Here is a 72,089-nt window from a genome sequence, read left to right on the forward strand (position 1 = left end):
CTCTACTTTTATTTGATGCAAAGCTACAAATACCACAAGGCCCTATCCCCCAAAAACACCTAGGATGAACTAGTGACCATTCAGCTTGCAAAGTATTTTGGGAAGAGTCTTAGTATCCTCACCCTTCATTATGATCAACGGGGCGAGTATATGTCTCATGAATTTGATGCATTTCTAGATAGTTTATTGTGGGGCAAAACACAAATGTACAATGCCGTATACACAACAAAGTGGTGTTACTGAAAGAAAAAAACAGGTCACTTTTGCAGATGTCACAATGTATGGTCAATAGTAAGCTTTACCACATTTCTTTTGTCTTAAGGCTATCATGTGTGCTACTTATGTACTTAACAAGTCTCCCACCAAAGCCTTATAGCCTATGACTCCTTATAAGTTATGAAGCATGGCATGATAAGAAGCCATCTATAGATCACATGTGTAGCCATGTAGAGTCTGGTCAATTTGGATGTGGGACTTTGTGGAAGGATTTGTGGAATTTAAGAAAGCTGCAAAAAATCCTCCTCCCATGGACAATAAAAAAGAATAGGCTAGAACAAGCTTCTAGCACTTCAAAACAACTAAACATGGAATAAGAGAGAAAGAATCCATGCAAGAGACATGGAGTGGTGGCGGCCTTTGAAATTCAAAAATTCCAATTGAAATAAAAAATGTTGAATGGTTTTATAAAATGTATGCTCATTATTAGTGGATACTGTGAAGTGTCAACCAAGTGTTTAGACTAGAACAAGCTTCTAGCACTTCAAAACAACAAAACATGGAAATAGAGAGAGAATCCATGCAAGAGACATGGAGTGGTGGCAGTGCTTTGAAATTCAAAAATTCCAATTGAAGTCAAAATTGTTGAATTGTTTTATAATATGTATGCTCACTATTAGTGGATAGTGTGCAGTGTCAGCCAAGTGTTTGGAATGCCATAGATTCCCCGTGGACGCTCACATGAGGGTGGCCATTTTTTATCTGCCAAAAGTGTCCTTGGTACAAAGGGGGCATGGTCAATTTTTTTGTAGAAAAAGTATGGTCATATGAGGTCAATGAGTATTAATATTTGCTTGTTTATGTAAAATACCATAAATTCCCGATGGTAACCCACATGAGGGTGGTCGTTTATTTTTTGAAATAAAACCCTTGATACAAAGGAGACTGCTAAATTTTTTGAGTTGAGGGGAAAAAGAAATTGGGGTTGAAGTAAGTTTTCTATGATAGTGTGTGTAGATGAATGTTGGCATCGATGGTCAGCTTGATGGCCTCCAGATAACACTAGAATACCCCAACTCTACAAGAGATCTCTTTCTCTCTCCTAAAACATGTATTTTTCATTTGGTTGATGGAGTACCATGAGCTATGGTTTGCAAGCGATAGCCCTTGTTTGAGATCTGCTATGTATTGATTTTTCTCATAAGAACGGCCTACATGGCTTGACCAGAAATCACATCTTGATTCACCAATTTTGAGCCCTATAAAAGTGTTTGGGTAGAGAATGAAAACTCACTTGTCAAAGACGACAAAGGAAACCACAAGTGTGCGGGCATGTTGACGTGTAGATGGAGGTGAATAAGGCACAAGAGGAACATTTGTAGGAGTGATCTCTATAAGCCAAGGGAGTGAAGGAATGCTCATGGGGTCATGCACCCTCCTCTCACAGTTATTTTAATTCAAGCCATGAATGCTCCACTCTTTGCACACTTTGGGAGTATAACATCCATTGTTGATGTGGCGTTCATGCATTGGTCAGAATTTATAATTATTGTCAATGGGATACCCAAAAAGATATGCTCTTTAATGCAATGTTAGTGATTGTTATGGACTTTAGATGCCTATTGATTATCAAATATCTAAATTTGGAATTTTTTGATCCTCATATCATTATTTGAATGCATTTTCTTAGTTATTTTCACCCCTTCTAGTCTAATAAAGCAAAAATTGAGTGGAGAATCTTTAGAATCATATGCTTCCTTGTCTCATGTATTTGGTTCTGGAGGTTCTATGGGGTCTAGAATAGTAAAACTTAATATTTGCCCCATTATAGGGCCTCCAGTAGAATCACTCTAGAAAAATACTTCAATTTGATTGTGCCATTAGAGAAAACCCAGTCCACCTCATATGGTCTTGACCTTGCTATCTTCAAATTGGGTTTAATTTTGACTAATATAGCAACACTAAGTCACCTTTTTTGAACTCTCTTACCTTTAACTTGTTATCATGCCAGTATTTCCTTTATTGTTGTGTTACTTCTTATTCAAGCATGGCTCTTTTTTTTTATCTCAATCGACATCAATAGCTCCTCCAACTTGTTCTTCAATGTGGAATTGTAGTCCATATTGTGTTCTATAGCCATTTTGTGACTGGGGATAGGAAATTTGATGGGTGCCATTACTTCAATATCATACACCATTTTACATGGTTCCATACCAGCTGTAATCTTGTGAAATATTTTGTATGCCCAAAGTGCCATCTGAAGCTTGTCATCCATGTATCAGGCTCCTTATGAACTATTTTTGTCAAAATAATCTTGTTACTACTTTTAGCTTGTCCATGGGTGTAGAATTTTGATACTTGTTGAGAAGATTTCTGTTAGAATATGAATGGTCTCATTAATGAAGTGAGTCCCATGATCTAAAGCTTGTTGCCTAGATATGAGACTCCTTATGAGCTATTTTATTCAAAATGGTCTTGATATTCTTGTTGCTACTTTCAACTTGTCCATTGCACATGGGATAATACGATGTAGATTTTTGATGCTTGATCAAAAAAGATTTATGTCAAAATTTGAACATTTTCATTAATGAACTTAGTCCTCAGATCTAAAACTCTCAATTGGATGAACCATATTGACACATGATATGCTCATATAGAAACCATGTCGGGGACTTGGTAGTATTGTTGGGTAATGCTTTAGCTTTCAACCATTTTCTCGCATAACATGTAGCCATAACTATGTACTTATTCAATTTGGGAGTGACCTTCTTGAATGATCCCATAAAATCTAAACCCCATTTCATAAATATTCCTAATGGCTCTATTGTGGTCAGAGGTGTCATGTCTGTTGTAGCGGGTTTGCCCATTATTTGGAAAATAACACATGTCTTACAAAAAGTTCTAACATCATGCTCTACCACCATAAACCTACCTGAAAAATCTTCTTATAAGTAATATCAATGGAAAAATGTCCTCCTTACCTTCCACTGTGGGCCCTGGTTATTATGACTTGCATTCTCCTTGCATTCTATCCTGCATTGACAAACACCTTATAACTCCATCAACTCCTAACCTGTATATGGCTCCAGCTATGATAGTGAATTTCAATCTTTTGATAATCATATTCTTTTTACTAGGCTAGGACCAATCCTTTGGAAAATCTCTAGATTGGAGAAAATCATATACATCTTACCATTCTAGATCTGGTTCATCCATTTCCTAGTATAAAATAGCTCAACATCTATTGGTTTGTCTCTTAATGATATAGCTAAACTTCCCTCAATGCTCTTGGATAAGAAGTTAGCAACACAGTGAGTTTTTCCTGTCTTATGGAAGATCTTAAATTCAATATCCAATAAGAACATCATCCATCTGATTAGTCATCATCACTTTGTCAATCAGAGTAATGTCTAATGGTCCATATAAAAGTGAAATAACTTCCCCAATAGATAAAGTCTAAATTTATTTGCACTAAACACCATTCCTAGTGCCTCTTTCTTAGTTTTGTGGAATACCCTTTCTTTGTCGTACTAAATCTATGACTGACAAAGTATACTAGGTAGTTTGTCTTCCCATCAAGTTGTGCAAAAATAGGCCCCATCTCCATAGAGATACATCCACATGAACATGAAATATAACCTCCCAATCTAGCTGAAAAAGAATTGGATTTCCTTCTTGAGACATTGAAAACTTGCTTTGCATTATGAGGTTCATATGATTTTCACACTACTCTAGGTTAATTCATAAAATGAAATGGCCTTTGTCACAAAAATATGAATAAACCTTTTGTAAACATTAATGTATCCCAAGAATGAACTCAACTCAAACACATTTGTTGGTGATCTGACTTGTTAGGGACACACTTTATTTTGTCTTCATTCATTTCAATTCCATTTCTAAACAAAATATGTCCCAAAAACTATCCCTTCTTGAGCATGAATACAAATTTGAAGGGATTCAAACAAATTATTTTCTCTCTACATCTCCCAGACACCATTTCGTAAAATAGGAGATGCATGTCTTCAATTGAGAACATTGTGAAGTTGTACATGAATATCATGAAAACTTCTGTAAAAACTCATCAAACATCTCCATCATACATCACTAAAAGGTTATTGGAGCATTACATAACCCAAATGGAAATACTAAAAACATGAAATCTGCCCATTTAATTATGAATGTCATTTTTATCTAATCTTCTAGTGCTATCTTCAGATGATTGTACCCACCATAATCCATGAAGCTACACATTTTGTGGCATGTTATTTCATCCAGAATCATATCTATAAATGGAAGAGGAAATAATTTTTTGAGGATTTCACCATTCAACTTCCTACAATTGACACAAATCCTCAGTTTCCCATTCTTCTTTGGAGCAACCACTATTGGAAACAACTAGTCATCACTACTTACTACTTTAGTGATGAATCTTGCTTTTTTTTTAAATTTGATTTCTTGCTTAACCTTCTTGGCATATTTTGGATTCATCCTGTACCTTTGAAGATGTGTTGGTGGTTGTGCATCTAGTTTCAGTGGCATCCAATGCTAGCATACTTTTGGATCTACTCCCTTCAGATTTGTATGCTCCCACAAAAACACATCCTTATATTTCTAGAACAACTACCTGGCCTCCTCCTCTATCTTTGGTTTTAGATGATTGTTGAATTTGACTATCTTAGGATTCACTATGAATCAAGATTCCATTCCCAATTTGTTGGTCATCTAGTAACAACAAATTTTCTCTACCTCCTTTTTATTTTGCCAAAGATTCAAATTCCTTGTCTGTCCATATGATCGCCGCATATTTGTTGAAAGGATTTTTCATAATGATTGAATCTTCTTCTAGATCATATTGTACTTTATTCTAACTAAGTGTATCTTCATTTTATTTTTTCGTATTCACATGTTCCTCATCTCGTTTGGCATCCCTTACAGTCTGGCTTCTTGGTTTTTTTGGCATCCCACCATCCAAATTCATTGATGTTTCACCTCAATTTGACTCAATGAAATTCTCAGGATATTACTACCTCGATTCTCTACCCTCTCCTGGTCAAGAAGTCTTACATTTAAGTCTATCTCTACTATAGGAAACATTTTTATGGATGCCAGCCTTTGCTCGATCTTTTTTGCTCCATATTCTCTACACAATTCTTTTGGCCTCATTGACCTTTTTAAGCTTCTAGTATTATTCATCTTTACTTGTATTCTCTTATTTGGTCCTTGAGTCATCAATATTTGGCCAACATAGTCATGCATGGCTCTGCACTTCTAAGCCATGACCTTCCCAATAGTATATTATACACTCCTTACACATGCTCTCCCAAGATGTTAACACCAACACCAACACCAACACATATTACTACCCTTGGTAGTGGATCCTATTGTTTCCTAATCTTATAATCAATCTAGTGGATGACCGACACTTCATCATCTTTGATCTAAGACAAATCCATGACCATTGCATATGATTCCTTCTTTCTTTGTTTTCTGATAAAACTTGCAACCTTTGGCAAAGTCCGTTTGATATTGTCTACTTCAGCCTCTAAGTTATTTCACAATCCTTGAAATAGATCTAGTTGTGTTCATTCCTAGAACTACTATCTTATCTTGATGACCTCCATTCTAGATAACTGTCTATTGGGTATTGCCATGCCTCTGTGGCCTCTTGCGTATTCTAGCTGACGAATCCTGTTTTGAGGAATCAAATTGTTGCTTCTAAGCATTCCTCATCCCCAAATCCAATTTATCAGCCTCGGTCAAGTTGAACTTGACTTTCCATACATCCTTCTCTAGATGCTCCACTGAGCCCATTGATGGTTCTTTAGATTACTTCCCAACATCTACCTTACTAGATTCATTCTCTTGGATTTCCTTCTCTAGAACCTCTAGAGCCTTTGGCAAAATCATTTGGATGTTTTTTGCTTCCAATAATTTAGGCTCCTTGGCATCTCTTTTCCAAATCCTTCATGGTCTTGGCCACTAGTGTCCTCTACCCCTAACATTTATCCACCTCCTTGGCCTTTACCTTGTCCTTCTAGATGGATCTCTACTTCTCCCACCTCAAAGTCTCTTAGGAGACAATGAAGCTTATGAAATTGTCGGCAAAGGTACAGTTTGTGTCAAAACTGCTAACGGAAATGAATGGAAGCTTTAAGATGTTAGGCATGTTCCTTCTCTTTGCAAGAATTTGATCTCTGCAGGACAATTGGACGATGAAGGTCACAACATTGCATTTGAAATCAAATGATGGAAGATTTCAAAGGTATCTTTGGTGGTTGCCAAAGGAGAAAAGGTTGGTACACTTTACTTGTGTATAGTTAGCTCACAATCTTCAGCTTGTTCAACAACTACAAAAGTTGACAGTGCGGTGTGGCACTACCAGCTTGGGCATATGAGTGCTAAAGGAATGAAAATCCTTCAAGCAAACAAGCTTCTACCAGGTTTGAAAGAAGTGGACTTAGAGTTCTGTGAAGATTGTGTTTATGGTAAACAAAAGAGGGTGAAATTACAAAAATCAGGAAATGAAAGAAAAACTTAAAAACTTTGTGTTGGTTCATTCTGATGTTTGGGGTCCTGCAAGTACACCATCCCTTGGTGGCTCATTGTACTATGTAACATTCATAGACGATGCAACTAGGAAAACGTGGTTTTATGTGATGAATAATAAATCCAATATGTTTTCCATATTTCAAAGGTGAAAAGCCTTTGTGGAGAATGAAGCAGGTACCAAAGTTAAATGCCTCAGATCCGACAATGGAGGCGAGTATTACAGCCAAGCTTTTGAAAGCTTTTGTGCTAGCAATGGCATTCAGAGGCAAAGGACAACCCCAAGGACACCTCAACAAAACGGAATTTCCAAAAGGATGAATATAACAATCATGGAGTGAGCACGAAGCATGTGGCTACATGCAAGCTTACCACTTGAGCTTTGGGCGGAAGTAGTAAGTACGTTTGTGTACTTAATCAACCGGTCACCCTCAACCCCATTGAATGGGGGAGTTATAGAGGAGGCATGGATAGGTTAACCCGTGAATTATTCATTTCTCAAAGTTTTTGGGTGTGGGGCTTTCATGCACATAGATATAAGCCTAAGGTCAAAGCTAGGTGCAAAGTTCAAAAAGTGTTCTTCATTGGATATGGAGAAGGTGACTTTGGGTATCACCTATGGAATCTTGAAGATGGTAAAATCTTTAGAAGTAGAGATGTAATTTTCAATGAACAAAATATGTACAGAGATTACTTGGAAAGAAAACAAACAAAAGAAATAGGTGATGAGTACATGGAGCTTTAGGAACGATGAAGACTCAAGGAGTGCAAATGGCAACAACGTACAACAACGTCAACCAAATGAGGAGCCTCAACCTACTCCCCAAATATCTACAAGAGCAAGTAGACCTCTATAAAGGTTTATTCCTTCCTTCAACCATCTCTTGATCTCAGATTTGGAGAGCCGTCTGACACATAACCTACACCACCTTGGTACACTCTTATCATTCATGCACTTCCCTATATACTTTACTGACCAAAAGATGTTAAAGTTGGGCACAATAGACTTTTGTCTCACCAATTGAACTCAAAATTAATCAAGAACCAAGTTGCAAACCCACAAGGAGACTCAAGCTGAAAGAAGCCCAAAAGGACCCATTGTCACATAAATCTATCTTAGGCGTGCCAAAGATAGGTATGTAACTAGAGGTCCCTGCCTCATCAAAATTCATCAATAATGTGTTTACCGAGCCCAAATAATGCACCATGTCAATTTTCATCAAGGTTGACAAAGCACAACTCCATCAAACACAACAAGCTCTAATAGTAGAATAAGCGGACACAAAATTTCCCATAACTCCCACCACCACAGGGGTCAGAAAGCCATCATACTTCAGTCATATCTCCTAAAAAACATACACACCTTGTACATCCACTCTGGCAGCAAGCTTCATGCACACACACCCACACACTTGCATCTTAGGTGCACCCAAGATAGATTTTGCCAAACATTGTGTTTTTATTGCACCTTAGTTGCTGTAATATATTTTCTACTTGTTGGGAATTGTTGGAACAGGTCTGACAACCATATTTGGTGACTTTCTTTTAGGATATATTTTATTAACTTTCGAAGCTCCAAATAAGAAAACTATGAAGGCTAAGCTGGCCGAACTTCCCCGTACCAGATAGAAGAAGATTCTCTAAAGGAAGCAAATGTCACATGGTTGGCCAAACAATATCTAGAAAGCCAGCATGTCAGAGTTTATCATGGAATATTCAAAAGTGCACAAGGGTATATACTAGAAGTGCAAATGTTGCCCAAACAAGCTCAAGACCTAGCAAGAGTAGAGGCAGCTAGACCACTATGGGAGAAGATTGGCCTCAAAAACTACATCCAGTTGGAACCATGTGGTGTAGACTACAAAAGACCTTATGAGTTGATGCACAACATTATGAAGATGGCCGGACCACTATTTCATATTTGAACGACACTCCCATAGAAGGGAACATCACAAAAGACTAGATAACGGAGATGCTAAGACTGCCCAAGGGGGAAGGCCAATGAGAGACCACTAGTTTCCTACCACCACAGGCATATTCTTTGGCAAATCCACATCATTCATGGATCTCAAGCAAAAAGAGATAGAGTGGGCACTTGGTCTATACCACCAACACTTCCATTTCACTGCAAAAAGGTCACCATGGTACATTGTTCCTAATCAGGTCATGGCTTCTACTTTCATAAATGCATCCAAGAGAGAAGAAACCACTTAGGTCAACCATGCCCACTACATTCATACCACTTTAACACATGTAAAGAAGCCAGAGACCATATCTTTCTCGAGAGATCCAAAAGTGCTCACAAAGATAGCATATCATGCAGAACAGCTATCGCTAGCCTCAAAACAAAATTTATGGCTAGAAGGCAAAAATGGAAATGAAGAAGAAGTACAAACTAGGGCACCACCAGTGGCCACAAGTTTAAGAAGAAGATTGGTCAATGCCTCAAAAAAAGAGGCAACCACAAAAACTATGGCCACATTAAAAGCAATTGGAAGCAAAAAAGAACAAGAGGAGGAGGAGAAAACTCCCCAAGAGATAAAAACAAGAAGAAAAGGAAAAGCTAAAGAGGACAAGAAAAGACCACGCTCCTCCACACCAATATAAGAGATGACTCAAAGAGCTACAAGACTAGAAAGAGAAGCAGCTACATTTGATCTTGAAAGAGGGCTCAAAGGATATTTTAAAGAAAAATGGAAGTCCTCACCCAAGCAAATCAAAATCCAAACCAAGACTCCCATGTTTTATCAGCTTGATGATCCTATGGCAAGATTGCAATATCTTTATGAAAGAGAAGAGTGTCAAAGAGAACAAGCCAAGACACAGAAAGAAGAACTACACCACCGAGAGAGAAACAACTTAAACAAGAGCAAGAAACAAGGAGGAAATTCCACACATCACTCCCCCAAGTGAGCAACCTCGACAAGATGGTAGTTCTCATAATGTAGAAAGTTAGGACGAACAGACAAAACCTCTAGAGATGTCTAAAAAAAAACAAGACGAGAAGCAACGTGAGAACTCTTGACAAAAGACAAAGATACACCATCACATCAGCATGAAGCGGGAACTTCCAGACAAATAGAAAGCTTGGAAGAGATTGATGAATTTGCTAAGTATGTGCTATATGCAATTTTTACGTAGTGAACTCCCCAGGGGAGTCCTAAGGGCAACAAGAAGAGCAGCTTCAGGAGATAAGCAATGCGTTGTAAGACTCCACCTCATTTGTTCAACAGCTACAAGTCCATCTCAATATTGCAAGTACTCAGTTGACCCAGTCAGAGTCTTGTTGCCAAGGACAAAATCACTTGCTTAACCAGATCAGAGATAAGCCCATTGTGGCTACACTACAAAGCATGGATGAGGCATACAAAGCACTTGATCAACGGATTAAAGTCTTTTGATAAATTTAGAATAGATGTAGCACCGAGAACTCAATAGGGTTCATGCAAAAAGAAGAGATCTATCAGAAAGAAATTACATAGCTTAAGGAGGATCTTAGCAAAGCTTAAGAGGTTGTGAAGTCACAAGCATCGACATAAAGGGAGGATCAATCAAAAACAGCAAAGGGAGATACAGATGCTTTGCAGTTTATGAATTTTGAAGAAGCCAACACTTAAGAAGGAAACCTCCTAGAGCTAGTGATTACCAAAGAAGAAGCCGTACCGTCCGCTCCACCCAACAGCTTAACTGTAGATGAAGAGGTCACGCTAAAGAAGCCATTAGAAGAGGAAGAAGAGAAAATACGGAAAGTGTTAGGAAATAAGACGTAGCTAAATAGATAATTGAGTAGATTACTTAATGGAGAGAGACATATTTACATACACGAGATTATAGAGTAGAGAGAGAGAGAGAGACTACACACGATATACGTGGTTCACCCAATGTGGGCTACGTCCACGGGAAAGCAGCCACTCAATGGCTTTAGTACTTCAAAACAAGAAGTAGTTTACAAAGGGATTATACCCTTAATGGAGCTCCCGCCTTGCTTCACTCTCACCACCTCACACTCACCTTGTTGCATCACCTTCACACTATGAAATGTGTGTAGAAATGGCCTCCTTTTATAGGCCAAAAGGGCTGCCCTCTCTTATGAGAGACAGCCATGTGTAGCCGCCCTTGTGCGAATAAGTCCAAATCGGACCCTCCAATCCGCCCATGTGTGGCCGCCCTTGAGAAGACAAGTCCGCTTTTGAATTCGGCCACCGCCCATTGACTTTCGACCACCGGCCAACCGACCGGTTGTTTTCCGACCACTTTCCGGCCGTCGTCCGGCCATAATATTCTGGCGAAAAAAAAGTCTCGGGGGCCTCCGCCTTCGAGGCCTCTAAAGTTGCCCCTGATTCTTGTCCGTGAAAATTTTGGTTTCCGGTGAGTGATTTTCCTTCACGCACGATGGCTTCTCCTCATAATGGGGGCCTTACAAATGTGCGCTTTTACCACAGAAAATACAAGGGTAAATCAGGCTCCATACTTAACAGAAAGAAGCTTTGCATTGGAAGGAGAGAATCATGCATTCTATCAATGTCAATCTCCTCACAAAGACAAATGTCAATGAAGAATGGCATCAACAAGCACTTCCCTTTTCGCTCATTAAAATTTGAAGTGCTACAAATCAAAGAAAGATTGCTCAAGGATATAGCCACCAATCCTAAATGGAACATCCAAAGTGGTGTGCGCTCCTTGCCGCACTGTCGAAGCAAGGGACTTGCCAATACACCGTGTGCGAGCCACAAACGGCTCCAAGCACACAACAAGCCTAAACTAGCAAGCTCAAGAGAACAAAGGGTGTGTCACTCACCGCTCTACGCTCGCCTTCGTGGTGGATTCCTCGCCGCGATGAAGAAGAAGCTGCAGTCGTGCCGCGCTCAACCGCTTCGCCGCCGTCGTGCCTTCGTAATGCTCGATCGCACACACACTCTCCCTCTCTCTCTCTCTCTCTCTCACACACACACACACAAGGAGGTGAAGAAGAAGAAGATGGAGATGGAGCAAGAGCACTCTTCAATTGCACAAATGAGAGAATGAGTAAAAATTAGGTTTAGTTGGCTTTTATAGGAGCTCACCCCATTCACACTTGGGCGCCCATGCTTAACCAACTAATCCCTTGAATGTCCAAGTTAAAGTGCACCTCTCATCGACGATCACTCTACCTTTCCCTATTGGACCGACAAGCCCGGTACCTGACTCTACCAAATACATAATACGCGTCCATCGTAGGTGATGGGGTGTCCGTGAGCCGTGAGGGTTAACATGCCCCCCTTCCTGATGTAGATTCCGTCCTCGGAAGCTATTGAGTTGAAGCTGGTTCGTCGAGGTGGAAGAGCATTTGAGATGAATGTCCTTAGCCTTCTTCAGTCACTGCAAAATCAAACAACATTGGCACAGTAATTGCATTCTCTTAAAAAGCATATGCAGTTTTAGGTAGACACATTGATTGGTAAAAGAATTTCAAACAATTTGGTAGCAATGAACATTAAATTGCAATGTAATCAAATGCATAAACAGATGTAAAGGTAGAAAATTAAACAAGTCTGGGGTCGCTAATTTGACGGTCGAAAAGCACTAGAGATCGAATATTAATACCATGGGTAAGCTTCTTAATTTTCTGTGGTCAATTAAGTTGTTTAATCGCGAGAGCCAAGTATTCATGTTCGAGGGCTGACTAGAGGCTATATCTAGAAGACTTTGTAGTTAAGCTACCATAAAAGGAATTTCTCATGAAATCATCGCCTGACTGATTACTTTTTCTTTGACCCCTCAAAGTCTTTTCACACTGATTCAATTTTGAAGTGGGTGCTTATTTTGTATGCCTTGGGTTTTTTGCTTTTCAAGGAAAAGCGCCCACACTGGGAACCTCTAGGGCTCTAGTACCATAGGCAATACATGTGAGTGAAGTACCAAATCAAGCTGAGATTTCTCTTCCAGCTTAAAATTTTACATTGTGGCACTTTGATTTTTTGTTTGTTCATTTTCATCATTTTAATTTTGTAACTTTGGGAGGTCATATAACACTGTTACATTCCCTAGGCTCATCACATTAGTAAACTCCCTTTATAATACTTAAGCTAAAGGTCACTAGTGTTAAGCCCACTAGAAAGCCCTAGTACATTTCATACAATGCTGCCTAAATCGGATTAAGAACCTAAGTAACCATTGTTTATTAGGAAGGCATTCCCCATGGTATTAAGAGAAGATCTCTAACACCTAACTTGGTCAAACTAGCTTAGTCGGACTGCTTGATTTTTAAACCTAGACAAGTGATTATGACAAAACATTACATTGAATTAAATGTTTGATACTAAGCAAATGCACTGAATATTATGCTACCAATCACAATCAAAGCAGACAATCATGGATGCAAAAAGATAAGGGCAATGCTAATGGACAAGAAACACCTATTTGTGTCGATGGTCGCGCTTGATTTGAAGAGTGAGTCGAGATAAAGATTCCATGAAGGTCCAAATCCTATCAATAGCAACACGCTCCTGTACACACTAGGAAACAAAAGGAATACCTCCAGGAGGCACATTAGTGGGAAAAGAGATCTTTGCTAATCACTCAACTCTAAAACAGAAACACTCCTATCGTACTAATCTTACCTACCCTCCATCACTCAAGTGATGAGGATCAAAGGTGTTTTATGGCATAGGTTTCTGTTTCACTGTACCAGATGTGACATGTGTAGGTCTGAGTCAATGTTTTGACTTTTATTGTGCATACTCGTTTGCTAATTGCTCTTGCTCTTCTTTTTTTTTTTGTGAGTATAAAGCTTTATATGTACATTCCCTAAGATTGGAATTGAGAGGTCAGGGAAAAAGGTTGAGAGGGAAACAAATGAATGATGACTGTCAGCAAACACTCCCCCCTTCCTTGGGTAGATCATACCGTTTGAAATGAGCTTGTCACCCTTTGAAACCAATTGTTCCAGTTGGTAATAGGTGAGGATTTTTGCCAGTAGTTTGTTATTACCCTAGGTGCCTTGTCAAGATGCAAGGGTGGTAAGGTACTCTCCCATGATTTTATTTGCAACGTTGTTGTAGGTGGTGAACTTACCCCGGAAGGTGCAAACTCTTTCGTGCTTGGATGGATATGTACAGTGGTAGGTGGAGGTTGTGTCGAAGCTTCTATTTGCGTATAGGAACTACATGAAGAGCAAGAAGCTTCATTTGATTTCCCTTTTCCTTAGCTAGGTGGAACAAATCGTTCTTTCTTTGGTACCCAAACTAGCTCGGGAGCGGGTATGTAGCATTCTGTGATTTTTTTCTTTCCACGATCATTGATTCGTTTTGGAGCTACGGGATTGGGCTCACTTGGGTCAGGTGATAGGTAAGAGCACAATCTACGTTTTGGCACCCAGATTTGATCATTTCCTTGATAGTAGCCTTGGGCTTCCAATAGTCGTTTAGGAATCCAACGTAGCGTTTCTTTACATTTCTTGGAGTGAGTGGTACGGTTCTTACTAGGTTTCCGTTTTTTTGCATCAACCATGCTCACTACAGAGGTTTTAGGGACCCACTTGTATGTTTTCTCTGTTATATTAGGATGGTTCTTGTGTGTCTCAAGCTTTCTTTCAACTACATCAGTTGAAGCTCTAGAGAGTTGGACTATGGGGACGTATGGTTCAACCTCCTGGACATGCAATGTCTTGGGTTTTATTTCCTTGGGCAATATCTCAGGGACTATGGCTTGAGTGGTAGGGCTAAGAGTTGGTTTTTGCGTTGTAACACCCCCAGTCCCCCAATCAATAGTGCATTTGGTGGCTATCATCCACGTGCGGCCTAGGTTTATATTACCCTCCATAGTTCCAGTAGGCATGACCAAAAAGTCTTGAGCTACCACCCCATTGTCATAACTGACAGAAGTGTGCCAGATTCCAAAAACCGTAGTTTTTTTCTTGTTGACACCCTTGACTTGGATAATACTCTCAGATAGAGGTGGCTTCCCTAACTGACACCACACCCCATAGGATAGCAGATTGTATTTAGCACCCGTGTCCAATAAGGCGTTATATAGCACTTTTCCATAGGCACTATTTAACTCAATGGGGTATCGTAGAGGTGTGTCAGAGTCCAACCCATCCTCTTCGATTTCCACGTGGAATGCATTTGTGACCCCAAGGTTAGCCTCTCGTTTTTGTCTTATACGTTGTTGTCGCTCCTTAGCCTCAGCTTGAGCTTGTATCTTGTTTAACTCGGTTTGTGCTTTGGCGGCCTTCTTTTGATGAATGGCCCGTAGTTCTTCTTGGCTTAAAGGATCATAATATCTTTTGAATTTACTCCCATTGAGGAATCCAATGGTTTCAACTCCATCAAGAGTTTCCACACGAAGGGTACCTTGTGGGGTAATTTCACATACTCTATATGGTCCTTTACCAGCATATTTCAACTTTTTCTTCTCTTTACGTACTCCATACATAAGGACTTTATCACCAACTTTGATATCCTTGTCCTTCACATGGCGATCAAACCACTTCTTTCTCCTATCCTTTTCCACAAGAGCATTTTGCACAGCCAACTGTCTCTCTTCGTCTAGTTTTTCTAAGATAAACAAACGCTCGGTTAAGGGGTTACCATTCCATCCTTCTTGCGAAGCTACCCTAAGACTAGGAATGACAAACTCCCAAGGCATAACCGCTTCTTGGCCGTATACCATTTTGAATGGCGTACAATTAATAGCCACTTTATAAGCAGTACGATAAGCCCATAGAGCAGATGTCAACTTCAAATCCCAATCAGTGCGATGAGCTTCTACCGTCTTGGTTAAAATAGAGATTAGAGTCTTGTTGGTGCTCTCGGCTTGTCCATTAGCTTGCGGGTAATAAGGTGTAGACTTATGGTGGGATATCATAAAGGTCGTGGTAAGCTCTCTTATTACCTCATTTATAAAATGGGTACCATTATCACTAACAATTTCAAAAGGGCAACCAAATCTTGTGATAATGTTCTCAAAAAGAAACTTAGCTGTTGTCCTCGCGTCAGCTTTTTGTGAAGCCTTAGCTTCAGCCCACTTTGTTACATAGTCCGTAGCAACTAGAATATATCGAGATTGAGTGTTGCGAGCTGCGGGACTAATTGGACCTACAAAGTCTAAGCCCCATTTTTCAAATGGTTGGGTTACTTTAATAGGATGTAAGGGCATTCTGTCCTTGCGCTGTGTGGTCTTGTAACGTTGGCACTCATCACACCCTTTTGTAAAAAGTGATGCATCCTTAAATAAAGTTGGCCACCAATAGCCTGATTGCAGCACCTTTCTAGCAGTCAGGTCCCCTGAAAAATGTCCTCCTGCTATGCCCATATGTGCTTCTTGCAAGATATACAAATATTCATCCTCGCGGGCACAACGCCTAAGAATATTGTCCTTGCCTAATCTATACAGGGTTCCGGCAATCAAACAATAGGGTTCACATTCTTTTACTAGCCTTCGAGCGATATCCTTACGAAGTTCCTTGGGTGGAAAACCATTAACTAAAAAGTTAACAATGTTCTCACTCCATTCAGGCATAGTCTCAACTATGAATAGGGAAGTATCGGGTAATTCATCATCAACTCCTGTAGGGGCTTCACCATTGGGTATGCGAGACAAATGATCAGCCATGACGTGCCTTTTACCGGGTCTCACTACAATCGTGAAATCAAACTCCAGAAGAATTAACAACCATCGTGTGATTCTTCCTGTGGAGCATGGCTTGTTTACCAGATACAGCAACGCTTGATGATCCACATAAAATACAAACTTGTTTGCCAGAAGGTAGTAGCGAAATTTCTTTACTGCATAAACCATTGCCAAACCTTCTCGCTCTGTAGTGGTGTAGTTCCTTTCAGCATCGTTCAATTGACGGCTTGCAAAGCTAATGGGATAGTCCAATTTATGTTCTCCTGGTTGAGTGAGAACACACCCAATAGCAAAGTTTGATGCATCAATATGCACATGGAAAATGACATCCCAATTAGGTGTCCTTAAAATCGGAGCACTTGCTAGTGTTTTCTTCAATTGTTCATAGGCCTGGTCACACTCTTCAGTCCATTTAAATTCAATGAGAAGCTTGTACAAAGGACGTGCTATCTCAGCGAAAAATAAAATAAACCGTCGATAATAACCCACGTGTCCCATGAACCTTTGAACTCCCTTGTAATTGGTTGGTGGTGGTAACTCTAGAATCACTTTAATTTTGCTCTCATCGGTTGAGATACCATTCTTGGATACTATATGCCCTAAAATAACTCCATGCTTGACCCAAAATTGGCATTTGAACGGGTTCAATGAGATACGATATAACCTACATTTTTCAAACACCTTCCGCAAACATGATAGATGTTCTTTCCAAGAAGAGTAAACACAAAGATCGTCTAAGAAAGCTTCACAAAACTCTCTCAAATATTCTTTAAAAGCAGTGTTTATTAATCGTTGGAATGTAGCAGGGGCATTTGTTAAGCCAAAAGCCATCACACGAAATGCAAACACGCCAAATTCTGTGATGAAGGCAGTTTTAGCTTGGTCCTCTAGCGCTATCGTGATTTGGTTGTAGCCTGAGTACCCATCTAGAAAGCTATAAGCTTCCTTGCCTGCAACTCTTTCGAGTACATGTTCGGAATATGGTAGGGGGTAATGGTCTCTTCTAGTAGCTGCATTAACTTTTTTGAGGTCCACGCACACCCTGAGTTTCCCATTCTTTTTTGGCACGATAACTATTGGCGACACCCATTCAGAGTGTTCAATAGGATATATGAACCCACATTTGATAAGCTTTTCTAGTTCTTCTTGAATGATCTTTGCGTACTTAGGATTCATCGGGTAGGGTCTTTGTTGTACGGGCTTCGCAGTGCTAATCATAGGGATTGTATGTTGGACCACAGAAGGCGGAACACCTTTCATATCATGGTATGTCCAAGCGAATACGTCCTTGAATTCCTTGAGAAGCTCTTTGAGGACCGCCTCTTCAACTTCCGTGAGGTCTTGGGCAATAAAAACAGGTTTTGATTCTTCACCGGGGTCAGCTAATTCTATTTCTTTAACTATTGTCGGACCATCATAGATTCCATTATTCCCATCGATAGGTATTCTTTGGGCTTTTGTGTACACAACCTTTGCTTCCCATGTGGTGTAAGATTTGAAATGTTCTGGTGCAGGATGCAAGTCTGTGGATTCTGGTTGTGCGTTGGTTTGTGCTTCCATTTCTGCTTTCTTGTGTTGTCGAGCTAACTCTTGGTTTTGACGCCTCCTTGCAGTGCGGCTCAACTTTGGCTTGTCTATGATCTCTAATTGGGCTATGTCATGGGGTCGTGGTCTACACCACATAACATTTTGGAGATATTCACCCCAATTGTCTACCAATTTTCGATGAGCATCACATGCTCCTATATAACTGAGCCATTCTGCTGAGGATCTCTTCTTGTTTATCCTAGCACGTACATTGGCTCGATATCGACGCCTCTTAAGGTTTTTCTTTTTCTTATTTGAGACCTGCTTTTGATTTGCATTTAGATCTGGCTCACTAAAGGAGTCCTCGTTGGTGTCCTCTTCACTCTCGGAGGAGCTATCATCGGTTGATGTGCTCGGTCCTTCCGAATGTTTTGACTGTGAACTTGCTCCACTCTCTAATTCATGAGATTCAGAATCCGTTTCACTCTGGGAGTCAGTGTCCAAGTCGTGTTGGTCAAAGTCTTCTATTGAGCTATCGGTGTCACTGTCAGATTGGTCCACAATTGCCTTGCCCTTAGAAGATGCATGTATGGCACTTATCATGTTCAGAGGTGCAATTTGTGGTACCTCTTCCCCCTCTGGTGTGACCCAAGTGGTTCCTCTATTTCCCCAGGTATCTATGGTTGCAGCTAGGTGTACCCAATCCACATTGTCCGACTCAGTCATCCCAGGTAGGATATCCATATAAGGAGAATCTTGGCCAATGTCTATATCCTTCTTACAAGTGTAACAATATTGTAGTGGGGCCGAGTGAACTGTGGTGTCAGAGCGATGATCAATAATGGTTTTACTCCCTAAGGGGTGTACCTTACCAGTCACCAAATCCACTCTAAGGACAGAGTCTTGGAATTGCAAATAGACATGATTTTTAGACCAATCGTGAACCATTTGTGCTTCCCTCATGAATGGTCGTCCTAAAATCATTTCATATGACATAAGGTGTTTAGAGAAATCCATTACAATGAACGTATGTCGTACCTTGTGTCCTAGAACTTTGATCTTAAGATCCTTGAGCATCCCCATAGGTTTGGCTATGGTACCATTTGCCATCTTTACCACAATGTTAGTAACACTGAGGCGGGGTTTTCCCATGGATTCCCAACAATCTTTTGTAACGATGCTAACTCCCGCACCACCATCAAGAATTCCCTTTATAGTTAATCCCTTGGTAGTGATGGGTAGGGTCGCATTAGACTCGTCGCCTTCAAAATACTGCCCTAATTCGTTAATGGGTACCTCGATCACAGACTCGTGTCCATCTAAGTCAAGTGATTGCACATGATTTTCCTCATCAATCATAATCGAGTCAGGCCTATTTGGTTGCGCAAACTGCGGTAATCCCGTTCGTAGCTCTCCGTTAAGGAATGCTCGAAGTGCAAGGAATAACTCAGGATCTCCATACAGCTTTGCTATGATCGTGGTTCGGACCTCAGAAGACATGAAGTCCACTAGTTTGGCAACATTCATTGGCGTTTTGCAGGGTGTAGGTCCTTGACTAGGAACTGGTGAGGATGGAATCTCATATTCCTCAATGGGATCAGGTATTCCTTCGTTAAACATCCTTCCCAACAAGAAGGGTGTATGCTCACTTTCTGATGTCCTGTCCTCACTCCCTTCTTGGATGATACTAGATATGGCTAACGGTCTATGGTTCATGTGGGGTGGATGAACTTGCGTGGGAAACACTGTGTCATGAATTTTGACGTGCATGGGTTCTGGTTCTAGTTTCCTTTGAGTCTCCTCCACTAAACCTCTTAGATGTTTCACCTGCTCAATCTCGTCTCCTGGGTTTGGATACGTCCCAATCTTCTTTTTACGATTTTTCCCTTTTTGCCCCTGCGGTTTATCTTGGGGGTCTTGGATTGGATTTGGAAACACTTGTGGTGTTTTCAGAGGCTCTTTATGGTTTTCTCTTATTCGGTTTTCATTTGGTTCCATGTTACGGTTTTCTTTGTCGGTCTTTCCCTTTGTGGTATTGGTTCTAGTCTCCATTGTCTCGACTGAATCTGAATCATCCTCGAGGTCATTCATATACACGGGGTCATCTCCTGTTCCTATGTTTGTTTTGGAACTTGGCTTTGAATTTTCCGTATTCTACGACTTCTTCCTTCGTGTCTTCTTTTTCTTTGCTTGGATAACTGACGCGGTATCTCTCTCTTCGAGGATATGGCCTCGCCCTTGAAGCATGGACCGTGTAATCGCATAAGCGGGTGCGACGGGTGGTATTGGCGATGTCACACTAGCAATTTCGACCAAATTCAGGGGTGTGATTTTAGGCGCATTTGGGTTATAGGGGCATTGGGCAATCAAGTGATCTATGCCACAATGATTACATGTGAGTATTGGCATTGCAGACGTGCTCCCTTGATTCATTTGCATCTGTGCAGCATTCTTTTGCAGCCTAATAGGGCACTCCGCTACTCGATGTGGTCCACCACACTCGTAGCATTGAAGAGGTGGCCTCCTAGCCTGGGTGTTGATATTTTGACCTCTGGATGCGAGAGCAGCAGCTTGATAAACCGGCTTGACTTGCCCCCAACAATCTTCCATGTAGTATATAGGACACTCTTCCAATGTATCAAGTCCGTAGGCAATACTAGTGTCTATTTCCTCCTCACAGCCATCTGGATAAGCATTTGATGGCTCGCAACCCACGTGGTTCATAGGGGCGACTCTTGGATGCGGGGGCTGCGGTCCTAGCACAGGAGGTGGTAACGGTGTAGCTTGTACAACATTTTGAGATCTAGGGACCATGTGTTGCGGTAGTTGCTCAACAGGTGGAGTAGGCATCAATACAGGAGCTCGAGGTGCATCCGTCCAGGCTACAGGTGGTCTATTTGCCATCATACGTTTGATCATTAAACAATCCTTAGCTTGGTGACCATACCTACCACATGCGTTGCAAGTTCCATTAAATTTTACTCTAAACGTAGGGCACTCACTAGTGCTATGTGGACCTAAGCAAATGGAACACCATTGTTGCTCCCTTCTTGGATACATGTGACTATTTTGAGGGGGTCGATTATCCTTAAGAGACTCTTGGATTGCCTTGGTGAGGTCTGTCAAGAATGTCTCAAATACCTTTGGCTCATTGGCAATGGGCTTTGCAGTCATGGGTTCATACTCAATGGCTTGTGAGCTAGTGGATCTCGTGTCAGTAGACACCCTCATGCCTGCTATCATCAAGTTGTCCTCTAGTTGGATTGCATTGGCAGTGACATCTTCCCAGGTTGTGATACCTCTAATCACTAGTCCATTATAGATTCCTTCATTCCTCAACCCTCGAATGAATCGATCAAGCAGTTGGTTATTGTTGAAGCGCTCATTTACAGGGCAACGAGAGTTTAAGTGCTTTAGACGACTAATGAAGTCCTTTTACTGACTCTCCTTCCTTACGTTCGGCCTTCTGTAGCTGAGATGCTACACCCCAAAGCACACCTTCTCGTATGTACTCCTTTAGAAACAACCTTCGAAGGGTAGGGTAGATTGTTTTCTCGTCCACCCTTAGGGTCCTATACCAATCTCCAGCCTTCCCACTTAATGTCAAGCTTAAGGCATTGCACTTATGTAGTTCGTTGCGTTCCCCTAAGGAATCACATACTTGTTCAAACACTTCAATGTGTTTTCTAGCATCTTCGTCCCCATTGAATTTTTGCGTGAGTTTGGCAATTTGTATTGCCTTACTTCTAGGCTCTCTATCAGATGCATGACGCATATTTTCCGCGATAGATCGACCTATGGTTTGAGCAAACGCTGCCAAGTCACCTATGTGAGGAGGTAGGGCCGGTGGAGGTACTCTTGGAATCATATGTGGGAGAGGAACGGGTACCGGTCTTGGCATATGTGTAGATGATGCAGGAATTGGAACATAACCGGGCATAGGTCCACTCGGATAAGAGCTAGGGAGCGGCACTCGAGGAGCATAAGCAAGTGGTACAATTGGAGGTGTGGGGGCCATGAGTGCATAAGGGACTAGAGGCACATACGGTCGAGGCCCCATATTAGGTACTACGACACTAGGTAGTGGCACTGCGCTAACCGTAGATGTCATCGGTACATTCTCTGTCAGGCTTATCCCTGGAGTGAGCACTGTGTTTTCCTTAATAGAGGGTTGAGCCAAGTTAGGGAAGCTAAAGTTTTCGCTCGGAGGCTCAGATTGCATAGAGACCCCAGGTGAAATGACGTAAGATGGGTCCATGGGGCTCATTAGAGGAGTCTCCATTTGTGATAGAGTAGGCTGTTGAGCCTTGCTCGTATCCAGAAATCTCATGGGGCCAGTTGAGAGTATATTTACCCCTCGGTTTTGCCTTTCTGATTGAATAATGCCATGGATAACATTACAGATCCTTTTCTGTTGATCTTCGATGCTCGTGGCACTAGAGGTGGATTGTACAATCTCTATCCATCCTACATGGTAGGCGTGGCCAGAGTGTAGATCCGTCAACACCTCAGTGTGGAGGTCGTATGTCCAATGATCATTAATGAACAATCCTTCTAGAGTCGACGTGTTAACGGTTTCTTGTGAGGTAGAAGCAATGTTGCTCCCCGTGGTTTTACTTGCCACCAACGGTACTCTAGAGGGAACTTCTGAAGGAGGCAGCTCAACAGGGCCTTCTTGGTAAGAAGTTGGCAGGATATCCACATGGACACTCTTTGGGGGTGTGGGGTCCACGTGCGATGTGAAAGGAGATTCCACTTCCCCACCCCCTTCGTGTGCTTCATTTGCCTCAGGTTCCGAGCGAGTAGCTCTACCTAATGTTTCCATGAAACGACTAAACATACTAGTACTAGGCTGTGGAGCTTCGGGAGGTGCATGGCCTTCTCTCTCAGTGTTTTGGGTAGGGTATGCTTCCATGATTTCTGAGTCGGAGGAGGAATCACTAGCGGCTATTTTAGGGTCTTGGGTGGTGCTACCTTGTGTCCCCGCTGAGGGTCTAGAGCTTATCGTGGATGGGTAATGGGTGTCCGTATGAACAGAGGCACCCTCAATATGCTCGTGTTCTAGCACCCGCCCAGAGCGTAAGTGCATGTGCTTCTGATACCCTAAGGTGTCAAAAAGCTGCTCTAGGAGGCCTTGTGACTAGTTTTTAACGTGTTTTTTGTTTTTTTTTTTGCTAGATTTTTTAGAGCGTGTCGTGGAATGGGCCGTGTGATAGCTCGAAACGAGCGTATCGGTCAGAGGGTCGTGCCGTGCTTTACAGCCCTCCGTTTGGTCACTCTATGCTCTCGGAATCCCTAAAACTGTCAATTTCCAGTAGGGAACTAGGCCCAAACTAGAAAGTCTAAGGGTGCAAGTGGGAAGAGAAAGGAGGAGAGTGGAGGACTTGTCCCACATGCTCTCATTCTCTCTTGAGGGAGTAGGGTATATATATAAGAGTGAGTCTAGTATATATCATAAGACTGAGGACTGAGGCCTGGGCCTGGGCCTGGGCTTGGGCTTGGGCTTGGGAAAACGATCCCGATTTACCTTTTATACAAACCAACCCGTCCGTTTTAAGAGTCACGTTTTTTATTTTCGAAAAATTTCGCCGCCCGCTCGCTCGCGTTTTTAATTTCCGTATTTTTTTACTTTTTTTTTTTTTGAAATTTTCTTTTTCTTTTTCTTTTTGGTGCAGAAAATACAGAAATTGAAAACGCAGATATGCAGAAAATTAAAAAAACGCAGAAATGCAGAAATTGCAGGAAATTGCAGAAATTGCAGAAAAAAACACAGAAATGCAGAAATTTGCAGAAATTGAAAACGCCGATCTTGAAAATGCAGAAATTGCGGAAATTGAAAAAACGCAGACAATAGCAGAAATTGAAACTTGACAGCAAATGCAGAAAACGCAAAAAACAGAAATCTCCACACACTCCTTCCCTGCCTTTCCTATGATAGAAATTGCACCACAAGGAAGCGTAAAGTGCTAACCGAGCTTAGTGTAGGGCATATCCCCGGCAGCGGCGCCAAAAATGTGCGCTCCTTGCCGCACTGTCGAAGCAAGGGACTTGCCAATACACCGTGTGCGAGCCACAAACGGCTCCAAGCACACAACAAGCCTAAACTAGCAAGCTCAAGAGAACAAAGGGTGTGTCACTCACCGCTCTACGCTCGCCTTCGTGGTGGATTCCTCGCCGCGATGAAGAAGAAGCTGCAGTCGTGCCGCGCTCAACCGCTTCGCCGCCGTCGTGCCTTCGTAATGCTCGATCGCACACACACTCTCCCTCTCTCTCTCTCTCTCACACACACACACACAAGGAGGTGAAGAAGAAGAAGATGGAGATGGAGCAAGAGCACTCTTCAATTGCACAAATGAGAGAATGAGTAAAAATTAGGTTTAGTTGGCTTTTATAGGAGCTCACCCCATTCACACTTGGGCGCCCATGCTTAACCAACTAATCCCTTGAATGTCCAAGTTAAAGTGCACCTCTCATCGACGATCACTCTACCTTTCCCTATTGGACCGACAAGCCCGGTACCTGACTCTACCAAATACATAATACGCGTCCATCGTAGGTGATGGGGTGTCCGTGAGCCGTGAGGGTTAACAAGTGGCAAGAAATCTAGTTGAATTGACACCCTAGGTATCTCATACTATATACAAATGCACCAACAAATATCAAATAAGATCCTATGCAGTTTCCCATTCCAAGAGTCTGCCGTTGGCACCAACACTCTATCATACAACAAAAGTGGCCCACATGGCTCAACTACCCAAGGTTTCCACCACCACCGAATGGTAATCCCACTGAAAACTACATGGTGTAGAGCCTCTCCTCAACAATACAACTATTTCGTGGAATACCAAACTTGGCCTGCATTATGCTGTTCCTCACCTGCCGACAAACCTTCCATTGCGCAGAAAAGACAAATGTTGACTAGATGTCCTTCCTCGAAGGCAATAAAGGTCTATGCTATGATTTTTTGGGGAAACCTCCGGAGGAAGTGCTCCATGGTTTCTATGTCAGGGTGATGTTCTTACCCTATTACTACATGAAAACTTTCAAAGAAGCGTTCTATACGGGCTTCTTTACCTACATAAGCAAAACATTTGGCCCAGTCATCACAGATCTGGACGCCCGCTTTGTCAGCTATTTAGAAATTGAGCAAAAGAACAAAGTTATCATGCATTTGATGTCTATAGAATCCAAGGAACTTTGTCTCAAGTATCAACAGGGACTGGAACAACACGCGAAGAGGACTGAAGCCAGAAATCCCAACCACTACTTAGCACCCTAAGTAGTTGTGTCATGGAGGACACAGTCAAGGAGGGGGGAATGTTAATTGCTCAGCTAACAGAAGCATCAAAAGGAAATCATCCCTATTTTTTCATCCCTACCGATTGTATCAAAACCTCATTAATAATGAGAAATCCTGTAAAAGTCCAAAGATGTCGTATTATTATTGATCTTCAAAGAGTATAAAGGGGTCAAGGGCTTCCAAAGTTGTAATTAAATGTAGTTCCTAAGCCTTATTATTGAGCCCAATTAGCTAGGAATCCATTTCTTAAACCTGCGCTAAGGTTTAAAAGCCAATTTTTGTAACTTTGGACCTAAGTTTTTGGATAATGAAAGTGAGTGTATGCTACAGTACAATACTGTGAGTTCTCTATTTTTTTTTATTTTTTGTATCTCCCTTGTGCGGTGTTGCATTGTGATTTTGAGCATACCAACACGCCCCACAAAGCGCATCACAGCCAAGGACGTGAGTGATTTCATTTTTGAATGCCTTTGTTGCCATTTTGGCACACCTTTGGAGATTCTCTCGGATAGGGGACCGGGATTTCGAGCTGATTTAGTCGGGCAATTGATGAGCAAGTTAAAAATCAAGCGCAGGCACTCTACACCATACTACCCTCAGTGCAATGGTCTTGTGGAAAAGGTAAATGGTCTTATATGTAAAATCATCACTAAGCAAGTGCATTTACATCCTAAGGCATGGGACAAACACCTAGATGCAGCACTTTGGGCCTACAGAACATCCTTTAAAACATCCTTGGGGTATACACCTTTTCACTTGGTTTACGGGCAAGAGGCACTATTGCCTATAGAAGTGGAGCTAGCGAGACTCCGAGTTCTAAAAGCACATCAAGAGGATAGTCAAGAGAAGCAGGTGGAAGAAAGAATCATCGATTTGGAGAGGTTAGGGCTAGATCGAGAGTCAGCAGTGAAGTACTATGCAGCCCAGGCAGAGAAGAAACGAAAGAAGTTCAATCGCAACCTTGTCAAGAAAGGTATCAAGGAAGGTTCTTTAGTGCTCAGATACGACAATCTCTTTGATCGCAGGAAGGATGGTAAGTTCTTGCTTAAGTGGGAAGGCCCTTTTGTAGTGATACAGAGGTTCTCAAATGGTAGTTACCAACTAGGTGACCTAGATGGTAAGGTACATCAAACCCCGGTAAATGGTTGGCGATTGAAGGCCTACCAATGTCGTCTTTCACATCCATATGCTGGTGAAATCAATGCTAAGGATGGTTCAGAGGAGAGCTCATCATATTCGAGCTCCAACTAAGGTAACAATCATGTACATAGTCGTTTCAAAAAAAAAAAAAAAAAGGAAAAAAAGAGAAGAAAAAAAGAAAAAAAGAGAATGCTACCAGTGAAAGCGGATATTGACAATGGATGGGGTATGGCTTTCAAGGGTCTAGGAGACCAGTTTTTAGTCATGGATGGATACAATTATTCATCAGAAAGGACTAAACAGGGTGCATCAGCCAAGAAAACAGTAACATGGAAAATTCAATTAGTACCAGGTGGGTAAGTATTCAAGAGAACCCTATTCTAGCACAACCTACAGCTAGAGGCATCAAATACCTCTAGCTTAAGGGGGAGGGCTATATGATGCATGGTTTTTAAGACCCCTTCTGAAGATGCAATAAAGGCACAGTCAGTTGTTGGGGAGATGAGGATACTCTAGTCCAAGGGATCTCGAAAGAGAAGAAAAATCTACTTCACAAGCACCAAAGAGTAAAAAGTGCCATGGACAGAAGATACGTGGGAACGAGCTCTTATGCATGCCTACAACCTATATCTTACAGAATAGCCCAGTCATCACAGATCTGGACACCCGCTTTGTCAACTATTTAGAAATTGAGCAAAAGAACAAAGTTATCATGCATTTGATGTCTATAGAATCCAAGGAACTTTGTCTCAAGTATCAACAGGGACTGGAACAACACGCCAAGAGGACTGAAGCCAGAAATCCCAACCACTACTTAGCACCCTAAGTAGTTGTGTCATGGAGGACACAGTCAAGGAGGGGGGAATGTTAATTGCTCAGCTAACAGAAGCATCAAAAGGAAATCATCCCTATTTTTTCATCCCTATCGATTGTATCAAAACCTCATTAATAATGAGAAATCCTGTAAAAGTCCAAAGATGTCGTATTATTATTGATCTTCAAAGAGTATAAAGGGGTCAAGGGCTTCCAAAGTTGTAATTAAATGTAGTTCCTAAGCCTTATTATTGAGCCCAATTAGCTAGGAATCCATTTCTTAAACCTGCGCTAAGGTTTAAAAGCCAATTTTTGTAACTTTGGACCTAAGTTTTTGGATAATGAAAGTGAGTGTATGCTACAGTACAATATTGTGAGTTCTCTATTTTTTTGATTTTTTGTATCTCCCTTGTGCGGTGTTGCATTGTGATTTTGAGCATACCAACACGCTCGCAGGTGAAAGCTCTTCCTTTCTATGTAAATCTTACGCGATGAAGTTGTGTCTCTAGTCTTGCTCATCTACGAGTTATTATCATTCCCTACACACAATATACTCACCCAAACTAGTTTTAAACCATAGGGATAGATAGAGCACATCCTAAGGAATCTATAGAGTGCTTCGAGGGCTAAAACCGATCTGCCCAAAATAGATTGTTTATCTTTGGCACAGTTTTTCCTAAGTGTAAAAAATGACTTTTTAGCATATGGGGATGTTGAGGATACTCTGCACATTCTAGGTAGTAAGTTTTGTTGCATTCGGAGTATCGTAGCTATACAATTTCATCGTGTTAACCTTGTGGTAAGGAAAGTGGCTTTTGATGTTTGATACACATCTGAGACCAATCTATGTAAGAACACATTGGAATTGGGTTTTTCAAGAGATTAGCTATCTTTTGTAGCCTCCATGCACTAATCGGGTCAACTACGTCCCATGGATTGACATTTTATGTATGTGGTTCTCGCTTTGCTAGCATCGATATGGTGAGCCTTCGTAGCCGACCGACATGGAGATCATCTTTTTAGAATTATATGTCATCTACCACCCTCGGGGGGTGCACCTTTAAGAAACTAGTTCAAAGGGCATTCAAAATCCCCCTTTACTTGCATGCTTAAGGTAATAAAATCACCCCTTTTTCTTTAAAAACTTACGGATTTTTCTCTAAAATCAAATAAAAAACCCTTTTGTTAATATAATCCTATTAAAAATTTAAAATTTTGGCAATTAAAAATCCATTCCGATTTGAACTCATGTGGTGACTTACATGTCTAAGAGGTGAACCCCCCAATCTTCCAGCATAGAGGCAGAGTATGTGGCAGTTTTTTATGCTAGCAAGGAAGTTGTATGGTTTGCTCGTGTAGTGGGAGATCTTGGCATTACTCAAACCCTAGTGTTGCATTGTGATAGTCAGAGTGCAATTGCGTTAGGGAAGAATCCCGTGTTTCACTCGAAGTCAAAATACATAGAAGTCCATTATCATGTGACATGAGACACATTTGTCTAACAAGTGCATTGAGCTAGTCAAGGTTCATACGGATGATCCTCAAAAGAAGTTTTCACATTGCATGGAGATGATGGGTGTAGGGTGAAGCCACAAGATTGCTTCAGGGTTGTACAAATGTACATACTTACACACATTGGCCACTTGGGCCACATTGACCTTCAAATGGGAGATTGTTAAGGTTTAGGCCAACTTGCCGGCCACCCATCATACTGATTGTACTAACTTTATCTATTCTTTTGATCATATAGAACAATAAGAAGTAGTGAGTAAAATATAATCCTCACTAAGAGCTCCACCCACATCGTGCTCGTGTTTTCTCTTCTTCTCCCTTGCACTCTGCACACATTGCACACTTTTCATGCTTAACTTGCAAAGACACTAACAAAGATTTTCTTTTTTAAAGATAGATTTGGACAAATCTTATGATAGAATAGAATGGTATTTTATCATTCAATCGTTGAAGGATGCAAATATAGGACTAAGGCTGATCTCATGTATTTTAATCCTCTTACAAAATGCCAACCCAAAAGGTTTGTGTCAATGATATTATTGAGTATGCGGAAAAGCCAATGGCCTCTCTGATAGACATGAGAGGTTATCATTAAGCTTTTAAACCTATTATAAGCATTACAGCATGTTCACACAATGGTGTGTCTGCCCACATTGGGTTGACCCAAAAAATTGCTCCCTTGAACCAAACCTCGCATAATCATCATCATAAGTGTACTCCTAGGCTCTAGTGGTATATCTAGGTGTAGTACTTGATACATCACGGTGGTTCTCATAACGGATTCATCACCCATGTGATGCATGGTTTTTAGGACCCCTTCTGAAGATGCAATAAAGGCACAGTCAGTTGTTGGGGAGATGAGGATACTCTAGTCCAAGGGATCTCGAAAGAGAAGAAAAATCTACTTCACAAGCACCAAAGAGTAAAAAGTGCCATGGACAGAAGATACGTGGGAACGAGCTCTTATGCATGCCTACAACCTATATCTTATAGAATAGCCCATTCTAGGTGTGAATTTCTAGTGAAATTTACACGAGGATGTTCGTGTGGACTCACAGCACAGCATACTCCGTTTTCACTTTTTTACCGACAGTAAATATTTTTTACCACAGTAAATATTTTTTACCTACAGTAAATATTTTTCACCTACATGGTAAATACAAATCACTTTTTACCTGCAGTAACTTTTTTTACCCATGGTAAATATTTTTTACTGCACCATAAGTATTTGGTAGGTAACAGTTCACTGTTACTAGAAGCAGTGATTGGGCATCAACAATGCAGTTACAGGAGGAGAAAAGGGGAAAATCTTATGGTAAAGGTGAGTCAACAGGGATAAAGACTTTTGAGTTGAAAAGAGATATGCTGATTTTTTCAAAGAACACGTGTCAAAAGAAGCCATGGTTGAGGATTTTTTGAGAATTTGATATTCAGGAGGACCCAGCTGCCACCTCCCCCCCGCAGGTCCCCCCCTGACATGCGCAGGACCTCCAGTTTCAACAGCCACCTTACCTGCTCTTAAATGCTGGTCAAGGCCTTATCTCCATGTGTCACAATCAGAAAAATCAGCATTTACCCTCCCCTCTCACATCACTCTAGAGAATATCTTGATGGTGACATATCAGGTGACCTCAATCTGTTGACCACCCTAAGCAAAAAGTAACCCCAATCAGCGGATTTAAGCATGTTTATCCCTAATCCTAAACCCTCTCAGAAACCTATATAAGGAGGCCTTCTCTCACTCAAAACCAACACTTCACCCACTTCACCAAGCAACGAAGCTATGACGACATTGCTCACAACGAGGAGCTATGGATGGAGCTCTACTCTCTCTCCCTCTCTCTCTCTCCCTCTCTCTCTCTCCCTCTAGTATGATACATTACTAGCCCTAAAACCTAAATAAGGAGTCTTCTCTCATGCTCCATGGCCACCATCCTCGCCATCATTCTCTAAGGTATTGATGTGTTGCTAGTAGGATCATACCTACTTGTTGGGTTGATGTTTTTTTGACAAGGGATTATGCCATCCTTGGCTTGCTTCTCTATATCCTTATTATGTATGATCAGGTGCCGTTGTATTGTTAAGCTGATGTCTTGTGTATATATATGCTACATAAGGTCCCTAAGCTTCGTTTCTATGTGTTTTGCCATATGTTTTGATGCCATCATAATGCCAAAAGTCTCACTTGCCTATGTGCACTATGTGTGAGGTCCCTAAACCTCTTAATTTAGGGTGGTGCCCCCTTCGTTTTTTTCTTTGCTTGTTTGCATGAGGCGTGGTTTGTGGAGTGTGCACGAGTACAGAGGCCACCCGATTGCACTGCTCTTTTTCCCGCTATCACCATGGTTCACAAGGGTACTCATCCTAGGCTCAGAAGGTAGTCCTAAGGTAATACAAACCGTATCATTCAAGGGAAGGTCTTACCACTTTTCATAATGCGGCAGTGTCTAAGTCCCTTACATCTTGATGCCATCTTCACAAATTGATTTGAGGGATGTGCGATTTTTGTATTTCATTTGACGTATATGTCATAACACACATAGTATGGAGAGTTGCACATACATAATAACTTCTTGTTGGTAGACACTATGGATACAACTTAAATGTAGCTTGTCGCTTGTGAAACAACTCTCACAAAGTGACACAAAAGAAAGAAGACCCACAATGGGCTTATCATCAAAGTAGGTCTACCTTGAGGCATCTAGAACTATGAATGGTGGAAATATGAAGCCTTTATTTCTAATGGAATTCCCATTGCTTACCAAAAAAAAACAACATGTGACCATTCATTCACGTATGAAATCAAATCTACATTCTGCATATTGCCACGGTGCTACAAATGGATGTGCGGCATCCCTGAAAAATACCTCCAATAGCATGATAGAAACGATAAAACACCGCAAATATGCGTACTTGACAAATTGCATAGATTGTACGAGCAAATAATCGAGAGCAGCCATAGACTAAAAGAGATAGAAAGAAAGACATAGCACACAAGCATGTGCAAGCGCACCTCTTAGAGTAGAGTGTTACACAAGCACGGCAAGAGAGAACTTACAGAGAAGGGGACAGAAGAATAGACACAGACGCTGGGTGCAATCTCTCCTCGTGCAAGAGTCGGCATTTTCCTCTTGCACGTATTTACTTGTAGATTTCTTGAATGCTCAAAATGAGTACAAAGTGGCCGGCCAGTCATAAATAGCCAAAGCTCATAAAGAGCACTTAAACCATAAAATGTACATAAACTGTATATCCTTTTGCATAGTCCAATAACTGATGATGCTTTTGCCACCTGTCAGCTGCAACAAATAGGTAATTATCACAAACAATGATTAGTATCGTGTCAAAAACTTTGCATAGTAAAAATAATAATTTATGAAACTAAACAACATTGCTTATGCGTATCATCATCCACATACTACCTATTCTAGTGTCCCATACCACTAGAATAAGCAGTATATGTCATACCCTGATGAATCAGGATATCATTGATCACACTCATCTTCAATAAATCAATTCTAATCAATCTCAAGTTCAATTCCATAATATTGTCGCGACAAAAAATCATCATGTACCAAATCCAAATATACATCCAAATTCCAATATCTTTCTTTTGTACTCGGGTAACAAAAGCATGCTAGGGACAGTGGTGGCTAGCCACTGCAACATGCTTTTTTTATGGTGTTTCCTAAATCAACGAATCTACACCTGACGTGCTGCCTAAATCGGTAAATTGGCACTTGTGCTGTTTAAACTAGCGGATCTACACTTAATATTTTTGAAAATAGTAAATGTTTTCTTTTATTAGTGTGCTGCCAAAATCTGTGGATATGCACTTGTGTTGCCTAAAATGACGGATTTACACGCACAATTGGTGCTGCCTAAATCAACGAATCTACACCAGGATGAGCATTTACACACTACCTAAATTGGTGAATCTGTGTGCATGTGACCAATGGACCAAACAAGGTATAAAAAAGATAAAACATTACTGCCTGTGTGACACCACATTGGAGTATAGTTGAGTAGCAGAGTACTTACAAATTGTTCACTAACCCAAAGCACCTCAGCTCATGTGAGTAGCTACATACCTTAATGTCAAATGTTCTCAATAAAAACTCCATTTAGTTCAAAGCTCAAGCCATATTATGAGAGGTGACTGGATTCATAGCTGAAAAGATAACATGAAGAAAAAAGCAAGGAGGTATTGGATGTACGTACCTGGATGATGGACTACATGTGAAAAAATATATATAGCTGTGTGTGCATGTAGAGAGAGGTACAAGTAAGAGAGAGACATCAAAGTATAGTTAATAAATCCAAAATGGGTTAATTTTGTGTTAATAATTGACCATGAAATAAAACAAGTTGCCATTCTGTTTAAGGTATGGCAAAACAGTGACTTAACATCTACAGTGGTACAACTATATATAGAAAAAACTCAAAACTATTACACATGGGAGAGTGTCTATATCAAAATTAGAAAGTCAAAGGATCATAGACACTAACCTGCAAACATATCTTTTGAACGTAGGGATGAGTTTTAAATCACTAGAATGAAAATAATACTGCTCGTGTATGAATTTTGGTGCAAAAGAACAAATTAAAGATGACAATGAGAGGTGTTAAAGTTAAATAATAGTAAGTATTTGCATTGCTATGAGGGGCCTTGCTAGAAACAAGAGCGTGGTGTCCCTGTAAAATATACAAATAGCGCACAATCAATGATATAGTCCACAAATCCACTTATCTGGATAATCAAATATGCATAGAATCCACAGCAAGTCTGATATGAGAGAGATAGAGCATGGGAGAAAGAGAGAAATTGGGTGCAGGTGCACCTCCTAGAGCGAAGTGCTACATCAGCACGGCGAGAGAGGCGAAGGAGGAGGAGAGAAGAATAACGCAGACATTGGGTGCAATCTCCCCTCGTGCAAGAGTGAGCATTTTCCTCTTGCACATATTTCCTTAATAGATTCTTGAATGCTCAAAATGAGTACAAACTGGCCAGCCGATCATAAATGGCCAAAGCTCATAAAGAGTGCTTGAATAATAAAAATTGGACATAAAATATATATCTTGTGCCATAGTCCATAGCTTCGTTATCTTTTTCCACCTATTAGGTACATTAAATAACGGAGGCGTGGAAGGCCCTGTAAAATATACAAATAGCACATAATCAATAATAAATCCAGTAAATCCACATACTAGCGAGTATGCAATCCATAGCGAGTATGGCACGAGATAGAGAACGAGAGAGCACGTTAAGGTGCACCTCCTAGAGCGGAGTGCTACGTCGGCACGGTGAGAGAGAAGAGAGGAGCGGAGAAGAATAACGCAGACACTGGGTGCAATCTCCCCCTGTGCAAGAGTCAGCACTCTCCTCTTGCGTTTATTTACTTATAGGTTTCTTGAATGCTTAAAATGAGTACAAATTGGTCGGTCGTTCATAAATGGCCAAAGCTCATAAAGAGCACTTAAATCATAAAATGTACATAAACTGTATATCCTTTCGCATAGTCCAATAATTTTTGATGCTTTTTCCACATATCAGCTGCAATAAATAGGTAGTTATCAATTCCATTACATACGATGCTTAGAGGCTACCGCTTAAGCATGTCATCTTTGATGTGACTTGTTAATGCTTCTCACATGATAGAGAGCCATCACCAATACATCCACCTCTACTACCGTTTCTTGTTTCTTGGCATGCAACTCTCTCTTCATATCTTCATGATCAACTTCCCATGAATGAAAGTCAGTGTATTCACTATCCAGATCAACAAAGCCTCTTTCTCCATTTTTTACTCAAAAAGTATAAAATCTTGAAGTTTGGCGATCAGATTGTGCATGGCCTTTGACATGGCTTCCATTGGATACACATTTTTTGTTGGATATCCTTATAAATGAATCCTCTTGCACCGTCACCAAGTCATCGACAAGCTCGGGGGGGTCACTATGTATAAATTGTGTATATCGCGTGCATTCAAGGAATATTTATAAAACTCCTTATTTGTGAATTTTTAGCAAATAAAATACATCCTTTCTACTAAATTTGTAAAAAAAATTCCCAATTCTATTTTATGGTACCCTTAAGTATGTGAAAATGTGAGAAAAAAATAAATTTAATAACCCCTTCTACTGCACTCACGTGATAGTCACATAATTATTAAGTGCCCCCCCCCCCCCCCCCGCCCGCCCTCCCCCGAGTCGACAAGCTGCAAATTCTTCAAGGAGAGCTTCTTGACCTCCTCATCTAAGTTTGTCAACTCAATAGCAGCAACAGAGACCAACGAGGAAAACTCCTTGGCATAAGATGCCTCTTTTGCTAGTTTTTGGCCTTGTATTTGCAGGACTTCTTTTTCTTCAACCTTGTCCTTGGTTGTAGCCATATTTTATTCTTTAATTTAGGTTCTTCGTCTCAAACTACTCATTAATCTCCAAGCTTGGGACTTGCAAACCAAAGCTCTAATGCCACTTATTGAGTACACACAAAAGCCAATAGCCTCTCGGATAGACATGGCGTGGAGAGGAGAATGAGCAAAGAAGTGATAAAAAAGAGAAGATAAGGAATTAAGGTGCTCAAATGCACACAATCAAAAGAGAGGTTGTCATTTAGGTTTTAGGCCTTTTATAAGGATTACAAAATGTTCACACTATGGTGTGTCCGCCCAAGTTGGCCTGACCCTAACAAATATGCTAACCAATCAAATAAATCTTATGCAGTCTATTAGGTAGGGCTACCCATTGGCACCTCTTCTCTTTGCTATTGTAACTCGAGGCTTAACTTGCCTAGTCCAAGAAAGAATCCAACAAGGAAAGATAAAGGGAACTACTCTCCTTGAAGGTGACCAGATATGTCTCTAGTTGTTTGTACATGACACCAACGACTTGATCCATAGTGATGATCAATCTATTGCTAGATTTTGGAAATGTCTTCACCTCTTCTGGATAGCTTCAAGCTCGATGATTAACCATATTAAGCCAGGTGCATACTATTTGACAAAATACATCTCAGCTGAGCTCAAAGCGCACAACTATTAAGAAATCATAGAAGGGGTGCGTTTTCACCTATTGGGCATCTTGTTGGGTTTTGACCTTAGTCAAAAACAAAGGTGGAACTAGGTTCTTCATAAGTTTGAGGAAAGTCTCAAAGGTGGAAAGGTTTTCTTTCTAGCATGCCAAGTAGAGTTTTGATCATCAACCGCTATATTGTGTCCTCTTACTATTTTATGTCACCTGTTCATGACACCTCGAAACAGTCCTCCAACAAGTTCACAAGATTTGCAGGAACTTCTTATGGAAGGGTGAACCTTTGTACCCTCCCTAAGGATTAAAGTGGCCTAGGTATGATCAACATCTCATTAGTAGCGGATAAACTCATGGAAAACTAGATCATGAGTCTCCACACAATGATTGGGCCCAACTTATACACAAGAATATCAAACACTAATTTTTATTTAAGCCCCCTCTTGGAAAGATCTCTCGATATTGATTGTCTTTGCCTCTCCCCTTTGCATTAAATGTAAAGGTTTGGATTAGGTTAAGGAATGTGATAGGTGTGGAATATACAAACTCTTTCTCATTCAAGATATGCATGATAGATCCACTCGATTAACATTAAAAATTGACTGCATTTGGTGGTTTTCACTAAATATTCCTCCTCTACATTCTCAGGATGTTCGTAATGCTCGCAATCTTTTTAAGAAGGGTATCCTTACTTAGCCAGATGTGTGGGACAAAGGAAGAAGTAAATTCTTTTCAGAAGATAAAACCAATGCTATTTTTGGTCTCTCAATCAATGACACCACCTTCCTCTACAGTCGTATTTCACTTTTTCTTGAAGGTCACAGATAGAAGATTGTGTGTGGGGCGTCCTAGACTTAAGATGACAACAATGGACATGTTAGTAGCCTCTACCCACTTCAGTTTCTCTACATAGTAAATTAAACAAAATATATGGAGCTAGAAATTTACAATGAATTGGGCTAAACCTCTTGCCCCAAAAAAATATGCTCTGTTCTAGCTTATCTGTCACAAAATTATACGGGCATGTGTCCAGGCTCTCAAGCTTGGACTTGGAGATGGGATCTACCAACGTAGTAATTAAATATGTTCTCAGGAAGATACTTTTCATGTATTTGTTATTTGTGGAGATAATAAAACCATCTCACACACTTTGCACCATTTAGTGAACATTACATGTTCCAAATTGTCTTATTCTTTTAGGGAATGTTATGGGATTCCCTACCATTCCTTGTGATATTGTGCGGGTTGAATATTTATGGCACATTTGGATCTAAAGGTGTAAAGAACTTTTTGCCAATTCTCAACCAGTTGGCAATGAATGGCTCTCTATTGTTACTCTACAAGCCTCTGAAGCTAAAAGCTGCTTACGAAGCACTGATTTGACTACGACACTTAGAAAGATATGTGGCAACTTAAGAAAAAAGGTATGCAGATGAAATCGTGGACTTAAATTTAATGAAGAATTTCACTATCCAATGCATGAATGAAAAAGCAATTTGATTGATGCAGCCAAAACCCGATGGGCCAGCTGGCTTTCTACCAAGAGCGCATTAATAAAGTGGGTGATGCTTATGCTCAAACCATTTTGAGAGTGTCCTATCAGATTCCAAATGCTTCTATGCGTCCATGACGACAGTCTCTTTGAAATGTATATTATTTTTGGGGCTTTATGTATTTATCCACCTCCATGTGACTGACCTCCGTCTGGGAATTATGTAAATTGTTTGCTCTTTCTAATAACATAATTCCAAGCATATTTTCAAAAAAAAAAAAAAAAAGGGGAAAAGTGCATTTCATTTCCAAACCTAGTAAGGATTAGATCATGCTTTCAGTTCGACACGAGAGCGTGTGTACAACATGTCTGTGTTCCCTCGAAACAAAATGAGCGCACCAAATATTCTGTGTGATGGATTGCATGCACGGAGGGGTAGTAGACTCTCCTATATCTCCATCAGCTTGCACGGAAATGGGACAGAGCAAGCTTCTTCTAATACAGCTAGTCATTTTAATATACATGTGTTCCAGCTTTAATGGCGCCGCAGAACATCTGCCTCCAAATATGGAAGCCGCCATTGAACCTGAAAATGTCGCTGTGCAAGAGCAATACTGTTTTCATTGCCATGGCAAGACGCAGCAGCCAGCAGAGGGGCAAGCCGCTCCTGACGCTCATTACTTAGATGGGTCTGTGCCGAATATGCAAATAGTGCGGCATGGTGATGGAGGACAGAGAACGTCATCTCAGAAAATGCAGCAAACTGGGAGTAACATTATGCAAGCAATGAAGTCCCTCAGAAGAAGACATGGCTTTTCAGGTAAACCCGAGAAGAGAAAGGCTTCCTCAGCCATGAAGACACACTGGACCGCAGAAGAAACCGAGGCTCTTTTGCTAGCGATCGAAAGCTGCAATCTTTTGGATCCCGGCTGGTCCTTGAGAGCAAACAAGTGGGACAAAGTCTTGAAACACATGCATGCCCATGGCTTCTGTGAGAAGACTATTTACACCGTGCAGAAAAAGTTCCAAAACATTCATTGGGCTTTCCGTAACCTCAAAGCGTGGCGCGTACGGAAAAAGCTCCCCCTCTTTGAAAACCTCTCCACGAAGGATCGCCTAGATCGCCTTCTACCCGGCAACTTCTGCCCCGAGCTATATGCACGCATGGAAGCCTTTTTTGCATCTAGTGGCTTGGATGATGGTGTTCACTTGGTAAAGGATCAAAATCACATCAGGCGACGAAAGTTGGTGCGCCCTGTTTGCCATAAAAACAATGTCATGTGTGACGATGATGATGATGATGATGACGAAGAAGAAGAAGACGATGATGATGATGGCTCCTCTTATCGGCCTGGAGGTGCATCTTCGTCAGTGATCAGAAAATGCACAAGCCGCCAGCTTGCCCCGAGATTGTGCACTACAATACCGAATAAGTCCAAGAGCAAAGGCAAGCCTGGAAATGTACAACCAAGAAAGCAGCATTTCAGGCCTGGTGGCCTGAGGGGTCTTTTGCTAACAGGGGATATGGACTTGGAGAAGGTCCTTAAAGAGGAAAATGTGTACAATGAGGATGTTTGTGATGCTGAGTGCTGTACATCAGAAAAAGACGATGACATTCTACATGTTGGAGGAGCAAAAGAAGTGGTTGGTTACTTGGAGGGTTTTGAGTCTCCGACAAATTTCACAAATGTTGATGATAAGGACTGCAATAAGCTCATGGACGGGAACACAAGTGACAATAATGAAGGCATTAATGCAAGAGATGGCAGGGATGACGGTGAGCTGAAACAGGGGGAGATGTGTGCTGATGATCAAGAAATCAGCATACACACTAAAGGATGCACAAAAAAGCAACTAAAGCGTCTCATCCGCAGCGCGGCAGCGCTTGATAATGCAGTGAGTAGCCAACGGGCTCAAAAAACTCGAAAGGTGCAGAGTGCCGAAGAGGTGGAAGGACAAAGTGCGAGCAAGGACGGGAAGGCTAATTACCATGTTATCCTGCAGCAAGTTGCAACCAATAACAAGCAATTGTCAGATTGCATCAGAGCTGTAATTTTGAGCATTCAGACCGTGAGTCTGATGATGGACAAATTCCAAGAGTGAATGTACTGTTTTGGTATCTACCGACAGACTACAACAGCATGCTACCAGTTCCCTCCTATGTATGGCTGGTGCCTCGCGTCGAAATGACAACGTAGGATAGTCTTGTCGTGCTTCCTCCATGCCTCTTGTGTATGGGTACTTATATCTTGCTCTTCTGTTTTGTACTTAATTCAAAACTACTTGTAATTTCAACCCCATGACACCACTTTTTTTGGGTACTTCAATGAGTGGAGGACTTCTGTCGGCCTTGGGGGCTTAAGATCGCAGAATTATATATTACTGTACATGTTTTAATCAATGGGAAGTTTTAATGCTTGCCGCAACAAGGATGCATTGTAGGTGCAAGTTCTTTTGACATGGTAGGCATAAGGCTACAAATTGCCATCTTATATACCCCACTTTGCCATAAACATTATAGAATTCATTCACTGCTCTGGGTATGTTGGTAATTTTTGCATTGTTTATGCAAGCTGCAAAAGAAAATCATTAATGCAATACAAGAAAGATTAAAGGTGGCAACTGTTTACATTAAGAGAACTGTTGGTGGTACAATACTTGTGGTGGTGGCCTTAATCACAACAGAAGCTGTGAAAGTCCATGCCAATAAAGCATTGCAGTGATACTACATCCACGAAGCGATTATACTCTAGAATGTAGCCCGAAAAAACTGGCAATGGTTCAAATAATAAACAAATTTATAACATGGCAATAACCATAAGATGTTCCTAAGTACAACCTTAAAACATTAATTACTCTAAGCCAATATCAACCTGATTTTAGTCAACATGCAATATGAAAGGGGAGTGGAGTGTTGACATGTCAGCAGGCGGAATATGACAGCTCCCCTTAAAGAGACATGCACAAACTCCTCTTTGTATGTTTGCAGCTGGGTGAGCTCTCATGCAACTCTCTCTCTCTCTCCACAAGAAGTTTTGGACAAATTCTCACAATAATTCCCACATTGTGAAGTACTTACCTCAACATCATGAGCTTCTGTGAGGGAGGCACCGCATGCCTAGCTAGGTACGATTGGGGGCAGGGGACCGCCGGGGGGCCGGTGGTCCGTTGCCCCCAATCGTACCTAGCTAGGGATGCGGTCCTCTCGAGCAGAAGCTCATGATGTTATTCACTGTATGAACTAGTATGCCTTGATTGCCAAGCTTTGGAGGAGAAGGCATGAAGTTGGAGATTGTCGGAATGAGTTATAGAGAAGCAATAGCAAGAAATACTATTAATTTGTGTTGAAGGTAAGGTGTAGCATTTGAACATGTATAATTTTTTTGTAAAATATAAAAGTTGGTGGTACATGATTATTTGTTTCTTATTAGCTGATCATTTTTTGTAGAAGTATTAGACATGGGGTTGCGTGAATGGATTGTCTGTTTCTCTTTTTATGTTATTGCAAGACATTTAGGTAATGTGGACGGACTAGTATCTTGATCAATCATTGAGTTGCAGTACATGTAGCGGTTGAATTCTAAAGTTTGAAAGCTGAATGATGTTCTTGTAGAGAAAAGCAAGAACATAAGCTAAACATAATATGACATCAAGGAAAAAATTACAGAACATAACCTGAATAGAACATAATTTAAAGAAAGTCTCACAGATAATAGAGAAACATAACATAAAAATTATCACAGATATTAGAGGAGAAGACTCTTGAGAAGTAATTGAATACAGAAGAGAAAACTGAATGAGAGTTGCTACCTTAGAACAAAGATTAAGTTTCAGTGCACGCTATATTTTTCTATGGTGTTTTAAATAATAGTATTTCTTGCAGTTTGGAGGATGTCCCTTCAAATTATTGTATCCTTTGGTGGACGTTGCATCTTGAGTAATTATCTCTTGTGCTTCCAGTGCAATAGCAGTGCTCCTATCGTGTGTATTGTGTAGTACATGGAACTCAAAGTTTTGACAAAATGGGCGAAAGGACGACACATCATGTTTTATCCGTTTTGGTGGATTTGTCATGTGTGCTCTTTTCCTAGCTTCAAAATCGAATGTCATGCCTATGTAAACATGGTTATTGACTTTGCACCTAATGGAGTAAACTATGTAGTTCTCTTCGTCTGTCGTTGTCTTTTGGGAGTTGGAGCAGCGTCGGAACGTGCTGCTTCCTTTTGTGAACTTGTTATGTTGTTGGGGATCTCCATGTTGTTTTCGTTGTCGATGTCCTGCACTGAAGTGATGGGCTCAATTAGTATGTAATCAAATAATAATCAGATAATTATATTCTGTAAGGGGTGCATACGGTTACCATGTAGTGGTTCAAGCTTTCGAAATGGATCAGTTGTCTCTCCGAACCGGGCATCGAAAGGGTCTCTATTAAAATGCCACGTGAATTCCTCATTAGTTAAGATTGCTCTCTCGTTCCCTTTGAATTCGTTCCCAAACTCTTTCACCATGATGAAAAGTGCCTGGCTTGCTATATTCTTGTCGAGAACGACTAATTTGTCGAGGGCAATTTTGTAGCCGTAGTACAACATCTCGATTGCATAGGTGGTGATTCCAACAGTTTTTGTGTTCAGTATTTCTTGGGCTTTTGTATCTAGCAGTAGTTTGTTTGACTCATGAAAGTCAATGCCCAACGTAGTAGTATCTCTTTTTGTAACCCTGTAAAAAAAGAAGGGTAGATGTTGTAGAAGCAACAAAAGTTGTTAATGTTTAGTGTTTGCAATACAAGAATATGAAGAGCTCGAAGTACCTGTTGCCAACTTTAGCTCGTTATTTCTATATTCTTTGTTTCGATTGGTGCATTTATTGATGTATGAGTGGATGAGTTGAGTCGTGTGGAACCCTTCAACGAATGCAGTCGGGGCCTCGCCAGCCATATTTGCTAGTCGCATTTGGTTTGAAGATGGGTATACAGAATAATTGTTTTTTGGTTTTGAGGTAGCTACGATGTTAATGAATTTATCAAATATCTCAATGATAGAGAAAGAGAAATATGATGGTTGAGTTTTCTACATATTGAATGGCATAAAATGTAGCTACAAATTACATTAATCAAGGATTGGATACCTGATCGGTGTCCATGAGGAGATGCTGGAGGTTGTTACTTGCTATGAAGAAAATCTGCAGTCAAGAAAACTGTCGTCAAAGAATTGATTGTGTAGTCCATGCACCTTACGAGATGAAAGACCGAAAGAGCTAGAGGAGTTGTTTGTGAAAATAAGCGAGAAAATGTCTAAAAATAAGCGAGGAAATGTCTAAAAACAAACGAGGAAAAGTCTAACCATTGGGGGAGTGTTCTACTGGACGGCCATAACATCCTTGGGATTGGGATGTTTAATACTTTGAGATGGCGTCTTTCTATCACACAAGAGAACATGACGTATGCCAATCCTGGGACGAAAGCTTGTTTTATAATGAGGATGGCTTTCTTTTTGATATCGTAGCTCCTTGAGATTTGTGTCCAGTGATTGCGTACGCGAGTGACAAAGGGAATGTGCTTTTGTGGAACCATTTGCAATTGATTGCTCTTTTAGCATGTTTAGTCCTTCGTATTGTCATGGTGGTATTAGTGGAAAGTAACATTACTTCTATAGCAGCAATTTGACCGGTACAGTCGTATGAATAGGAAAGTGTACGGCAAGTGGATCCATTCGCAGCACCCATAGCCAAGTTAATGTTTTTTGTAATCATACATCTAACCCTAATTGCAGTATTGTCCATCTTATGGAATGCCTTGTCTTGGAGCCATTCCTGCAGCAATGGTTCATCGAGAGCATTGGTCTTCAGTGGAATGGCAACAATATCAGATGCCGAGAAGGTCTTTTGCAGAATCAAGTTATTGTACCTATATACGTCCTCCCTATGAGTACATATCAGTGTAGTAGCGTCATCGATTACTCGCAGGAGTTCAGTTTCATTAATTACACCTTGTGAAAGTGTTTCTGCTATCTGTTGTTCTGTTGGTTGCTTGACATGGATCGTATCCAAGAATTGGACGTAAGCGGGGTCTGCAGCATGGCAAACTGAGAAGGTCATGTTGTGGATAGTGGCTGTAGCGATGTAAGCTGAGTTTTGTATGTTGCAAACATGGCATAATGGCTCCTGGTGATGGCAGACTGGAGGAAGTTGCGCCAAATCCCCAAAAAGAAAGATGAGCTTCTGACTGAATGGGTCAAGAAGTGTTCCGTTGTTAATGTTAACTATCTGGCGAACGACCATATTGAAGATTGTGCTCGTTAGCATTGATATCTCGTCTATGATAATGACGTTGGCACCATGTATAGCGACAAATATTTCATCTATGGGATGAATTTCTTGTGAAAAATATTGTTTGGAACAAGGAATCCTTAACTGATAGTGGACTGTAGTTGCGAGGCTGCTAAGGCGAGCAGCCGCTGCTCCAGTTGATGCAGTCAGGATAATGGTCTTATTATTTTTTATGAAGCTTGAGGTGAAGAATTTTATGAGGAATGTTTTTCCACATCGTGGAACGCCTGTAATGACATGGAGGCCATTACTTAGGCCCGATATACGATCGAAGATTTCTTGTTGTTGAGAGGTTAGAACTGCATTGTTGGTCTCAGCAAACTCTTGCAGTAGCTTCAGCATTCTAGCACGACTTTGAGATACTCCTGGTTCAACTGTGTCATTCACTGTACAAGTGAGTGGATCTTCACGGTTGAGGATGAACTTTTGTTTTATGAGGTTTAAAGTGTGTCCTGTATTTTCAGAGACGAGCATATTGCGTTGGGTGTGCTCATTTATATACATCTCCAAGTCTTCATCATCAAGAATCATCTGACGGATTTTGCACTCCAAGAAGTAAGAAGAGGATGTGTTGGTTGGTGATAGAAGCTCCATCTCATTCCTAAAGGGAAGTTTTTGCAACAAGACATTGAAGAAGAATCTCTCTGTTTGATGGCCGGGATCATACTCTGTAAATCTGACGAGGCATTGTTTCTCTATGATGCTGTTGTTGTACGCATCGCGAAACTGACTACAGGAGTATGTTCATGTGGCTTTAGAATTTTGTATCTTTTGTGGTAGTCATAGAATGGAATCTGTTCAAAATGAAGGGGCCTTGCACAATATAAATCAATTGGATGCATGACTGTAGTCAGGCTACGAGATAGCAACCGTTGACGTAGTGATGGTGGAGAAGAGTCGATGTATTCAACCCGTTCACTCCTTGTGATGAATCTTCAAACACTTGATTGCTGCCTCTGTTGCAGATATTGGCTTTGATAATACGGAGGCTGCAATTAGTTGAAGCTTTACTTTGTCCAAGCCTTGCTGCATCATCTATGGAGAGGTTTAGTTTTCCAAGGGGTTCTAGTTTCATTGCATATTTGAGAAGGTAATGCGATATAGATGCATTTGTGACTCTTTGAATATTCATGTATGCCTTCCATAGGAGCAAGATTGTGGGATGGTATGGGACAACATTTCGATGGTCATACCCAGGACGATAGTAAAGCCATCTAGCAGTACATGCATCCATAGTTGAAGTCGTGATGTACTGTGGTTCAAACGGGAAGCCGTATTTGCACACCGAAGCTGATCCCATGACTCTGCAAGAATCTCTGCATCTGTGTATCAGTTTTGTGGTAACGAGGGTCCGCAGCTCGGTGGTGAAGATGTCTTGTGATTTTGCTGGTATGTATGCAGCAATCTTGTTTGTAACTCAGCACAAATCTTCGTTAGAGATCCACAGTATGACATGTGCATGCATTGAGCCTCAATTTTGCACTTCGTAGCGGACCATGTGATGCTCTACATGGCCAATTATGTTGCTTCCATTGATGATGTATTTATTCAGAAAAGCGTGCAAGCGAAGGTGAAACAGTGTTGCACACTCTTCAGGGCAATCATTCCACTTGAAGTCTTGGTTGTAGCCTTGAGCAAGTTTTTCAATTGTGATGACTTCTTGCCATCTTGTTTGGGAAACCTCATCAGCAGTGAATGTCAAGAACAGATGTGGTAGCCCCCATGTGTCTACCATTGTTATGAGGTCTCTCAAGTTTCGTCAATGCCATGGTGGAGTACCTGGCATTGTGGCTGGGAGATTGTATCGAATAATATGCTTTATTGCATCATGTGTAGATGCCGCGTTGTGTGCTCGTTTGTAGTTATCAATATCCCTTTGCAGAAATGTACTATTTGTGGAGTTTGCAATCATGATAGCTTGTTTCAATTGGTACATCATGAGCAAATATGGCTTGTACAATGTGTATACAGAGAAGGAAGTTCTGATTCTCATTCTAATGTATTCACTAAAGTCAAATTCTCCTTGGTAGTTTCCTTTTCCTGTGGGAAAGAGGAAAGGGAAAATCCTTGATTCTAATGTAATATCCTGTACTTCAGATTCATGAGACGGGAGTCCATTGTGTTGAAAAATGACTGTCCGCTCGCTTAGAGAAGTGGTATCGCGTATTTGTATGGAACCAAACTCGTGTTTGTCTTTAGCAGTAAATGCAGTTCTCTTTGTTGTGCTGAACAAATTTTGCAATATGCTAATTTCACATTGTGCTTCTGCTTGTTGCATAAGTTCAAATGGATTTTTCTGTGAGTAGTCTCTTATGATATTCTGTATAGCTGATCCTGATAGAATACAGATAGATGTCCTTTTGTTTGGCTGCTCAGCGATGCATTGGTACTTCTTGAGAATTGGATTATTCTTTATGTTGTATGCTAACACTGCTGCTAGTGGCGTGTTTGCAAGTAACGAAGGTGGCCGAGACATGTTTTGCTTTGTCGACCAACAGATTAGTGGATTGTCGAGTAGCAACCTTCTGTCAAGCAGGCCTCTTGCAACCGCAGTTGCTGTTTTTGTGACGCTGATTGTGACATCGATGATGCTAAGGAGTTGCACAATTAGTTGATTTGTGTTTAGGATGGCTTGTATGTAGTCGGGTTGCAAGATGACAACGCTGCTTGCTCTTGAGCTTTTCAGGCAAGCAGAGCAGCAAGTTCAATTCACTTTGACATTATGCATTGCAGTTGTTTGCAGCAAGGTTGCGTTTGCTAGCTTCGTGCGTGTGGTATTAAGACCATCGTTCTGGGTATCTTTTTTTGATAAACTGCAAATGCCACATCTTCCGCAGATGGAAATGTTGTGAGTTGTGATGTTGCATTCCTCTTGCCAAGCCTCATAAATATGTTTCACACTAAACTATGAAGAAGCAACAGGACAGAGTAGGACTTTTTGTCTATTCATAGTTTGAAAAGTGGCGTATTCCCGACGTCTTTTGCGGGTAGCATGTAGCGTAGTAGCAATTGCCATTGAGAAGGCCTACACTTAAATGCAACTGTGAACACAACAGATATAAATTAGCCCGATTCAAATTAGAAGGGACTATTATAATGAAATTGGACGACCAAAAAAAAGTAGAAGGGATGAATATAATAGAAGTAGGCAACAAATCAATGTTCAAAAAACTATTGCAAACCACAATGGAACTTTTAGCTAATACTAAAGAAGGGCATGCTAATGTTGGAGACAAGTTGGAAGAAAAGAATAGAATCTCTATCTCTATCTCTATAATGAATAAAAAGAGCTTCGTAGTTGTGATAAATTTTGTAGGCTTAGTGAAAAACAGAAATGCACATTTCAGAGATGGGACGCAAGCAATGTTCCGGGTGCATATGCAAATCTTCCAGATCTTTATCTAAATCAGCGAGCGTCTTTCTTTCAGACGGATTCTCCAGAAGGTAGGCATTGTTGATTATATTCTGTATGGCTTCAAGCTCGATAGCAGTGCTTGTTTGCATCAAGTCAAGTTTGTAATACACACAGAATTCGTTGCAAAAAATACCGAGCTGATTGATGACCCATGCAAGTGCATATACATCGGTTGATTTGCTCCAAGGGCATGTAGATCTAGTATTCAATAGTTCAGCTGCTCGCCAAGGCCTTTTGGCATGCTCTTTTGGCTTACAAATATTTGTTGGTCTTCTCTCGTACGGTGGTCGAAGGGCAAGAAGCCAATCTATAATGCCTACTCTTGGTATTCCCTCTCTAGTGAAGTCTAGCATAATGTTCCAAGGGTGAAGGTTATTGTGAATAACTCCATTGTCACGTACAAATGCCAAAGCTTTTATTAGTGCATGAATCAAAGACGAAGCATGATTGATGATAAGCCTGCATTGCTGCAACTCCAGTTCAGTTGGTTTTTTGTGTTTTTGATCACCCATGGCAAGTACAATTTCACTGATGCTTCCTGAAGGTGTAGGCACACACTCCATCAAATCGCCAAGGGAAGATCCATTGAAATAAGTAAATATAAGTATCCATGGTGATTGAATTGTATGTGCAAGAGCACGCACAATACCTCGGTGATTGAGGTCGACACTGCTCTCGATTGCGAATGATTTGAATTGTTGTTTTGCTTGACCTTTGAATTCCTTACAGCAGTACACATTGTTGGATGGAAGGAAAGAAATCCCTTCGATCTTGCATTCATAAGTGTCTCCATATGACCCAGATCCTAGTTTCCTTCCTCATTTTATAGCCTCAAATGGAATGCCCAAGGTGACAGAGGAAAATGAGTTGAATAAAGTTTTCTGAATGTGCAAACTAGACATTGATCCTCTGGTATCTCGAAGGGTATCCTTCCGCAATTTCTTACTGAAGGTGTTTTGTGTGTCAATATTCCTTGCGCGAGTGGATTTTTCCTTTTCAAGATTCTAGCAGTTATACCAATGTTGTAATTTCTCCATTTGTATGTCCTCTGGTAAGTCAGCTCGCAGGTCGATAGCACATTTTGGCATGTCTCCAACAATACTTAAGAGAAGGTGCTACACGTCACTAATATCTGCACCCTCAAACTTCAAGGCTGTTGAGTGGACTACTTCAGAGAGCAAGGCTTGCAAGCGCCGCTCATCTCGCAAGGTTGTTGTTATCTCGTCCAATGTGAGGGCATCCACTACACGCACTAATTGTGTGCGTAATCTCAATTGCACTGCTTGTTCGGGAAGCATTTTACGTACAACGATTGAAATGACATTATGATGTATTGGCGAGAGCATTTATCACTTCACAGCTCAAAAGGGGAGCTAGATTTCTTGCAGCAATGACAAGTATTGTATTGACAAGGAGGAGGGAATAGAAATCAATAAATTAGTGTATATAAATAAATTTTGTAAATGACATCAAATAGTTGATAAAGCAGTGCCATATGTTTGGTCAAGATCCATGCTCGTAACCTAGGACGGGCCCTCCACGTACAGACTAATAGGAAGTACAATTGGTTCACATTGGATAGCGTGCTAAGGGTAACAACTAATGGGACTTCTGCTCCTCCAATGGGAACTAACATAAAGTGGCTCTGTTAGGCACAACGACATGGGGGGGTCAAAACCCGGGGCAGTCACTTATCAAAAGACCCCTATATCACGTGCGTTTAAAAGGTAATTAATAATACCCCAATATACATACTATACTTACACTGTGAGCCTATTTAAAAAACCCCCACCCCCCTCTGTATGTATACATTTTTATACATTTTGGTATTTTAATAATCCTCTCCGGTTAACTCACGTGATATCATACACATTCTAAAAAGTGACCGCCCCGAGGGTCAAAATGATAGCCAATGTTGTAGTACGGGATCCGATCTTTGCAGTCGACAAGCTAAACAATGGAATTCTATAGCTAAATGCAACTTTACAGTTTAAAATGGGGGTGTGTACAAAGGAGGCAATCACCACAGTGTGTCTGGATGGGAGACAATGACATTTGCAATCGACAGGACGATTGGTGTCGAAGTAATAATCATGCTTTTTGTGTGTGATAACTTTTACAGTTCAAGACAAGGACGTACACAAATGAGAGATGAAGACATTCGCAATCGATAAGACAATTGATGTTGAAGTGATCAGGCTTTTGGAGTGCCATATAGGTCTCTATATTTACGCCACAACAGAAGTAAACTCAATTTTACAGTTGAAGCCGGGTGCGTGCACAAATGAGATGATGACTATAGTGTGTGAATGGGAGAGCACGACATTTGCAATCGAGAGGACGATTGATGTCGAAGTGATCAGGCTTTTGAAGAGTCATACAGTCGTTCACATCTACCCAAAAACAGAAGTAAAATTCAGTTTTCTTCTTAATACCCTAAATTGATATGTCCATTAAAAAAATTTCAGTTTTTTTCTTAATACCCTAAATTGATATGTACAAAAAAACGACCTCTAAATGTCGAACAATAAATTAATAATACTAAACAATATACTAGCAATCAATTGATCCCTGCATTTTCAACAACAACATCATAGTACTGCATAATGCATGAGCAACCTTGGTCACTAAATCACCAATTAATGATAGAGTGTCAAGGAAATATGGTTTCTTAATAAAAAAAAGGCAATGCAGAAGTTTTGCGTTAATTGACAACATGGAATTATTTTTTGCAGTAAACTGTACAATATAGCAACATGCACGTGGACGTACGCAAATGAGAGATGACGATATTTACAATCAACAAGACAATTGGTGTCGACGTGATCAGGCTTTTGGAGTGTCATATAGGTCTCTATATTTACGTCGCAGTAGAGGTAAAATTCAATTTCACAGTTTAAGACGGGGGCGTGCACAAATGAGATGATGACTATTGTGTGTGAATGGGAGAGCAGGACATTTGCAATCGAGAGGACGATTGATGTCGAAGTGATCAGGTTTTTGGACAGTCATACAGTCCTTCACATCTACACAACAACAGAAGTAAAATTCAGTTTTGTTCTTAATATCCTGAATTGATATGTACCCTAAACTCAATTTTCTTCTTAATACCCTAATGACAGAGTGCCAAGGAAATATGGTTTCTCAATAAAAAAGGCAATGCAGAAGTTTTGCGTTAATTGACAGCATGGAATTATTTGTTGCATTAATAAACCATACAATATAGCAACATGCACGTGCAATTTTTTGTGCAAACATCGTGCACAGAATGCTGGTGTGTTGTGGAAAAAAAAAACCCATACATAAGTATGGTGTGGAGTTGGCACAATTCTCCACATTTTTTATAATACCATAAGGAATGTGCCTTTCCCCCGCCACTTTTATCCCCTCCAGTGTTGAAGCGGGACTTATGCTTTTCCTCTAGTGTTAGAGGGGCTAGTTTTTGTAGTAATTTTTTTTAAATTTATAAATGACGATAGTTTGTTAGCTTCGCTATCTTATATTTGATTCAAGAAACAAGCATGCATGCAATATTTTTTAAGAAAGGACTAGCATGGCCACTTCAAAAAAGTAATTTGGTGTTGCTCAATAGTATAATAAAAAATAGTATAATCGAAACGCCTTCCACTAACAATATCAGCATGAATTACTTCAAAAAAAACTAATTGGCAACAGTATAATCGAAAAGCCTTAGACTAACAATATCATCGTGAATTACTCAAGGTGCACGCACTCTCTCTCTCTCTCTCTCTCTCTCTCTCTCTCTCTCTCTCTCTCTCTCTCTCTCTCTCTCTCTCTCCGACTCTCTCTCTCGGACTTGGAGTCAGCCAGAACATCGAAAAGCCTTCGAATAACAATATCTTCATGAATTGCTTCAAAAAGTAATTGGCTGTTGCTCAACAGTATAATCGAAAAGCCTTCAAGTAACAATAGCTTCGTGAATTACTTCAAAAAAGTAATTGGCTGCTGCTCAACAGTATAATCGAAAAGCTTTAGACTAAGAATATCATCGTGATTTTTTTTTTTTGTCTCCCTCTCTCTCTCTCTCTCTCTCTCTCTCTCTCTCTCTCTCTCTCTCTCTCTCTCTCTCTCTCTCTCTCTCTCTCTCTCTCTCTCTCTCTCTGTGTGGCATATGCCAGCTCTTCTTCAGCCTTAGACTAACAATATCAGCGTAAAGTTTCTTGTGTCGGCACAGGATTTGTTTTTAGTAGTCCCCCCCCCTCTCTCTCTCTCTCTCTCTCTCTCTCTCTCTCTCTCTCTCTCTCTCTCTCTCTCTCTCTCTCTCTCTCTCTCTCTCTCTCTCTCTCTCTCTCTCTCTCTCTCTCTCTCTCTCTCTCTCTCTCTCTCTCTCTCTCTCTCTCTCTCTCTCTCTCTCTCTCTCTCTCTCAAAGCGCACCACAGTTGGTATACATATCGACCAAGGCAAGCGCACCATAGTTCGTATTCATATCGACCAAGGCAATTCCAATCACCCCTGCTCTTCGCCAGTTGCACGCGTAGGTGATTGCGTCCTAGATTGCAGTCCCCCCCCCCCCCCCTCTCTCTCTCTCTCTCTCTCTCTCTCTCTCTCTCTCTCTTCCCTACGACGTTAAAGCTCTCTTCTTCTTCTTCTTCTCCGGCCTGGGCAGTAGTCCCCCCCCCCCCCCCCCCCCCCCCACTCTCTCTCTCTCTCTCTCTCTCTCTCTCTCTCTCTCTCTCTCTCTCTCTCTCTCTCTCTCTCTCTCTCTCTCTCTCTCTCTCTCTCTCTCTCTCTCTCTCTCTCCCCCCCCTACGACGTTAAAGCTCTCTTCTTCTTCTTCTTCTTCTTCTGCAGCCTGGGTGGCAGTCCCTCTTCCTCTCGCTATCTCTCTCTCTCTCTCTCTCTCTCTCTCTCTCTCTCTCTCTCTCTCTCTCTCTCTCTCTCTCTCTCTCTCTCTCTCTCTCTCTCTCTCTCTCTCTCTCTCTCTCTCTCTCTCTCTCTCTCTCTCTCTCTCCGGCATGGAGTCAGCAATCCTCTCTCTTTCTCCCCCCCCCCCCCCCGGGAAACAAGAAAAACGCAGACACGTAGCAGCCTCCTCTCTTGCTTTGGGGTGTGAGTCGCTCATGCAACAATCGCTCTCTCTCTCTCTCTCTCTCTCTCCTCTCTCTCTCTCTCTCTCTCTCTCTCTCTCTCTCTCTCTCTCTCTCTCTCTCTCTCTCTCTCTCTCTCTCTCTCTCTCTCTCTCTCTCTCTCTCTCTCTCTCTCTCTCTCTCTCCTCTCTCTCTCTCTCTCTCTCTCTCTCCCCTCGGCAGTAGCATGGAAAAAAAAAACGAGTAGCATGGAAAGAATTACCTATTCTCTTCTGCTTTGCATCCTCAATTTCTCTCTCTCTCTCTCTCTCTCTCTCTCTCTCTCTCTCTCTCTCTCTCTCTCTCTCTCTCTCTCTCTCTCTCTCTCTCTCTCTCTCTCTCTCTCTTTCTGTGTGTGCACGTGCTGCTTAGTTTACTGCACGATAAGAAGGACGCGAGGCTGCTATATAAGATGGTGACTGCTTTTCTAAGGTGGTGGCTACGTCTGCTTTTCGGCATATTTTTAGCAAAGCAGCGCGCCGCACGCATGCCCTTTTTTTATTTACCACCAGCGTCATCTTCACCATCGTCATCTCCTCCAATGAGGTATTGCCAAGTGGCCTACTTCTCCTTGTAGGATTGTCAAAACCCATATTACATAATCAAGGTAAATCAGAGAAATGTCAAGAGTGTGCTGCCTAATTACAAATTACAAATTAGAGATGATCAATCCACTGCAATTAATTGATCGTCATCATCAACATTGCTTATCGTGAATTCTCTCTCTCTCTCTCTCTCTCTCTCTCTCTCTCTCTCTCTCTCTCTCTCTCTCTCTCTCTCTCTCTCTCTCTCTCTCTCTCTCTCTCTCTCTCTCTCTCTCTCTCTCTCTCTCTCTCTCTCTCTCTCTCTCTCTCTCTCTCTCTCTCTCTCTCTCTCTGTGTGTGTGTGTGTGGCTTCGAGTCAGCCAAGTAGGATATCAACGTTATTTTTTTAAACTAACAATATCATCGTTTTTTTTAAAAACCTGCGCTGCGAGAAGCTTGCCCCTCAAACTAACAATATCATCGTTATTGTTTACTACCTACCTGCATCTTCTCTCTCTCTCTCTCTCTCTCTCTCTCTCTCTCTCTCTCTCTCTCTCTCTCTCTCTCTCTCTCTCTCTCTCTCTCTCTCTCTCTCTCTCTCTCTCTCTCTCTCTCTCTCTCTCTCTCTCTCTCTCTCTCTCTCTCTCTCTCTCTCTCTCTCTCTCTCTCTCTCTCTCTCCGGCATGGAGTCAGCAATCCTCTCTCTTTCTCCCCCCCCCCCCCCCCCGGGCAGCAAGAAAAACGCAGACACGTAACATCCTCCTCTCTTGCTTTGGGGTGCGAGTCGCTCATGCAACACTCTCTCTCTCTCTCTCTCTCTCTCTCTCTCTCTCTCTCTCTCTCTCTCTCTCTCTCTCTCTCTCTCTCTCTCTCTCTCTCTCTCTCTCTCTCTCTCTCTCTCTCTCTCTCTCTCTCTCTCTCTCTCTCTCTCTCTCTCTCTCTCTCTCTCCCCGGCAGTAGCATGGGAAAAAAAAACGAGTAGCATGGAAAGAATTACCTGTTCTCTTTTGCTTTGCGTCGTCAATTGCTCTCTCTCTCTCTCTCTCTTTGTGTGTGTGCGCGTGCTGCTTAGTTTACTGCACGGTAAGAAGGACGTGAGGCTGCTATATAAGATGGTGGCTACGCCTGCTTTTTGGCATATTTTTAGCAAACCAGCTAGCAAAGCAGTGCGCCGCACGCATGCCCTTTTTTTATTTACCACCAACGTCATCTTCACCAGCGTCATATCCTCCAATGAGGTATTGCCAAGTGGCCTACTTCTCCTTGCAGGATTTTCAAAACCCATATTACATAATCAAGGTAAAAACGTTGGAAAAGACTCTGTTTTCCTACATCAGAAAATTTCTAAATCTTCTTGTGCTCTCCCCGTTCGTTATATTCTATTACAATCTTAGCATAGTAAGCTTCTAATCTAACTATTATAATGGAGAGAGGATCTTAGCATAGTAAGCTTCTACTCTTAACTATTATAATGGAGAGAGTGTTTCCTAGAAAGCGCCACGTGGGTGCCATAGGTAAAACCACAAAACATTAATTTTAAAATTAAAAAACGATCATGATGGCGATGGCAACCATCGTGACTACATGACAAAAAAATTGTGAAGAGGTAAAACCACCTACATTAATATTGTAATTGAAAAACGATTGTGATGGCAATGGCAACCGTCATGACTATGTGACAAGAAATTTGTGCAGAGAGATCGAGGAGTAGGCTACATCAAGTTAGGGGCTCTCTCTTTCTTCTCTGTCCTAGTTTACATAATTCTGATGTTTGCCTTCCTTCCTTACGTGCTCCTCAGTTAACAACATTAATGGTTGATGATGGAGATAATTTTTTCAAGCGAGAGCCTCAAACTTCTACATATTTGTCATCAAACTCCACAGGTACATTCCTCCTTGCATCTATCTCAGTATCTGACCGCTCATCTTTAGGTTCAAGTATCCCATGACTAAGAGCACCGACTTCAAGCTCGATATCCTCATCCGCAATCTGTGCACACTACTCATGTGTCTCTTTATTCTCAACCTTTAATTCTTCACATTCTTGTTTGCTCCATGAAGCATCTTGGACAACAAAGAGCGAGCGCGGTCTAGTCAAATCATCTGAATCTTCTTCATTCCATAGTGGATATGTGATAAACACAATATGTTTTCAATGCTAAATTATCTGCATCTTCTTCATTCCATAGTGGATCTGTGATAAGTATCTCGATCATCCGTCCACACCCGCCTAGAGTTCATTGAATTAATCCACTCCTATCTTTGTGCACAGTTGCATTGGGACCACTAGTAATAACCTTAAATGACTTCACGTCAAAAATAAATATATCAAAATTTCTAAAGATAATTCTCAAGATGTCTTGGATGTAGCCAAAGTATTCAACCTGGTCAGTCTGTGTGTTGTCATCCCTGGCACTACTTTGACTTTCTTAAACAAAGCTTGCCCCGACACCATTGTCAAAGGTGGCCCTTTGTTCATCTATCTGTTGCACTCTAAATTGTCTTCCATGTGACCACAATGCTCCATATTTGTGATACTGCAAGCGCATAAAACGATATCAATCTTACTGTGAAAATATTATCATGTGGTTAAAAATGAGAAGTATCCAAAATATATACAAGTCAACGCATCCCCTCTCGACATCTCCTCTTGTTCTTCAGTAGTAGTCAACTCGGTTTTGCTTTGCCTCCAAAATGTTGCATCTAGTCAGCATCCAATAGAAAAGTCTAGCATTTCTTGAAGATGATTTTGAAAAGCAAGGTTTCTAGTGGCACATTGCGCTTGAATTGCAACAACCGATCAATCAAATGTTGTTTCTTTTTCACTTCATATTTCTCGATCCACTTTTGCATGACTTATGAGTGAGAAGACAAAATCTTATAACCTTTTCATGCATTTTGATATACATCTTTCTCATCATATGTCTTGTCCCTACGGCTCCTCCCTAGTTACCTTGGCATTTGTCTCAGCACTCCACATTCAAGGCATCTCTGGGTCAATTGAACCCAAAAACTCATTGATAAAAACCAGAGACTTGTGCAAGCCATCCTTCGCCTGTGCTACCCTCAGGGCAGGCCCTTTGATGAATGAACCATTTTAAAGTTATCTTTGGTGGCTCTATCAAGTCAACCAAAATCTCTAGAGAAACTATGTTCTCCAAACACCGAACTGATTTCTTCAGCTTACTAACCTGAAAGATAGGGTGAGAACTCTTGGTAACTTAAGCTTATATGCTACATCCCCAATCTTTTTTATAAATTTTTAGGGACCACTGTATTTAGGAGAAATTTTGTCACACTTTCTTGTTTTCATTGTTTTTGACTTTGTAGAAACCTATAGGAATACAAAGTCACCTTCTACAAAGGCAACTTTTCCTTGTCCTTTATTATTATGCATCTTAGCACAATCCATTGCCTAGAAATTCTTTCCTTTTCTATATTCAGCATATCATTCATATCTGCAAAGAAATCCTTGACAGACTGCATCTTCTCCTTCTCTAGGCCTACAACCATAGGAGATCTTGGCTGGAAACCATACACCAACATGAATGGTATAAACCCAATTGCTACATGTTTAGAATTGTTGTAAAAAAATTCCAAAATAGGTAAGTATTCTTCCCAATTAGACTGCTTCTTACTTACTTAAGAATGCAACATATCCTCTAGGATCTGGTTAACTCTTTTGGTTTGACCGTCAGACTATGGTGATTTGTTGTACTCACGCTCAATAGTGTCCAGTTTTTTGAAGACTTCCCTCCAAAAATAACTATTGAACTTCCTATCTCTATCTAACATGATATCTACACGCATACCATATATTGATTGTTGAGATACCCACACTCAGTCATTCCCTCAACTAGTCTTGGGTAAATCGATAATAAAATCCTTGGAAATGTTTTCCCATTTCCCTTGAGGAATTTCCAAAGGATGGAGTAGGATGCCAACATAAAGATAGTCATATTTATTGACTTGACACTTATTGCATTTCACCACATAAGTCTGGATGTCCTTAAACAAATTAAGCCAATAAAACTATCTTTTAAATAGTGCATAAGACTTTTGAACCACTTTTTAAGTGCATGTCCTATAGCCATAAAATTTTACTCATAGGCCGAGTAGCTACGTTGGGCACGATCTAGCTTTTTTGCTTTCAAATTCAATTAGGCAAGCCCTTTGCATAAGCATGACTCCAATGGCCTCATTACTTGCATCTATCTCCAAGATGAATGACTCATTCATATCCACTATAGTCAATATAGGTGCACTTGCTATAGCCACTCTAAGATTTTCAAAGATTTTCTACTAGGGCTTCCCCCCATATTATACTCTTAAGTTTTGACTTTAGTTGGTCTATCAATCGGACTGCAATCTCCGTATAGTCCTTTATGTATTGTCAGTAAAACCTCAACATACCAAGAAAAATCTACAGTTCTTTGAGATTTTTTAATGCTGGTCACCTGAGAATAGCTTCCACTTTCTCAGGTTCCATCTGTGTCCCCTTTGTGGATATAATGTGACTCAAATACTGAAACTCCTTTGTAAATAATTAACATTCTCTCAATAACTCAAACATGAGATGAAAATGTTATATTGGTTCTTTTGAAAATTTACTATAGACTAGTATATCTGTGAGGTTCCCAACCCGAAAGATTAGGGCGACTTGATAGACGGCCTTCCTTCATTCTCAAGTTCCATTGATGAAACCTTACTTCAATTCCACAAAGCAAAGATACGAGCAACAAAAGAGAGAAAGACCGCTATCCATTGTGATTGTGGTTATAAGACTCATACACCACATGCCAGGTCAAAAAATCAAGGGTTCTAATGGGAAATAATTCCTATATCATAAAGATAAAATCTCGGTTACATACTTAGGATCCATAAACAACGCTTTTTTCCCATGTTGAAGAAGCACGGCCGCCATTCATAAGCCATAAATATGATATGAGACTCATTCTTAATTAGCTAGTAGTCTTGTGAAAAGTACCCAACTAATCGGGTCCATCTGTCCATAGACATAGAAACGTTTGGATACTAATCTCCCACTTTCCACACCACACTCACCCGTTCCTCTTGTTTTTTAATTACTACCACAATGTTTTACATGTACAAACAGGGTTCCTTTATTAATTTCGGGCACCGTTTCTTTTATACAGCTCTTCAAACATCACCAAAATAATCCTTTATCAAGAAAGATCTAATGACAATAGTAGTATATTTTAGTCAAAAGAATTATCCAAATTTTCTTATGAGTTTCCCGCAACTTGTGACTTTCTCTGTCTAACCAAAGGAGCCTTTGCAAAGGGTTTACTTATTTGCTAGCTGTCGCAAATTGCGTATACTTCCCCAATTTCTAACCGCATGGGGCATCTCGCTAATTGTAAGAGAGTTGATAACCTCAGCTTATTCTCCACTAACCATGGGATCATCTTGCTAACCACAAGGAATTAAAGATATTCCTTCAACAATATTTTTTCTCTTTAAGTGATTCTTCTTACATGGTCTACTAACTCCTGATATCAAATAGTAACAATTTATCAAACAATTGCTTGTTTTCAATCACGTTTCTTGGACGGTTTAAGGGAATGCATATGCTTGGTGGACGGTTTAAGATGCTTGACTCACCAGTTAGTATGTATAACAATTCATAATTATAAATTTTTCTTGCCGGATTAGTGATGTGTTCGAATACTTTCCGTGTTTGAGGTTGTACGGTTTCAACTTCTTTCGCAACCAATACTTCCACTTGAGATACAATTGGAGTAGTTGATACCTTCCTTTGTACCTTCCTTGGAGTGGAACGGCATGAGCGTCCTTGGAGCTTTGAGTCACTCGCTTTAAGGCCATTGTATCGAGATAGAGAAGAGGGAAAGAGAAAAAGAGAGCTCCAGAATCGAGGGACAGTGCGACGGCGGTAGAGAAGGAGTTGGACATAGAGATGGAGATGGGTTGAAGGTGAGAGGTTGAAGGAGAGAGGTTGAGGGTGAGAAGATACCTCCGGCATCAAGGCAAGGGGGCTTCCACTTTTGAGAACTTCTATGTGTGTGTTAAATGAGGGGAGAGGGATCTTTATATAGGCTCTCAAGGCCAAGAGAGAGTACTAAGAATAGCAAAAAGCAAGAAGAAAAGTTCGTGTGCATTTGCGGCTATATATATACATATACATATATGTATATATATATATATATATATATATATATATATATATATATATATGTGTGTGTGTGTGTGTGTGTGTATATATATACTTATTTATTTATTTATTTTATTGGGCGCATGCGATCCAATGCGCGATTTTGAGCCTCTAATTTTAAGAGAAGCTTGTCTAATTTAAGAAAAAAAAAGAAAGGAAGCTCTAATCTTGACTTACTTCTCTAAAAATACTCTTTCTTTGCTAAAAATACTTCTCCATTCCTAAAAACACTCTTTCTTTCCTAAAAATACTCCTTTCCTAAAACTTAGCCAAAAGTTTCTCCTTCTTTCTTAAGATGAACTCTTATCTTCAACTATAGCTCCTAACCTTAGCAAATTATTCTTCCTAAGTGAGTAGGGACTATAACTAATAGTTTCGGAGTCCGATTTTGGATCTGATTGTTCCATTAAAACTCTCTATGACTTAACAAAAATACGAGCCTCAAATAATTTTGCAAAGTAATTGAAATAGTTTTTATTGATAAATCTTGGGTATGTTACAATATCATCTAGGAAAACTACAACAAATTCTCCTAAGTATGGACATAAAATGTTGTCCATCAGTGTCATAAATGTCATTGGTATATTGATTAGCCCAAATGGCATAACCAAGAACTCAAAATGTCCAAAGCGAGTCCTAAATGTTGTCTTTGCGAAATCTTTTAGTCTAATTTTGACCTAATAATAAACAAATCTTAGGTCTATCTTGGACAAATACTTTTATCTAAAGAGTTTTTCAAACAACTCATCCGTGTGTGGCCCCCGATACTTGTTCTTAATTGTTATTTCATTAAGAGCACATTCACATAGATCTGTCTTTCTTCTTTGCCAAAAGAATAAGTGATGCCCAAAATTCGAAGTAGGACTAATAAAGCCTTTGTTTTGTTTAACTATTTTTCCACCTCATGTGCTTCAAAGTGGCTTACTCTATAAGCAGGTTTACTTATAGGTTTTGAACCTGGCACAACATTGATGCCATAGTCTACCTCCCAAGATGGCGGCAAACCGTCCAATAAATCACCATGAAATACATCTTGAAAGTCCTCTAATAAACTCATTAAAGCATCTACATACTTTTTCTTAAGAGTCTCTTTTACCTTTGATATTTTTATTATAAAATATCGGGTTTCGTCCAAGGTCATTTCTTTTAGTGTGTTTGTCTACACAAACATTACTTACAGTTTCAGTTATGGAAACACTTTTATTACTTTCATTTAAAGCAACAAATTTTAAAAGAGAGTAACAAGAAAATAGCTCTGCTATCTAGCCTCTGTGAGTTGCCCGGTGTAGCCCCATGGAAGAGATGAGAGGGGTACACTACAATCACCTTGTGGGGTAATGACCCTACCACCATGCTCAAACTGTAGCATTTTGTGTTAAAAAATCCTCAATAGTTTGGGGTGCAGGTTGTCATTTGCCTAGGTACATGTCCGATCTAGCCAAGTACATGACCCAAAAGTCTAGAAAAACCTCGTAGTCCTACATGGATAATGGAAATCCCAAGACTACGATATTCCATACCATCTTATCATAACCATTTCCCAAGCCATTAGTGTACTCATGATTGCTCATAATTTTGGTCAATTTAATTTCTTAACCAACAAGTATTTTGAGAAGTTATGGTTAGCTTTATCACCTATGAAAACAATGACTCTACTACCACCTATGGTGCCATATATGTGCACCATGTCATGAGCACCTACGCTAGGTTAACACATAGCCAGTGCCACTCAACAAGCATGGCACTCACAGAGGCACACCATCACCTTCTTGAACTCTCCGGAATTAAGAGAAAGCCTCTACACCATGAGGATTTACCATCTCTATTGGGTTCATTGCCACTAGTGCTAGCTTTGAGCTTTGGACATTCTGCCTTGGTGTGCCTACCTCATTGCAACTAAAGCAACAACTCTCTTTTTACGCTTTAACATGGCTCTCTCTTTTCTTTTCAAATGGTCGCGGTTTTTTAGTCCAACAACCACCTTGAATCTAGTGGTCAATCATCCCCATGTCTCAATATGAAACCCCTTTCATTTAAACCTTGATCCCTTTTTTCTTTATCCTGGGCCCTACTTGCCCCATCTTGTGCACCATGGCACTTGATGTCATCATAAATTTGTGCATATTGATCCCCTCAAATAGGTCTTTCAGCTAAAGAGGTTCAACGTAGTCAAGATAAGAATTTGTGAGGTCCCTCTTGAAGCCCTACAAAGTCTAGAATGTAGGGATTTCTTTTTACTTGATTACTATCTCTCTCTAGTCTAAGATATACTAGGTTAGGGACTTATTCTCCATCGAGCACTTGTCCCATAAATCCTAGTTTCTCTCTTCTTCATTGCCTGGCAAGAGCTCCTCTCAAAACATTGTTTCAAACTCTACCCAAGTGAAGAGACGAGTGGTCAAGCTTATCCACCACTTACACGCCTTGCCAATCAACAAGAAGATAGCCTCTACACAACTTATCCACCACTTACACGCCTTGTCAATCAACAAGAAGATAGCCTCTACACAACTAGGCTACTTTTGCAATGCATGAATGTCCGACCACTTTGCTAAGAACATGTTCAAAAAATCTTTGTTCTAATCTCTTTCCTTGCCTCCAAAGCTAGGCAATTTGAAATCCTTGAGTAGAGATGAGGTTGTCTCTATAGACGGTCCTACAGCCACATCTTTGTTCTGCTATCTTTCCTTGCCTTTAAAGCTAGGAAATTTGAAAACCTTGAGTAGAGACGAGGTTGTCTCTACAGATGGCTCTGCAGCCACATTGGCTTGGACTCTCATAACTACGAGTGAGGCTATGCTCACTCATACTACGAGTGTCCTCGTACTACAAGGAAGACGAAAGCCAACTGAAGCCGCTGCCAACACATCTAAACGTGTGGGGATTCCCTAAAGCATCATGACTAAATCAACTTGTACTTTTTTTAAGGTGGTCAATTTTGGATTTAAATGTTTGAATATGATGCTTGAGAGCTCCATCTCTGTTAGGATATTGGCAAGATTGTTCAGGTCATAGTGCTTCTCTTTGTTATCTAAGGGTTCCTCATAGTCCCCCTCGACAATGTCGGTCTCCATAAAATCTAGCTCATCATCCAAAGGTGGGTCATCAGGGTCGACAGTCCCTACAAGCGCACCTGGCCAAATGGCAGGGTCTACGGACATGGAGGGTGTTGGCGGCTCATGTGAGGTGACCTAAGAACGTGTTGCAGATTAGAAAAGGATTTGGCATCTACGGTCAGATAGCCCGGTTGAGGTTAAGCCTACAATCGATGAGAGTAGGTCCAAAAAACCTAGAGAGCTAGAGGATGGTAGGGACAAACTAGAACGGGCAGTTTTTTTTTTGTTTTTAAGCAAATAAATTGGCAAAAAATCCAAAATAATCGATATTTGCACACACAACACTTTAAAATGAGCAAGAAGTAAAATAATCACCTCCCTCTCTTCTGAGAGTAGCGAATTGGCATCGGAGTCAATGATGAGTTGCAAAATCCAGTGCAAGAGTCCATGTTGTGAAATCCAAAATCGATATAGCCTAAACTGATGTAGGGTAAACCGATGTAGGAGCGCGCGATCTTGGTGTATCACTCCCTCCTTGGAGACTTTCTTTGAAAATTTTGTTGCTTGTGCACATGTACATCCCTTGGTGCCTTTGATTTTTAAAACCTATCCTTTCTCTGTAATAGCCTTGTAATAACCTTTGCTCTCTGTAATAGTAGAGTAGAGATTGATCAAGCTTTGCATGGCCACCAGTGGTGGCAACACCCAATTGAGGGTAGGCAACCATAGTGCAACAGCATCAAGGACGTTGAATAGTGGCAAGCAATTGGCATTGATGCATGGGCAACATCATCATTGTCAAGCAGTTAGCAATGTAGGTGGTGGTGCTAGCATAGTCAAGCAGTAGACATCACATAGTAGTGTTGCAAGGTGTTCTCAAGTGAAGGTGGAGGCATAGTGGGTGGAAACTACAGCATGAGGGTAGCGCTTGCAGGGCTATCAAAATGTGGTAGTTGCAGTTGCAGGTATTAGCTTAGGGTAGGTTTATGACGTGGGCAGCCACTGGCCACAGTGGGCAATAGTAGAGACAATACGGCCACAATGAGTAGTAGTGATGGCAAACGATATTGCTCTAATGATAGTAATGAGAGAGAGAGAGAGAGAGAGAGAGAGAGAGAGAGCAAGAACACCTCCTCTACATGAATATGGCATTCCCCCTTGCTTCTCTGCTCGCCTTCCTTGTGACTCAATATTCCACCTTATCCTCAAAAATCTCCATAAATCTGATAATGTGTGGATTAAAGGTTATGTGGGCCCATTCACACATAGAAAGTATATCGAGCTCTGATACCAATCTTACTTCACTATAATACAACTATGGGTATTCCATCACAAGCAGGTTAGGTTTCCAGCTCACTACCCAGCCTATGAGACAATGAGATTATCCCTCATTCCTGGACCCTTATATAAGTGTGTCTTACCGTCCACATTGGCTTGGTCCCCCCCCCCCCCCCCCCCCCCCCCCCCCCCCCCACACACACACACACACTCCACCTTTCTAGCTCTATGCTTGAAAGGCGATCCAACTGGTCAATTCCATTACAATCTACATGGAAATAGGGTGGAGTTCTCACCATGCGATGAGGATTTGGATTATGGTTTATGGTTTTGGATTGGACAATGAAGTGGTTTTGATGGATCGTGTCAGACGACATGTAAGGGTAAAGATTCTATATAGCCTCATTACCTTGGAAAGGATTGTTTGTGCATATACAAAATGATATGATATGGTTTGACTCATGTGCTATGTTGCTCATGACAATCTTGGTGCAAGATTTGGATCAGCTACATCACTCAGCCTTAGATAAATCTATCGATAATGTGGGGCTTTGCTAGATTGGGGGTGTTGTCTAGATCTTTTTTTTGTGTTAGGCTCATCTAAACTGTCAGTACATTGGAGCTTGAATGACCTCCATGGATAACACATTAGGGATCTTGCCTTGGCTTGGCCTAAACACCCGATGTCGCACCAAAGAGGCCTGGCACCTAAACCGGTATGGTTGGTGTTGATATCCAACCACCTGTAGGTATTTGATATCCCTTTAGAGCTAAAGCTTGTGGAGGGGGGTGAAGCAACCTCATCTTATTAGATAAGTTGGAGGTGTTTTGGCTCGCTCCCCACAAAGTGAAATTATCTCTGTTTATAGTAGAAGCAGATGTGGATGGGTGGACCAATTGATCTCACACAGGGTTCAATGCTTCTACTTACTCATTTATGGTTTTAAAGTTATGGTATTCATGGTTTGCATGTTTTATTTAGAGGGGGCATTGAATGCTATGATATGGTTAGGTGTGCATCATGCACACATTCATGAGTACTTGTGATGAGCGACATTGATTGGTGATAATGCTTGCTTGAGTACAAGTAATGATTGAATTGTCTTCTTGTGCAAACTTTGACTAGGATTGGCTTACAATAGATTGATTAGATTATCAGATGATTGTATTGAGGACATTTAATTGCTTGTTTTTGTAGTTAGCAATGGCTCCCAAGGTGACTTCTGAGTGTATTAATGAGGGAAGTGATATTTTGACCATATTATTTAGCAAAATGGTGAACCAGTTTGCCAAGGCACGATACAAGAGAACACTTCTACAGTACTAGGAACCAAGACTTGTTGGAAGAGCATTGGCCACATCTACCTCACTTATCATCAAGAAACTTTTTGTCAGTTCTTTATCTACAATGATGATAGCCAAACTTAAGGCTACTCCAACTTAGGATGTGGTTAGTTCTAGGAGATATGTATTACCACTTGGCAATGAGCATTGAAATGCTTAGGATTATTGAGGCTGCCAAGAAATATGAGGTACTTGAAACCATTATAGGGGAGGAAAGATTAGAGGATAATTATAGACCAAGGTGTTGTATGAGAGGTTTGAGAGAATCTCCAGTGATGAGAGTAAAAATATTATTTAGAGAACTAGCTCTGTGACGTGTAATGATGTGAACCCCCATAAAAATCAAACTTTGATAAATAAAGATAGTAGGCTCAATTTTGGTATTCATATGTACTAAGTCCTCTCTCTTTTTCTTCTTGTCTTTAGATGGACCTCCTTAATTGTCTGGATGAACTTCCAAGTGACTTTGCAAGGAATGTCTTCTTAGATGGACCTCCTTATCGTCTAGATAAATTCCAAGTGACTTTGCAAGGAATGTCTTCTTTTAGCTATGATATCGGATTCACTATTTATTGGGTGTTTAAAGTGGTTTGAGCTTCAAAAGGGACTAGAGATTACCTTGTTTTAGACTCCTATATAGAATGGAAATTATATATTGATGTCCAACCCAAAAATCAAACTCAAATACCTGATAGGTACGTGGTTGATCCACAGCTTTGGGCTAACAAAAAGTTTCAAGACGTGAGATCCAGGTGCAAAGATATGTTCTTTATGTCAACTTTTGCTCACCTTTACAAGTACTGATTTGGCTCGTTCATCTGCCAAGCACAAGGCCATCATTGGTAAGTTCAAACCTAAAAGGAAATCCAAGCATTGGTGGAAGGATCATTGTGATGAGAATAATGTCAATCTAAGCACAACAACTTGGGCTTACCTTAGTTAAATAAGAATCGTATCATTAGGGGAATTTTGAGGTCATTTTTGTGCCTTTTAGCGTGTAGAGAGAGAGTGGTCTCAACCAATGGTTGAAGAGCTTCCGTTACGGAACCTCTATTTTTGAAAACTCACAAAAAAAGTAAATATTCTATCTTTACCGCAACTTTGAGGTTGTAAATAGAAATGTAAACAAGTAAAAGTGCAAAGGCATTCAATAGCTGTCGCTTTTAGAAAGACGTACTTCTCATATTATATTGTTTTCATTTTGCACGTCGTCATCATAAAACAACGTTTGGATTCTATCTCATGATCTTTTCCAGATTTGAACCGTTTTTTGCACATTCTGCTTATTCTTCTCTTGAACTCAGACTAGACTTCTCTGCTCATTTATTTTTTCACCATGGAATCTTCATCACGATCAAAACGACCAAGAACTTCCATTGAAGCCATTGTCACTTACAACACGACTGATCAAAATGGAGAATGGATTCCAATAACTATACACAAAGGAACGTGGATACTGATGCAACAGAACAAGAGAATAAAGTCTTCCACCAAAAACTCTTTCTTGGCGGGATGGAAGGGCATTGTTAAAGATTTCAGCTTTGGCGACAACAAAAAATCAATCAAAGAGGTGCTGGTGCAGCATGTGTACATGCATAAAGATCTGCATATTAACTCAGAGAGTTCTGCTTTGCCATTACATAGACCAAACTGTAAGTCTCTTAACTTAAATTCTTATTTGTAATGCATGTTGTATAAGGTTATTTGTTGTACAGATTTGTATCCTTCAAACATTATGGAATGGCAGCCAGTAGAATGTGTTATAAATATTCTGGATGTGTGTCATGGATCAATTGGTGAAGAAATATACAAGGGAAGGACTAAGGGTTCATTGGCAGAGAATGGAATATTCTTCTTTGACCATTATTATGTTCCACCTAGAAGGACTGGAGAACTTGGAGCCACAACTAAGCTAGACTTGCCTGATTTCAAAAGTGGAGAATGGTCACTCCCTAGCTCAAATACAAGTGAGGGCTACAGGTGCAAACTGTTTTGTGAGATTCAAAAGTGTTTGAAAGCAAACATAGCAAGCAAACAGAGTAGAATTTCTATATTCATGCCCATTACAGTTTTTGTAGACTTCTTCTCTAATGCTGAAGTCAGAAAATCTAGAACAATGTTTTCAGTGAAGACTTTAGACTCAGCAAATGTACTTGAATTTGTGGATGAGGGTTGGAACACCAAAACAGTGAATGGAATCACTTGTAATGTGCAAGCTGGCTCAATTGCTTGCAAATACATGATAGGGACACAAAACTTCATTATGTCATTTTATTATAGAAGATGGCACTATGTTGGTGGTCAGCTAACTCCACTTGATCAAGACATGGAGGACTTCATTGACAGCCCAATAGAAGACATTGATATATGGGTAAACAATGAGCATCTGTCAATTGTAAAGATAAGAGGCATGTGTAGCTTACATCAATTGAGATTGGACCTGCAAAATGATGAAATTGAACTGCCCACAACATTCTGCTTTCAAATAAATGGTGGAAAGGTAACTGTTATCCCTAAAAGTCTCTTGTTCTCTTATTGGTTCTTTATTTAACTTGGGCTGTTTTTGTAGGTATCAAAACAGTGCAAGGACATCTTGGATGGCATTGTACATTTGGTGCCTTGAACATCCTTTAAGGCAATTTTGTAACACATGACCTGCAAGGATCTTGTTTTGTATCACATGACCTGCAAGGATCTTATTGAAATAAAGATCTAAAAGGATCTTTATTTTGTTATTGAAATGCAACTTTTCCAAACATCAATGATTTTACTTCAATGATTTGATTTTGTAACAGAGTCTTAAAACAAGGTGATCAAAATGTATTCAATTTCAAATATTTGCAATTACATAGACAATTGGATACAAGTGGGCTATAGAATAGACAATTGGATACAAGTGGGAAGCTTGATACAAGTGGGCTACAATTAGATACAAGTGGGAAGCTTGATACAAGTGGGCTGCAAAAAGCTTGATACAAGCTTGATACAAAGGGCTATAGAATAGACAATTGGATACAAGTGGGAAGCTTGATACAAGTGGGCTACAAAAAGCTAGAATAGTTTTCTGCCAGGAGTTTTCCTGTCCCTAGGGGTTGGTGCTTTTGCAGTGGGCTCTTTTGTCCTGGGAGATTTTCTTGTGGGCTCTTTGGCAGGAGGGCTTGAGGGCTGCTTCCTCTTTCTCTTATCATCCATCTCTTCACTTGCCTTTTCCTGCTCACCACTCTCTTCTTCCTCTTCACTTCCCTTTGCCTTTTCTAGCTTTGCTTTCCCCTTTGCCTTTTCTAGCTTTGCTTTCCCCTTTGCCTCTTCTAGTTTTGCTTTCCCCTTTGCCTTTTCTAGTTTTGCTTTCCCCTTTGCCTTTTCTAGCTCTTCAGCATCATCATCTTTAAATACCTCTTGCAGTCGTCCATTTGCTTCAATCATATACTTGATAATCTTTGCTCTTGTCAACCATACATGGTTCTCACTATAGCACTCTCTGTTGATCTATACAAGGCAATAGAAAGCAAGTTTTAGGAACAATAAAATGAGAAAAAATACATTCTGATTGTCATTGCAGTATATGAAGTCCAAGAGGAGCTTGGCATTTGTCACTACCCTCCATCCACATGAATGGCTTTCAGGCTGGATTGGAACCTGCAACTCATTACATGTATTTATGGGAAAAAATATTTGAGGATAATCCATTGAAGTGAACAAAGCATAAAGAATTCCAACCTTCACAACTGAAAATTGGATTTCAGTCAGCATCTTTGGCATGGGTGGACAATTCTCCAGTGTCTCTATAAATCTTGTAGCAACACTGTCCAAAATTCTTTATTAAAAGTATGTGCTTGAGGTTCTGCTTGTGGTTTACAAAATGTGTTTGCTACTATACTTACAATTTTGCTTGGCCATGTACTCCAGCAAGAGAATTGACAAAGTAGCATTTTCTTTTCACAATACCAATTGCAATTAAACTCCAATGTGAGCTATAAAAACAAGCCTCAGTTAGCCTTCTAACATGAATTAGTAAATTCTCTTCACAAGGTGTAGGTAGGAAACTTACCTCTCATGATAAGGAATCAAGAAAATTTCACAGATTTCCAAGTCCACATGAATCAACCACTTTGTGAGCTCTCTAATATTTGTCTCTGTCCTCAGAAAGTGGGAGATAGAAGGGTCTAAAAATTCCACCTTTTTTTGAAGGTCTGGCTCATATGTATGCATCATTAACCTGGTACAAGATATTGTTATATAAAGAGTTCTTGCTATAAACAAAAATACATAGGAAAACAAAAACAACCTGAGGCATGTGATAAGGAGTGGAGAATTGATCTCCTTGGTCCAGTCCTTGAGAATTTCCAAGGTCTCAGAGTCAAGTGAATTGTAATCCTCCCTAGGATCCTCCTCACTGAATAGAGCGACAACAAAACCAGTAGGATTGACACTCCTCAAGAGGGGCACTAGTTGAGGTTCCAACAGGTCAAGCTCCTTTCTCTCTGCAATTTCCTTGTCTTCCTTTGCTCTCTTTTTCCTTTCCTTTTCCTCTTCTTCAGTAATATCAACTACTCCTACTTCAGGCTCCTTGGGCTTCCTCCATGGAGGAATGTTGAGAATATTAAAGGCCTTAATATCATGCATAGGGACAGGCTCCAACATTCTTGAAAACCTGTATCTCAGCCTCTTGAGGGTGATCATGTCTTTGTCCATCAAAGTAACCCTATGGGCATGAGCTGCACAGATATAGGCATCTTGGAAAAGCTCAATCATAAAGTCCTCAGAAGCCTCTTGGATACATGCTAATGCAGTTCTAGTCCACCTCATGTCAATCTTGTACTCCTCTGCAACTTGTCTGCATAGTCTTTGGAAGGGCAGTTTGGGAATTGCAAGATTGATGGCCTTTATGGCCTTCCTTATCTCTCTTAGACATTTGACCCCCTGCTTGAACTTTCTCCTTGTAAGGAGAGGCTTAAGCTGCACTGGCTTGAAAGCTTTCCTCTGATGTGTAGTCTTTCTTTTGCTTGGTTGAGGGTCAGGTGTACTTGGTTTAGGGTCCTTCCTCTGAGATGTGCTCTCCTTTGGTTTTGAAGTACCAGCTAAAGCTTTGCTAGGCTGAGCTTCTTCTTCATCTTCGGATAGAGGCTTATCAACCGGCTTATCAACCTTCCTTGCAGTCTTCTTGGTCCTTGCCATCTTCAAAAGGGATAGGAATGATTGTTACACAACAAACATTAGAAAAAAAAAGTAAACGATGTATATTTAGTGGCACACATTTCCGTACATAGTGGAACACATTGCGGTGACACCCCGTAGGCAAAATCACAAAGGGACCAATGTCCTCACACTAACGGTGGTCGCGCACGGGGTGATGGAGCATTACACAGATACGGTGACACTTTGTACGCGAAATTGCGAAGGGAGCACAGTCCTCCCACTAACCAAATTCGCGCACGGGGTGACGGGAGTCCCAAGCGGTGATAACCTCTTAAACATCTTGAGAGACATATTGTACGCATGGTGAAAATAATGGCACACATGCGGTACACATCGTAAACATGATCACATATGTGGACATAGTGGAACACCTTGCTTTGAAACTCGGTAAATGACAAAGGAGGCAAAGTCTTCTCACTTACGAATATCACGCACGGTGTGACGGTCAAAGCGCTTGAAGTTTCCTCTTTCAAAACCTCCTTCAAAATGTATATTTAGTGGCACACATTTCCGTACATAGTGGAACACATTGCGATGACACCCCGTACGCGAAATCACAAAGGGACCAATGTCCTAACACTAACGGTGATCGCGCACGATGTGACGGAGCATTACACAGATACGGTGACACTTCGTACGCGAAATTTCGAAGGGAGCACAGTCCTCCCACTTACCAAATTCGCGCACGGGGTGACGGGAATCCCAAGCGGTGAAAACCCCTTAAACATCTTGAGACACATATTGTACGCATGGTGAAAATAATGGCACACATTGCGGTACACATCGTAAACATGATCACATATGTGGACATAGTGGAACACATTAATTTGAAACTCGGTACGCGAAATGACAAAGGAGGCAAAGTCTTCTCACTAACGAATATCGCGCACGGTGTGACGCTCAAAGCGCTCAAAGTTTTGGGTTGTGGACCTCCTTCAAAACCTCCTTCAAAATGCGCTTAGTTTGGGCTCTGAGGATGTTTATATAGGGTGCATGGCGCAAGTCCCTAGGCGCATAAAAACTAGCCGTTGGACCAAACTTCGAGGCGGCAACGGATTTGCACACTTCCCGAGGCGGCGTTTTTGCCCATAAAAGGAACCTACCCAACCCCTTGATTCGCTTATTGTCATTCACAAGGCTTCGAATTTAAGCCTCCAACCCTCCAAGCGACACACCGCGACACCCATGCGCGATTTTGGTGGACGTCAACCTCTTCCTAGCAATAGGAAATCGCGTACCAAGTGTCACTCTGTGCGCGTTGTTAGTGAGTGACGAGTTTCTCTTAACTTCTCAAAGTTCGCATAGCAAGTGACAAACATAGCATGTCACAATTTTATGTAATTCTTTTTTGCTTGCGCTTAATTTGTGCGCCTAATTTGCTTGACAATTTTATGCTTTTAATTTGTTTGTAGACTTGATATAAAGAAGGGTGGTTAATGTCTTGATAGACTTCTCTTTTCTCTTTTTCAGCTGAGCATTTGTGGATTGTCATAATGGATACAGAGGATATACAAGAGACCGCTGATGATAGGCTGATGTCTTTTCTTTACAAAGTTAAGGAACTTACAAGATTTCAAAGTGTCAAACAGATTTTTAATGCTGCCTTTGATCTTCAAGCACTTGTGGATGGCTTCTCTACACAAATTAGTGACTTGAAAGAGATATATACAGAATTGATCAGAGATCACAGGCTTGACAATCTTGTTCATTTTGTTGATATATGCAAAGCAGGTAGCTTGTCAAGGATAGGTATTGCAAAGAAGTGGTCAAGCCTTCATCCAGACTAGCAAAAGATCATAAAGCCTTGCAAATTTCATGGTAATATGCATTGCCAATTGGTAGATTATGACCTTGGACTTATCATTTTCTTCAGTGTACTCCCAACACCAGAGGGCAAAGAGATTCCAAAGCAGATTTCCCAGGCTGAGGAGGACCAGGAGAAAGAGGAGATAGAGATGGAGTTCCATGAAGAGGAAGAGAAGCTACAAAGCACTGAGATGCTGGACATTGCAAAATTTAAAGCAGAAAACATCACTAAAGTGGAGAATGTTGACATTGAGGATGAAGATGTTGATCCTTTGCATTGCACAGCAACATTTCCCACATACAAAGTTAACAAAAAGGAATATGTTTTGCTGAATGACATTCAGCATCTTTTTTATCTAAGGGAAGATTATGCTTTGGCAGTTTTGGCTGAGTGGGGATCTAATGACATAGGATTTATTGATTACTCACCTTGCCCCTTAGCAGTCTTGGACACAGAGGCAGAAAATTTTATTGACAGCTCAAGTGTTGGAAAGCATGTGCAGGACATTGTTCTGAGATATGAGCAACAGGGTGTACCTTCTGAAGAGGAGTTCAGTGAGATCCAGAAAAGGCTTCAAATAGAGCATATGGGAGAGGAAAAGACCAGAGTTTATGAAGTAAGGCCAACTAGATCCATTGATATATGGGAACCTGCCTTGTTTGAGGAGGATGAGTCTC

General features: G+C 40.7%; 1 protein-coding gene across 1 annotated transcript; it reads left to right on the top strand.

The window, feature by feature from the left end:
- Nucleotides 1-37,483: 37,483 nt before the first annotated feature.
- On the top strand, nt 37,484-39,569 carry LOC147458419 (uncharacterized). The gene has a single exon (XM_086511845.1). The coding sequence runs from the start codon at nt 37,602-37,604 to the stop codon at nt 39,288-39,290; it is 1,689 nt and encodes a 562-aa protein (XP_086367971.1). The 5' UTR covers nt 37,484-37,601; the 3' UTR covers nt 39,291-39,569.
- The last annotated feature ends 32,520 nt before the right edge of the window (nt 39,570-72,089 follow it).

This window comes from Adiantum capillus-veneris, chromosome 5 (genome assembly GCF_014529385.1).
Source record: "Adiantum capillus-veneris isolate H3 chromosome 5, ASM1452938v2, whole genome shotgun sequence".
NCBI classification, from domain to species: domain Eukaryota; kingdom Viridiplantae; phylum Streptophyta; class Polypodiopsida; order Polypodiales; family Pteridaceae; genus Adiantum; species Adiantum capillus-veneris.

Bases quoted from the DNA above. Each gene is read 5' to 3' on its own strand.
- LOC147458419 (XM_086511845.1), top strand. From the start codon at position 37,602: ATGGATTGCATGCACGGAGGGGTAGTAGACTCTCCTATATCTCCATCA.